The sequence below is a fragment of the Halichoeres trimaculatus genome, unplaced genomic scaffold (genome assembly GCF_033239565.1).
Source record: "Halichoeres trimaculatus isolate MK-OKI-2021-1 unplaced genomic scaffold, fHalTri1.1 fHalTri1_scaffold_14, whole genome shotgun sequence".
Taxonomy (NCBI): Eukaryota; Metazoa; Chordata; class Actinopteri; order Labriformes; family Labridae; genus Halichoeres; species Halichoeres trimaculatus.
The window spans coordinates 655,913-727,439 of record NW_027437192.1 but is presented as its reverse complement, the minus strand read 5'-3'; the positions used below and the strand labels follow the sequence as shown (position 1 = coordinate 727,439).

The window sequence follows — 71,527 nt, the reverse complement described above, 5'->3', positions numbered from 1 at the left end:
TAGTGGTTTATATGGGCTGTAATGAAGTTGTAGAAGTAAACTCCTCTTTAACGACTGAAAGTGACAAAATTTATCGGTGTTTCGTTCACATTTCACTTCTTTCTCACAGACCGTCTAACGTTAGTGTTGTATTGTAGTTGTAATGTTGACTCATTCCAGTAGGTGGCAGTAATTCACCAAAACCTGCCACCTGAATAGACAAACAGCCTTTAGCCCAGTGCATTGTGGGAAACAGTATGACAGGTAGGCTGGTCTGGACATCCAGGGATTTTTAGTAAAGTGCAGATTTTAAAAGTTTCACACACTGACGACTACAGACTGATTTCAGCTAAAACAGTAGGAGCTGTCGGTGTAGTGAGGGTTTGGAAAACAGCCTCAGTGTTTGTTTATTTCTCCTTGTTTCCCTCCTGGTTGATTGACCCTCATGTGTTTCACCTGTGCCTTGTTTCACACCTTGTGTTGATGACTCCCTGCCTGAACAGGCCCCGTACATGCGTAGCCAGGCGATTTTAAAAACTACTATCCCCCTTCAATGGTTTTTAAAATGATAAAACTTGCTCATAAACAGCTCCTAAAAACACTGACAACCAAGAAACACAACAGCTAGACCAGGAGTCTGCAACGTTTTATCCTCAGCTCACCTGGATTAAAGTCACAGGAGCCACAAAATCTACTTTATCTTCACAATAAAGACAAAAAATAAGGTAAAACATTTTCTACAAAAGAAAAACAATCTAGTAAATAATTTCCTAAACCTGATTTTTTTTGTGTTTAAAAATTGAACATGTCTAAGATTTTTATTTATAATAAATTTGCAAATATAATTTGAAAAATATAAATTAAGTAATGTCACAAAACTCATATATTTGCAAAATTTATAAAATGTAAATACATTTTAAAAATTTTCAAGAAAATGTATCATTTCAAAAAATTCCCAAATTGGCCAAAAATAAAAAGAAAATTGCAATTTCAAAAAATTTCTAAATTTTCAAAAAATGTAAAATAAATAAATAAAAGTGGCATTTAAATAAATTGCAATTGTTTAAGATATTCAAATGAGTTGAACAACTTGCAAAAAAATTTACAAAATATTCCCCAAAAAAAATTATTTGAAAAAAGTCAAAAAATTGAAATTCAAAAAAATTGTCAAGTAATAAAAAATTTACAAAAATCTTGAAAAAAAAATTAAAGCTTTATCACAAGAGGTGAGTTATATTTAGTTCTTTGAAATGTTAATGCATGATTTTAGTTATTGTCAAGCTTTTTATTCATTAATACCCTCCATAAGAAAAATGAAAAAAATAAATAAAAATGTTTGTCAGGTTGATCCAGACACAGTCAACAAGACTTACCAACATTATGGCCAAAGTGTGAGGCACAACAGAAAATCTGAGAGGTGAAGAAATGACTGTGTGTCAGAGGTGAGTTAATTAAAATCAACGTGAACACGTCAGAGATGAAACCGTCCAAACACACAGACGATTATAAAGTGTTTGATCAAACGTGTGATGATCTGATGAAAACACGGATCAGTTTGTGTTTCTGTGTTTCTGTGTTTCTGTGTTTCTGTGTTTCTGTGTTTCTGTGGTGAAGACACATCAGATGTTTTGTTTCTGACTCATCTTCACGTTTTATCATTTCTCAAACACATCTTTTCCTCAGCTCTGACTCACTGCTGCTGCCAACACCACGCTGCACGAAGCCAGTGTGTGTGTGTGTGTGTGTGTGTGTGTGTGTGTGTGTGTGTGTGTGTGTGTGTGTGTGTGTGTGTGTGTGTGTGTGTGTCCAATCAGCTGGTTTGCTGGGGCTAAGAGCAGAAACCGACTTCATTACGTGGCTCGAATGAGCTCAAAACCTGTTTCTGGAACCAAAACCCTGACCCTGTTCACCTGCGGAGCCACAGGTAGACTCTGACAGCCTCAGAGGGACTAATGATGGAGAGTGTGAGTGTGTGAGAGTGTGTGTACGGTAATGAATAGAGTTATTATTTCCTGATGAACTCTGTATTTCTCTCTCCAGATTAACTCTTTTTTTCTCTGTGACTCGAGTCACAGAGACGAGACTCGAGTCACAGAGACTAGACTCGAGTCACAGAGACGAGACTCGAGTCACAGAGACGAGACTCGAGTCACAGAGACATGACTCGAGTCTCGTCTCTGGGACTTGAGTCTCGTCTCTGTGACTCGAGTCTCGTCTCTGTGACTCGAGTCTCGTCTCTGTGACTCGAGTCTCGTCTCTGTGACTCGAGTCTAGTCTCTGTGACTTGAGTCTTGTCTCTGTGACTCGACTTGAGTCCAGTTGTCTGGATTTAACCCTTTAGTGTTCAAAAGGAAGCAACAAGTCAAACTGCACAGCGGAGGCACTTTTTACCGCTCTCCTCCCTCAGTGGATCATCGTGGTGCATTTAAAGAAACTAAAGTACGTAAACTTTATAAAGTTTGGTTTGAAAACTCTTCACTTTCACCAGCAGGGGGTCAGTGCAGCTCTTGGCGACTTAAGCCCCGTTTCCATCAGGTGGTTCAGGTCAGTTCGTCTCTGGTCAGGCAAACATCTTATGGCTTTTCCTTTGACAAAAACCTGGTCAGGTCCCCAGATTCACGACCTGTACCGTCCCACTGTTTGGCTCCCTCCCATTGGGGTGGAGCTAGAAACACTGGAGTCTGTTGATTGGTGGAAAGAACGGCCACTTCCTGTGTGACAGTGGAAAATGGCGTCACCAATAGTGTGAAACTGCTGAAACCAAACTGTGTTTTTCTTCTTCGTTGGATTTATTAGCGGGGTACACTGTGTCGTGTAGCTGACGCGGCTATTAGCATCCAGCTTACACGCCACCCACCAAGAAGGACACAGCTGTGGATCACGCTTTACTGATCCAACCCGGACCAAACTGGACCAATCCAAACCGGACCACTTGGTGGAAACAGTCTGCAGACATGGCCGTAGTCTGAGTCTGGTATCGTGCAGGAAGCTGACAGCACGGTGAGCTGAAATGGACCCTAAAGAGCTACACGTCTGCATAGAAACTGCTCATTGCAGCCACATGGTTTTGCTCTGGGAGCCATGAAGATAAATTAAAAAACCTTGATGTTCAGACTGAGCGTGTGCAGGTTTTCAAACCTCTACGTGTCCCTGACTCTGACTGTCACTAAATAAACGCTTTGATTTGTGGATCTGAGTAAATGCTCTGTGGATTAACGAGTGGCGTTCATGTGTTTGACCAGCAGGAGGCAGTACAGGGAGGTGGTTTATGGTCTCTGCAGCTCAGACCCAGGTGTAAAAACTGTTCCTGAGGTGGAAAAGTGAACCAATCAGAGCTCACGCAGGTGTGGTTTGATGTCTGGTCTATGACATCACTTCCTCCTCCTCTGACCTGGTGTAAAATGAGCGTGAAGCCTTTCCTACAGACTCACCTGTCCGACTCTGGGAGTTCCTGTGACACCAACACCTGAGCTTAGGGATCAGATACTGACACTGATCTGGTCTAACTTTTTGGATCTGTGTCAGACTGATACCTGACACCAGAACCGGATCAGTCCTGGTCATCACATCAAGTCTTGACCAATGAAATCCCAGTTTTTGTTTCACCTCATCTCCTGCGTTTTTTAAATAATACCGTCTTCGGCCACTAGGGGGCTTCAGCTGCAGAATAAACTTGATGTTTGTTATAATCTGACGCGTTTCTTCGTGGTTTCTGACACAGGAAGTGATGCAGTCTGATGACGTTGAAGTTTCTTCTTCAGGATGGAAAAGTTTGACTCAGCTGATTCGTTGTCGTCGTTTTAGCGTTGTCAGATTCTACTTCCTGTTTGTGATGTTGCGTCTACTCCTTGTGTGTTTACTCCTCAGCCGTCTCCTCTGAAACCTGGGAGACGTTATGTCATGAAGCTGAAGCTAATCCAGCTCCTCCCTGCATGGCTGCACAGAGTAATCCTCTCCTCCTCTCCTCCTCCTCTCCTCCTCCTCTCCTCCTCCTCCTGAATGTGTCTCTACAAGCTCCCCGTCTGAGCCGCTCACCTGGAATTCTCAGGAATCCTCTCGATCCTTCAGGAATGCCTCAGTCTGCCCCACTTTCCCCTAAAACCAGAGGCCGGGACCTGACGGGGACGAGGAGCAGGGATTGGTGGGGAGTGGAGCCTCCTCCTGCTGAGAGGAGATCTGAACATGAAGTTTGAGAAGTTTCCGACTCGTTTCATCAGGAGAGCAGAGCGAGCTCTGAAGTTACATAAACTGGATGAGACTCAGCTTGTACTGTACCGCCCTCCACCTGACCCCCTGAGCCCCCCCTGAGCCCCCCCTGAGCCCCCCCTGAGCCCCCCCTGAGCCCCCGGGTCCTACAGTTTATGTTCCCTGACCTTACAGACGACCTCTTACCTCCCTGAACTTTCCCCTTTTCACTGAACTTGGCCTAAATCACCGGGAGGATTCCCCGAGATGACAGCAGAGAATGTGGGTAATAACAGTCATTTTCCTCCTCAGGGGGAGTCAGAGCGCAGAGCCAAGTTCAGCACGCAGGCAGTGACCCAGAGAGTCCAAGACCAGAGACCAGGATCCACTACAGGTCCAGATCCAGGAGGAAAAACTTCAAATTCAACAAACATCTGAAAACATTTATCACCACAGCTCCTCCTGAATCTGACGCTTCTCTCTGTGTCCTTTAGTTTTTATTAATTCATTTTTTTTAGCAGCTAAACTGAACAAAAAACCTGCAGAAATGTAAAATTCAATTTATGCTTTTATTTTTCATGTTTAAGATCATTTCAGGTGAAGCAACAAAGATCTGCTGAAATGACCACGACACAAATCTGAAATATTTAATTAAATTTGCAGAATAAGTGAATCCAAGCTGTAAATATACCAGAAAACTGCCAAAAATGCAAATTTGATTTAAATTATTCAGGTTTTTAGCTCATTGTTTTGGTTTTAAAAATGCTTCATTTTTAACTTTTTTTTTTCTCAATTTTTCAAATTCATGATGTATGTTTATTAATTAATATATTATTTTATTGTTGAAATCTTAAAAACTAATATTTTTGCAAATGATTTGTTATTATTATTATTATTATTATTATTAGTAGTAGTAGTAGTAGTAGTTTTTAACATTTAAATTATTTTTAAAAATAGAAAAAAATCATATTTCATAAATTTGAAAAATCTAGAATTATTATTATTATTATTATTATTATTATTATTATTATTATTATTATTATTATTATTTTTATTTTTTTTTTATTATTATTTAAAGTAATAAGCTTTTTTGAAATTTCTTTTTCTTTTGGAAATTTTTGTTTAGTTTTGAATTTCCTAAAGTTTTGCACATTTTTTAAGTTATACAGATTTTTGAAATTGTTGCAGATATTAAAAAAAAATTAAAACAATTTACATGATATGAATAGACAAGATATACTAATAGACAATTTAACAAATTCAAAAAGCTTCTTGTTCAGATAATTATTCATTTTTAGATTTTAATTATGTATAGATATTATACACACACAAAAAAAAATATTTACAAAAAGTCTTCATATGTAGGGTCTGTACGGTGGCCCTGAAGTGCAAATAACCCCCCACAACAAATCAGAAAAAGTATAATAAAAACAAAAATTGACCAAAATGAACAACATTTAAAAAATGGTCGAAAACAAAATAAAAAATAAGGAAGGAGACAAACAAAAGCAACAACAACAAATAAGAAAAATAAATTCCAAAAATAGGTAAAAGTTAATGTTGCTTTTTTGTTGATATTACTTTGTTGTGTTTTCTAATTGTTTCTTTTTGTTGTCTTTTTTTTTTCACATTAATTGATTTGTCATTGTGTTTTGTCCTCCAGGGCCACCGTAGCGCTGACCCAGGAGATGTAAAATTTGGACTGAAGATGTAAAATTAACTAGTTTTGTCCAATCAGAGGCGGAGCTAGCTTGATTGACAGGTGATCACTCTGTAGCAGTTGATAAGGAGACTGAAGGCCCGCCCCTTTCCCTCACCCTCACCCTGACCAAACCAGATTGAGTCAGCGTTTCCACTGTGACCACGGATAAAGACTTCATGACTCGGCTTCAGAAACAAAATCTGTTTTTTTTTCTGACCGTGGATCCGTTCATCAGCTCTGGATCTTTAGACTGAGGGAAACAGCTGGGTTAAACTCCTGTTTTGTGGGAAACAATGAAAATATTTACTCAGTGAGGCTCATCATGGTCTCTATAAGAAGGACAGTGCTGCCACCCTCTGGTGAAAAGTGTGAACTACATCATCCCTGACCGACACACAGAAAAGGAGTTTAAAGCCTCAGAGCCTCCAGATGACCTCACTTTAATTAATTTATGTTTGTTTGTTTTCCAGGTGGGGACTGAGGAGAAGACTCCTCACAGGTAAGCACAGGTAAGCAATTAAAGGAGTATTACACCAAGTTATCCACATCAATAAGAGACGGTCAGTTTTCATCTCTCAGAGATTAACGAGGAGAAAAGTTTCCAGGAAACAAAAAACTTTTATTAAATCAGGAGTCAACAATAAGTTAAACAGAGGAGTCACACAAAAACACGCTGAGAGAAATGAAACAGAGAAACCGAAGGAGTGAGAGGAGACGGGAGATCCAGACTGAGCTCTTCAGGTGAGTCTGATCCTCTTCCTCTTCATCCTCCCCTTCCTCCTCCTCCTCCTCCTCCTCCTCCTCTTCCTCTTCCTCTCCTCTTTCTGGGAATCAGACGTCGCAGCGAGCCCATGGAAAAGCAAACACAGCCACGTGTTTCCAGGTAATGTGTTTGTGTGGAGGAGGCGGTGAGGTGACACACGGGTCAAAAGTCCGAACCATCCGTCTGGAGAAAACACCAACTGTCAGAGCCAGACCATCAGAGACCATCAGAGACCATCAGAGACCATCAGAGACCGTCAGAGACCATCAGGTCAACAACACGGGGACCCGTCCTCAGCACAGGTGAGACTCACACCTGGAACATTCTGAGAAACCTGCTTCTTCCCAGAGACCCAGGTAGACCTGATCCCCCATCAGTGAGGAAGTTCCTGTTTCCACTCAGAATAATCCCACAGACGCAGATTAAGAGGATTATTATCCTGATGTTAGGAGGATGATGCTGCCATGTCTGAAGATTAAAGTCATTAAACTATAATATAAACAGGAAGTTGAGGGATTTTTAGCTGTAATCCAAAGAGATTAAAACCAGAATGTTATGAGATCCCAGTCAGACTGGAATAAAGATAAAGTTGGATTTTTATGAGATTAAAGTTTGAATGTAACAAGATTAAAGTCGGACTGTTATGAGATTTAATAAGGAGGTTAATGAGATAAAGGTCTGAATGTTATGGGATTAAGGTCAGACTGTTATAAAATCAAAACCAGGATTAAATGAGATTGAGATCTGAATGTTATAATATTAAAATAGAAATGTAATGAGATAAGGGTAATAATAATAATCTAAGATTGAGATGAAGGTCTGAACGTTATAAAATTTAAATCTGAATATTATGAGACAAAGGTCTGAATGTAATGAGATTAAGTTTGAGATGTTATGAGATTAAGGTAGGTCTGGTATGTTTTTAGGGTCAAAGTGGTATTAGATTAAGGCCTGAATGGTTTATGACTAAGAACATAATAGTCTGAGATTAAGGTCTGTATGGCAGGGTATTAAGGTCAGAATGGTATTAAATTAAGGTCAGAATGGTATAAGATTAAGGTCAGAATGGCATCAAGGTCAGAATGGTATTAGATTAAGGTCAGAATGGTATTAAGGTCAGAATGGTATAAGATTAAGGACAGAATGGTATTAGATTAATGTCAGAATGTGATGGGATTAAGGTCAGAATGGTATGTTTATAGGGTCAGATTAAGGTCAGAATGGTATTAGATTAAGGTCAGAATGGTATTAGATAAAGGTCAGATTGGTATTAAGGTCAGAATGGTATTAGATAAAGGTCAGAATGGTATTAAGGTCAGAATGGTATTAGATAAAGGTCAGAATGGTATTAAGGTCAGAATGGTATTAGATAAAGGTCAGATTGGTATTAAGGTCAGAATGGTATTAGATAAAGGTCAGAATGGTATTAAGGTCAGAATGGTATTAGATAAAGGTCAGAATGGTATTAAGGTCAGAATGGTATTAGATTAAGGTCAGAATGGTATTAAGGTCAGAATGGTTTTAGATTAAGGTCAGAATGGTTTTAGATTAAGGTCAGAATGGTATAAGATTAAGGTTAGAATGGTATTAGATGAGGGTCAGAATGGTATTAGATTAGGGTCAGAGGGGTTTTAAGGTCTAATTGTTATGGGATTAAGGTCAGAATGTAATGAGATTATGGTCTGAATCTTATCAAATCAAAGTTTTCTTGTGATGAGACCAAAGTTGGTTTATGTCTTGGTTTTAGGTGATACCATCATGAGAACAAATTAATTATTAAAAATGTATTTCTAATCTATGAGATTAGAGCAGTCATGATCAGAGATTACAGCCATGTTGCCATGGAAACAACAGATCTGAAAGTGTTTGATGAAGTGTCCCTTTGCAGCTCTTAGATTAACGTCTTTAACGTGTTTCCTCTACAACTCACAGAAATCTCTGTTTGAAGAACGCTGACGGCTTTCCTGAGCGGAGAGAAAACAGCCTCAGAGTAATCCAGATTATTGCTTTGGCAGATTATTTTATACACAATGATTAAAAACCACAGAAGTGATCAGTCGTCCTCTCTGAGAGTCCATCCTCAGGCTCAGGAGGCCACGCTGCGACGCGGCGTCAGGCTGACGAAGCTAATGCTTCACAGGAAGTGGTTTTTGAAAAGTGTTGGTTTCAGAAGTCGGAGTTTAAACACCCAGAGACGGAGCAAACGTCAAACCCCAGAGCTTCCTCTACCACTCTTTGTGTCTGTGATCCAGCAGGAAGCTTCATCATCTCTGTAATCTCAGGTTTCACTGTTCAGTCCTGCTGTCACAGCCTCAGTTCTCCGTTTCCTCCATCACCTCCATCACCACCGTCCTGGGGCCGGTCAGGATCAGGTGGCTGACAGTCCGGTAGTCCAGATTCAGAACGTTGATACCGTTGACGGACACCACAAACTGGCAGACCTGTGAGAAAACACAATAAACCACAGGTAATCCAGGTTAATCCAGATTATTCCTTCTCAAAAACCTCGAAAAATTTAAGAGCAATACATAAATAACTGAATGGAAACTTGTAGTTTCTCTAAAGGCCAGTAGAGGTCACATCCACATCAGTTTATCTTTGTTCTTCATCCTCTCGTGAAAACTACATTACCCATGATCCTCTACCTTCATGCCAGCGGCAGCAGCCGGGCCGCTGGGCTCCACGGCCTGGATGTGACACGGTCTGTTCCCTCGCACCACGAACCCCCAGCCGACCTCATCGCCCACGATCTGAGGAGAGAGGCGTGAAAGGGTGACCTGCAGCAGAGCCACGCCCCAGTCATGTGATCATCACCTCATTCATCCACTCACCGTGAAGGTCTTCTTCATGTAGGGGCCCCCTGGTGTCTGCAGCTCCTCGGTGCTCACCGGTCTCTTTAAGACTGAACAGGAAACAAAAAAACAAAATGAACATCACGATACGCTCAAAGTCACTGTGACGGAGCAGAAAACGCAGCAGGACCACAAACAGAGGATCTGATGACACCGCCCTCCTGTGTTTTGGAGGAGTACTGCAGCATCAAAGCAGGAGTAAAAACCAGGGTTTAGTGTTTCTGTAAGCTGATGATGACTGACGACAGCTTCTGGGATTGTACCATAGGATTAAATTCTGCCCCCTAGAGGCTGTTTTCCTGTTTACACCCAGAGGCCAGTGAACCACTCGAGGGGTCTGCAACCTTTACCTTTATAAGCCATTTTACCTCAGCTCACCTGGATTAAAGTCATTCAGGAGCCAGAAAATTATCTTTATCTTCAGAATAAAGACTACAGAGAGTTAAAAATCTATACGTAGCTAAAATCTAAAAAGTGAATAATCATATAAACAATATACATTTAGAATGTGTTAAATTGCTAGGTGATGTCTTTTTTTTATTTTAACTACATGTGCAACATTTAAAAAAAACAGAATAATTAAAAAAAATTCTAAACTTAAGAAAATTCAAAAATAAACCAAAAAATCAAAAAAAATTGTAAATTCAAAAATCTAAATATTTTAAATAATAACAATATAATATTGTTAACAGTAATAATAATCTTAATACTACTGCTACTACTACTATTCTACTACTACTACTACTACTACTACTACTAATAATAATAATAATAATAATGATAATGATAATAATAAAAGAAATGATAAATTTGCAAAAATATCAATATACTTTAATATTTCAAAATTTGTTAAAAAAAAGAATTTAAAAAAAATTCAAAAATTTGAAAAAATAGAAATTACAAAGAAATTGGAAAAAATCAAATATTTTTGAAATGTAAAAGAAAAAATCCAAAATTTCCAAAAGTATAATTTTTGAAATTTCAATAATTAAAAATAATAGTTAAAAAATTTTAAATAATAAATAAATAAATAAATAAAAAATGTCAAATATTTTTCATCAGTTTTGGAATTTTTAAAAATTTGTAAAAATGATTACATTTTTGACAGATTACTTAAATTTGATATCTTTTTTAAAAAAAATATTGCTCAACTAATTTTGTTGTTGTATGCGATTGTCTTGCTGGATGTTAAACATTCATTTTAAGCTTGAGGTCAAACTTGAGGTTAGCCACAGGTGCATGGAAAGTTGGTGGGCTGTTGATGTTGTAGGAGGTGAAGTAGAGCGGTGGCAGGCTTTATTGACAGATGGGATGAAGATTTAGTTCAACTAAATGTTAACACAGGATTTTATTTAGTGTCAGTGTCTTTAATCATCAATACCCTCTGGAAGAAAAATAACTATTCTTTATTTCATGAATATATTTTTAAAGCTACAAGGAGCCACTGCAGAGGAGTCAAAGGGCCACATGAGGGTCCAGAGCCACAGGTTGAACACCCCTGGTCTGACCCTGAAGGTCCCGGTGTGTGTAAACAGGTGATTTTCTACCTGATTTGGGGTTGTAGAGCACTGATGAAGAGGAGGATGAAGAGCTGGGGGTCAGGCTGACTCCTCTCTGGCTGTATCTGCTGCCGTCGCTGCTGCTCCTCAGCCGGGCTCGGCCCCGACCTTCACCCTTCACCTCCTTGGAGGGAGACACTGAGGAGGACAGAGATTAATGAGGAGTGACCCACTTTCTGTGTCTGACTGCGCTTCTGCTCCACGCCTCAATAAAACCTGACGCTTCCTCCTCCTGCAGAGATAAGACCAGCTCGCCATGTGGGCGGGGCCTGACTGTGAGTCTCTCTGGATCTTTGTTTCCTCCTTTTCTTCCTGCATCTGTGAAACACGTTAATTACTTCATTACTCTCTGATTGAGTTTTTGCCTCGTTGGGTTGTTCTCTGTCGTCTCTGGCTGGAAGTCGCCTCCAGGCTCATTGTGGAGACATGGCTGCTCGCCGGGTGTAAACACAGAGACGATGAGAGGAGATGTTTTAATTAGACTCAGACTGAAGCAAATGTTAGCACAAGATCAGCTCCTGCAATCACAGAAAACAAACTCTGCTCATGATTAATCAGGCTAACGATCTGAGGAACGACCCGGGAAACGTAAACCTGATGAATCCCAACGGGTCAGGTTGGAGGAACCACCAGGGTCAGGTCTGAGCGTCCACTTCCTGCCGGAGGCCAGAGAAGATTAACCACCTGTTGGGTTTGTTTATCCAGTTTAATAAATAACGGGTAATAAAAGTTTAACAGCGCTAGCTAGCTAACTACCAAACGCCACCCAGTTCTTCACCCTGTGTGCAGCAGAGTTAGAGCGGACTTCAGGTCAGTTTTTGACCGTTCAGCGAGTCTGTGTTTTATTTTGAAAGGAAAGGTCACATGAGAAGCTTCCTGGACTAAACTAAAGGTTGTGGAGCATCTTAAGTTAATCTCTGGTTCAGGTTTTTGGTATTTATTGAATCGTTCAGCTCTTCAGCTGTTGACTTTAGTTTCACCATGACGAAAACCATTTAAAGGGCCAGGCGCACGACTTCAAAGACTCTCTGTTAGAGTCAAAAACAAAGCGTGAAAGGATGATCTCAGACAAATAAAGAAAACTTTATCAATGACCTTTTTAAAAGTTATGCTGGACTCTGACCTCTGGGAACATGCTTCACAAGATGAGACGAACAGAAACAACGAACGGTGGAAACTCTGAGGCCGGGGTTCACAATCACAAAGGCCATTTCACTTGAAGTTTGAACTTTTCAGTGAAATAACATCTGCCAGCTGTTGATTCAGAGCTTCATATTAATCTGTTTCATCTGATTTTTACCTGCAAAATTAGAGCAGCATGTATTTAATTCCTTTGACCTCTCTGCTATTTAATGTGTATAATTTTTCTTTATTTTTTTTGTTATTTATTATATTTTACTTTAATTTATTTTTATATATCTTTCTGTGAATTTTTTTATTCTATTTTGTAATATTTCATATAATTTTATTTTATCATACTCAAATTATTTTATTTTATTTTATTTTATTTTATTTTATAACATTTTATTTATTTTGTTTTATTTCAATTTGAATTTATTTTAGTTTATTTTATTTATATTTCAATCTTATTAAATCAAATTTATTTTATTTCATAACATTTTATTGATTTTATTTTATTTTAAAGTAATTCATTTATTTAATTTGATATAATTTAATTTAATTAAAATTTTAATTTAATTTAATTTAATTTAATTTAATTTAATTTAATTTAATTTAATTTAAAAGCTACTCCCTGAGTTTAAACATTATTCACATAAAATTAGGAATTCATCCTCGTAATTTCACTATTTCTTTTTGTTAATTTATGACTTTATCGTTGTGATCCAAACCTTTATTTTTTTGGTAAATTTATGGTTTTATTATTGTGACTTTAGGTCAGGGGTGGCCAACCAGTCAGAGACCAAGAGCCACAAAAATGACCGTGGTACTACAGAGAGCCACGACACACACGACGTCTTACAAACACACTTCCTCTCACACAAATCAATACATTTCCCATTTTCAAAGCGAGGTTTATTGTGTTTTTGTTTAAATTTGAACTAGAGAAGAGAAACTGAAACTTAAGTATCAATCCCAACTGATCCCAACGTTGGCATTTAGATTTATTGGCACACCACAACTCATAACTATATATATATTTTTATGAATGAATTGAAGAGCCGCACACCAAAAAGCAAAGGGCCACATGCGGCTCACAGGCCACAGGTTGGCCACCCCTGCTCTGGGTGTTAATTTCCAAGGATCCATGATTTAATTGCCCAAGCGTTATGCTTCATTTATTAACATCCATGACATAAAAAAAAAAACCTTAAGATAAGCATTTATTTTTTCATAAATTAAGAACTTTTGTCTGATTTTTAAGAGTTTAAATTTTAAATATTTAGCATGACTTCAAGTGTTTAGTTTTTGTAAATTCATGACCTTACTTTCGCAACTTTGTGTTAAAATTTTTTCTAAATTTACGACTTTATCTTTGTGACCTTATGTGTTATTTTTTCTTACATTAATAACTTTATTGTCTTAACTTTAAGTTTTTGTTTTTCAAAAATTCATGGCTTCATTGTTTTAAATTTAAGTGTTTTATTTTTCACAACATGTACGATTTTATTGTCATGAGCTTATGAAGTTATTTTCATTCATTCACTTCACCATCATTGTAACTTTAAGTGTTAATTTTACATGAATTAATGACTTTATGATCATAACTACAAGTATTTTTGTTTTCTTAAATTTATGACTTGATCAGTGAAACTTTAGGTCTTTAATTTGGTAAATTAATGACTTTATTGTTTTAACTAAACATGTTTTATTTCGTAAATATGTGACTTTTCTTACATAAATCTACCAAATTATCATCATAACTTTTTTTTTTTAGTTGTGCATTTTAAACTTCAACTGAAAGTGTTTGTTGTTGTAGGTTTCACAAAGTACAGCCGCCACTTTGAGCGTTTGTTTCTGTGAATTAATGACGTTTAAATTAATTAGCTTATCCCTAAAGTGGTCATTATTGAGCATTTAATGAGCTAACTCTACAAGTTTGTTAAACACAGGCTGGTGATGGGGAAATTGCTCTTTTTTGGTACCAACCCCTGGTGGCCACTGATGGTACTGCATGTTTTGGTAAACCTCATTTCTCAGTCCTGAAGGTTTCTGCTGCGTTTGATCCTGTTTCTGTTTCTGAGACGCTGAGACGAACTCTCTGTTTCTGAGACGCTGAGATGAACTCTCTGTTTCTGAGACGCTGAGATGAACTCTCTGTTTCTGTTTCTCTGAGTTAAACTGATGCGGAGCCTGGAGTGAAGAGTTCAGACGGACTGACGAGCAGTTTGATTCCTCTGAAACCAACCAACGGACAGACATGAAGCGTCCTTACCTGCTGTGCGAGGTCCCATCTCTGCTCGGCTGTTAATCCAACAAGAGAAGAAGAAGAAGAAGCTGAGGAGGAATCCAGAGGAAGAGGAGGATGAAGACGTCTAACAGCTCATGGAGGAGTAAGAGGAGTCCACAGCTCCCAGCGTCTCTCCATCAGCTGCTCCTGAAACCTGTGTGTGTTTACAGACCTGAAAGCGAGGGTAGTGATCCGTCAGAGAAGAATCCAGAGTGTGTGTGTGTGTGTGTGTGTGTGTGTGTGTGTGTGTGTGTGTGTGTGTGTGTGTGTGTGTGTGTGTGTGTGTGTGAGCTAAATATTAAACCAGTGAACAAACAAAGTGAGCCTCAGCAGGAAGGAGGAGGAGACTCTTTAAAACAGGCTTTCTCTTCCTGATGAGGTAAACACACACACACACACACACACACACACACACACACACACACACACACACCGTTCAGAGTCCTGCGAACAGTCATATTCAGGTAAAGCAGCATCTCTTCTTCTCCTCTTAACGTGAAATCAGCCTCAGTGAATCTGACCCCAGAGGATCATGGGAAACAGTCGAAACATCAGAGCTGGACACAGAGAGAGGGCGACTCAGCTGATTTTAATGATCCTGATCATGTTTGAAACAAACACAGAGTTCAGATATTCATCAGTCAGAGCCACCTCACTTCAGGAGTTAGCTTAAAGGCTACGTTAGCCTGAGCCGAGGCCTCCTGCTCCTCACATGTTGATGACACTGGATGCAGAGGTTGATAAACTTTACTTTACTGGATTCTCTTCAAGAGTTGGTTTGAAATTAAAACGAAATAAAATGAAATGAAATTGTATTAAATTGAATTAAATTAAATTAAATCTAATTACATTACATAACATTGAATTGTATTAAATTAAATTAAATTAAATTAAATTTAAAATAGATAACATTGAATTGAATGAAATGAAATAACATTAAATCTAATTAAATAAAATTAAACTAAATCAAAATTAAATTTAGTTAAAAAATAAATTAAATTAAATTAAATTCATTTGAATAAAAAATTAAATTAAAATTTAATTAAATTGATAAAATGTTATGAAATACAATAAATTTAATTTAACAAAATAAATATATAAATAACATTAAATTAAATTGATTAAAATAAAAATAAAACAAAATAGATAAAATGTTTTAAAATAAAATAAAAAATAAATAAATATGATCAAATAAAATTATATGAAATATTACAAAATAGAATAAAAAATTAGCAGAAATTAAAAAAAAATAAAGAAAAATTTTAAATATTAAATAGCAGAGAGGTCAAGGGAATTAAATACATGCTGCTCTTACTTTGCAGGGGAAAATCAGATCAAACAGATTAATATGAAGCCCTGAATCGACAGCTGGCAGATTTTATTTCACTGAAAAGTTTCAAACTTTAAGTTAAATGTTAAATTTTACTTCCCAGAAATGAACAAAGTAACATTTTTGTTCCTTCAGTGCAGTCAGAGCTTATTATCCCTGAAGTAATAAACAGCTTTGAAAGAGTTTCATGAGGGTTCATGTTTGAAACGTTATAATCTGTTAAATTTTAATCTGTAATTACTGAAATCTTTATTTTCCCAGAGGTTAAATATGATCATCCCATCTTCACGCACGATGAAATGATAAACGCTCGTCTGCAACACCAAACCTCTGCTCACAAATTTACATTTATGAAGAGTTTAAAGCCTCAGGTTGCTGCTTTGACTTCTCCTCCCCTCACCTGAGAGCCCAGGTATGATGTTTGTGGTTTCTATTTTTACCACCTGGAGCAGAACGGAGTGTTCCTGAACGAATCAATCCTATCAGTGTTTGACCTTTCGCTGCGTCGCTCTGCAGGCCTCGCCGTGGGACCATTTCACCACTGCGTCGCCTCATTGAGCAACACCAAAACAAAGACCTGACACAAAGAGAGTTTACAGGTTTGAACAGCCAGAGGGTGAAGAAACCAGGAGGACGTGAGGAGCCTCGGGTCGATCAGACGCCGCCAGCGTGCGTGAGCCGCTGCACGGTTACCATGCAGACTTCAGGAGGCTGCAGCTGGACAGGAAACGGAAACAGAGATCCTTTCTGCTCAGGGGGACTCAGGGAAGTCACAGCAGAGGCTGCAGGAGCGGACGTTTCCACCAGTGAGAAAAGTGTTTTTTTAAATGCATGAAGTCAAAAATCTCCAAACGTTTCCCAGCTCTGGTTTATTTATTTATTTCTATGTAGATGAAATCAGCTGATCAGACTTCAGCAGGTAGGAACAGCTGAGTCATCTGGACGACGTGGCTGAGACATGAGGAAACCTTCAGCAGCAGCAGCTCAGAGCAGACGGTAAACACGTTCCTGATAGATCCACCTGACAGGAACATTCCTGAGTCTTTACATCACCTGATAAACCCTCACACGCAGCGCTTCCTGATCAGGACAGGAGCAGAGACAGATAACAGAGAGAGAAAGACCAAAACACTGAGAGAACGACCAAAACAAAGAGAGAAACACAGAGAGAAAGACCAAAACACTGAGAGAAAGACCAAAACATAGAGAGAACGACCAAAACACAGAGATCCAGGGGGAAGCTAGCTGCATGGAGCCAGTTTGAGAAACTCAAGTTAAATCCTGCAGAAAATAGAAAAAACAGCCGAAGTTGATAAAGATGTGAGGTTTGAAGCTTTGTCCTGGATCTGCTTAAGAACAGGACTGATCCACTCTGAACCATGATCCAACAGGTTTCAGTCACAGAGGGAGTTTCATGAGGATGCCCGAACTTATAACAAACTTTTTCTACTCGTCTTCCATCTTCTTCTTCCTCTGATCCTGTTCAGGGTCACCGCGTCTGAAACCTATCCCACCTTCACCCTGGACTGGTCTCCAGTCAGTCAGGGCTGACACACACAGACTGATGACCTTTCACATACTCCAACGGCGTGTTATACGGCAACACTGAGGAGGGAACTGAGTTCCACGTGTTTTTCAGGGCACGTTAGCGCCATGTTGGCCCCAGAGGAGGGCACTCTAGTGCACGTGGCTCAGCTCAGGAGGGCACCAAGGTGCCTGTTTTTCAACAACCCGGCCATGTGGGCGAGCTGATCCCTCCCTGGCCCCCCTTTGTGCACACCACTGTGCAAACTCCAAACAGACAGACCCACCTAACCCAAACCAGGGTTTCAATAAATCTGTCAACTTTGGTTTGATCAGCACCTGTCATAGAAATTAAACGTGGTTCAAAGGGCTTCACAGGGACTGAACTTAAATAAATAAATAAATAAATAAATAAACATTTAATGCAAATAAAAAATGAACAAAAATAGAAAAATGGCAAAAATATTTTAACTACAACATTTGGAAGTACAATATATTTATTAAGGCACTTTAAAAGCAAAAAAATAAAAAATAAAATATTAAATAGAAATAAGATTGTATATAATTATTCAAACAAGTAAAAATAAATAAATAAATAAATAAATAAATAAATGAATACAATTAAGAATGAGAGTTGAAGAAAATCAATAAAAGCCCTAAAAATAAACAGATAAATGAATAAATACATAAAATCTAGTTATTGAAACTGGTGACCTTGTTATTTTACTATTGTACTTATGTGAAAAAAAACTCTAAGTTTTTCTGAGATTAAGTTGCAAATATTTGAGTTTGTTTTGGAATTTATTGAAAATAAATACATCATCAGAGTTGTGACAGGACGAGAAAAGTCAGAGATTTGATAATTTTAAAAAATCTAACCAAAGAGAATAAGTCTAAAGAGTGTTACCAGAATATACTTTCTGAGTAAGCCGACTCAGAAATGTGGTCATGTGAGATTACGGTCAGAGAAAAGGATGATAATCTCTGATCTCTTATGTAAGCCGGTCTATCAGTGACGCCTCAGGAGTCCAGGAAGTCTCTGTGGCGTCTTCACCTCTGACACGGTGACCTGAGCTCCAGCTCCTCTCAGTCTCTGCACTTATTGGATTTCTCAGCTGTTTGAGGCATTTACAGTCAATCAGACACCGACCATCCCAGGCTGAGGTCAGCTCCACAGATAACAGACGACGTAAACAGAGTTTAACAGATGATCCTCTGTCCAGCTCAGCTCTGCTGCTCTGAAACGCTGCGTCACGTCCTTCATGTGATTTAACCTGGTGACCCGCGCCACCCCAATCTCTGACCTGCATCTGCATAAAGCATCAGCTGGGCACAGCCTCAAAAAAGATTTCAATTTTTTTTCTTTTTCAAATTAAGAAAAAAAAAAAAAGTAATCTTTGCAAATTTATATGATTTCATTTCCTTTTTTTAACTTTTGCAATTTTTTTAATTTCTACTTATTTGGAATATTTTAATATATTCAAAATTTCTTTTTTTTATTTTTTTTTCATTTTAGAATTTTTGAAATTTGAATGTTTTTAATATTTTAAAGTTTTTGAAATATTTGCAAATTTATTACATTTCAATTTTCCAGAATATTTTCAGATCTTTGAAGTTTGATATTTTTCAGAACTTTTTTTTATTTTTGAATTTCCAAAGCTTTTGCAAATTTTTGAAATTACATAAAAAATTGAATATATGTACACACACACACACACACACACACACACACACACACACACACACACACACACACACACACACACACACACACACACACACACATATATATATATATATATATATATATATATATATATATATATATGTGTATATATATATATGTATATATATATATATATTTATATATATATATATATATATATATATATATATATATATATATATATATATATATATATATATATATATATATATATATATATATATATATATATATGTATATATAACAGAGATATCACGTTTGATTTTATAAACTCAAAAAGCTGCTTGTTTAGAGGACTACTCTAATTTCTATTTTAACTGTGCATAGATTTTTATACACTCTATAGTCTTTATTGTTCAGGAAAAGTAGGTTTTGTGGCTCCTGAATGACTTTAATCCAGGTGAGCTGAGGGAAAGCGGCTCCTATGACAGTAAAGGTTGCAGACCCTGGTCTTAGACCCTCTGCTTGGGTCCCCCTGTCCTCTCTCTGGTTTAAAGCTGCTGTTTTTCATTGATTCAGGATCACTGTCACAGAGCTGGTGCTGCCCTCTGCTGCCCCCTGCTGGAGAGATGCTGCAGACACAGCCCAGGCTGAGGGTGTAGCAGCCTCACTTGTCCCCCTTTCCCCTGACTTCCTCTACCCTGGACCTCCACTTCCTGTGAGACTCTCTGGCTGTTTCTGGTGGTTTCTGTCTCAGAGCTGCTGAGGGGCTGCTTCTTCAGAGGTGAGTGTGTCCTGGTCTTTGTCCACGGTTTGGGGTGACGGTTTGGGGTGACGGTTTGGGGTGACGGTTTGGGGTGACAGTTTGGGGTGACAGTATGACTGAGGCTGCTCCACTCACAGCTGCAGGTGAGCACAAACCAGGAAGGCCTGGGGATGCTGATGGGATTATTAATCTGTGGGGGATGAAGGATGATGGTATCATTCATTTTTCTCTCCATCCTCTGGCTGTTTCTCAGAGTGTGGGAAGTAATCGGCCCTCAGACCAGGCTGTAGGAGGCCGCAGCCCCAGATACAGCTCCTGTTTCTCTGATCATTGTAGTTTTTTTTTTTTTTTTTTTTTAGAAATAAATCAGACTTTAAAGTCAGAATGTTTCTTTATCTGAGATTAAAAGTGAGGATTAATAAAGAATACAATAACAGCATTCAATTAAAAAAATAATAAAAAAATAATAATAATAAAAAAAAGTCAGAATTCCCTCCTTTGGCTCTGAAAAAAGGGAAAATATTCTTAATTCCAAAAATCATATTTAAAAAAATAATTTAAAAAGAGAGAGATTTTTGTTCACAAATTTTAAAAATTGAGCAAGAATCCTGACACTGATGTAAGGAAAAAATTAGGGTGTTAATTATGAATTCTATGGAAAAATATAATAAGAATAAATAAATAAATAAAATATCTGAAAAAAAGTCCATAATTATTCTCAATTTTAAAGTTTTTGATCTGTGAACAAGGTAAAAAATAAATCTTGGATATTCGTTTTTTTTTGTTTTTTTTTAATGAAACCTTGCTTTAGAGATTGAAGAGAAAAAAAGAAAAAAAAAGTTTATTTTGATTCAGGAAAAGAAAACACAACTTTATTGTCAGAAATCTGAGATTAGTCAGAAAAAATACAAATTGTTTTTTCAAAATTTTAATATTAAGGTCAGAATTAAACATGAACCTACTTTGCTGAAGAAAAGGATAAGTCAAAGTTTTTAAACAGAGGCAGATTTCTGACTCTAATCTGAGAATTAAAAAAGGAGGAGCAGGGATTATAGGTGGAAAGTCTTGGAGAGTAAAACAAGGATTCAGAGAAAAGTTCAGGTTTCCTTTTTAAAGTCAGGGCTGATTGTCTGTGTGTGATTTCTCAGTCTTTAAAATTCTTCATGCACATCTATTAAAGTTTTAAGGTAAAGCAGCAGTGTGTTTCTGTCCGTGTTTCTCTTTGAGAGCAGAGCTTTGGCCGTTTGGGTTGTTATAGGTTTCAATCCAGACAGGTGGGCACTGGAACAGGCTGTCCGTGTGTGTGTGTGTGTGTGTGTGTGTGTGTGTGTGTGTGTGTGTGTGTGTGTGTGTGTGTGTGTGTGTGTGTGTGTGTGTGGGTGTGTGTTTGAGCATCGTGAGGCAAATATTAACTTTGTCCAAAGTACATTAGTGTTCCTGAATTACGATGCACAAAAGTCAGCAGAGTTAATGTATTTATCCTACGCTGAACCTCGTACTCTCTGCACCCTGTCAGCTGACGCACAGGGGCATTATGGGTAATTATCATTCTCTTCAGCTGTTCTGTATCACAAATGCACACATACTTCAAACATTAAACCAGTAAAAACACCATCATCATCATCATCATCACCATCATCATCCTCACCAGGTGTTAGTTAGAATAAGGTGATTAACTTCCTGAAGCTTAAAGGGATGAGTCACTGCACACCTGTCAGCCTGTACCTGTCTGATGGTCTGACCCAGGTCCACTCAGAGTCCAGGTGTGCTGAAACTCAATCTGCAGCTGGACTTCCTGCAGGAACTACCTGCTAATCCCTGCCTCAGGTGAGGAGGGAGAGCGGCCAATCAGAGCGGCCCGTGGGCTTTGGCAGGTAATCTGTGCCAGAGGGAAGTGTGTGTGCTTTGTCATCCAGCTGTGGGACACACACACACACACACACACACACACACACAAACACACACACACACACACACACACACACACACACACACACACACACACACACACAATCTCTTAAATCTGTATTTTGTTTTCACGTCTCAGCTTATCTCTGTGTGTGTGTGTGTGTGTGTGTGTGTGTGTGTGTGTGTGTGTGTGTGTGTGTGTGTGTGTGTGTGTGTGTGTGTGTGTGTGTGAGGATGTTTCCCTCTGTGTGTGGTCCCTCTAAGACGAGCATGTGTCCCCTCAGGAGGTGGATGTAGCGATCACTTTCAAAGCTCGGAGATTTGTCCTCCCCCCACGAACAAAATGTTCCCTCAGCCGCAGCCTAAAGCCCTCCTCTTCCTCCTCCTCTTCCTCCTCCTCTTCCTCCTCCTCTTCCTCCTCCTCCTCCTCCTCCTCCTCCTCCTCCTCCTCCTCCTCTCCTCACTGTGTGTGTTTCTGTAAAGATGCTCCTTCTTGCAGAGTCAGGGAGTGGGTCCTGCAGGGCGCGGTCTTGCGGGGGCTCAGGTGGAGCTTTATCTGCTCTCAGCGCGGCGTCTTTGTCTCCGTGTTTACAGAGGACATCAGAGAGCTGGTCATGTGACTCTGCCTCTCTGTCAGCTCTCTGCAGGCTGCTCTCAGGTACTCCATCGCCTCACACAGGGACGGCACTGCTCTCTTTAGAGGGTTTTCATTTCTCTGCTGTCTGTGCTCACAGAGACACTCAGGATCAAACCCTGTCACCGTCCCTCACGCTGGTTTCACCTCCACTGTCACTTTATCCCTTTATAATGTGTGTGTGTTACACATTCCATTTTCCCGCCTTCAGTGAGTCACATGACCAGCTGCACGGAACTGTCAGTCATTGTGACATCATCAGGAGTGGAACTGACTGAAGTTCTAGAATCGTCTCCTCCTAGCTGCCATGATTTTGACCAACTCTCATTAAAAGTCAGATATTTTTTGAGTAAATTTCATCAGGAATCCATACATGACATTTTTAAAGCTGTGCCACTTTTACTTTTTTGTGTAGATGCCAAACTGCTGCAGCTTGTGTGGAGCTGGATCCTCCATTCATTCTAATGGGGGGAGCTGAAACGGCTTCTCTGGGGTTCACCGACTTTAAGGGCTCATCATTCAAAAACTGTTTGACAAACAACAAATTCATACAGAGATTTTGTAAAGCAGAGTCCACTCTGTCATCTAAGTTAATTTCAAGCTGATACCATTTATGGTGTAGGAGGAGATAACTTTTAGAGGGCCAAAAATTGAAGGATGTCTTTATTTTGAAAGGCAAATTACCAGCTTTCTGTTTGAGGTAGATCAGGGGTGTCTGTGTATAATTTGTGTAACTCAATGAGACGAACATTTTGTCGTTGGTTCAATCTCTCTACGACATTCCTACTGCCACTGAAACACAAGCAAAAACACAACAAAAACAAGAACAAAAAAGCCACGGAGGATCAAAACACTGGTTAAAAGGTTAAACACGAGCTAAAGATTAAAACATGAGCTAAAGGCTAAAACATAGGCTAAAGACTAATACACAAGTAAAGCCCAAAACATGAGCTAAGGCTAAAACATGAGCTAAATGCTAAACACAAGCTAAAGACTAAAGCACAAATTAAATACCAAAACACAGCTAGAGGCTAAATCATAAGCTTAAGGCCAAAACATAAACTAAGGGTTAAAATACAAGCTAAAGGCTAAAACAAAAGCTAAATGCAGAAACATGTGCTGAAGGCTAAAATACAAGCTAAAGGTTAAAACACAAGCTAATGCTAAAAAATGTGCTAAAGGCTAAAACACAAGCTAAAGGTTAAAACATGAGGTAAATTCTTTAACATGAGCTGAAACACAGCCAAAATGCTAATACACAAGCTTGAGGCTAACACATAAGCTTAAGGCCAAAACATGATCTATAGGTGAAAATACAAGCAAAAGGCTAAAACACAAGCTTAATGGTGAAATATGAGCTAAAGGCTAAAACATGTGCTAAAACTTTTACGTTTGCTATAGGCTAGAATAAAAGCTAAAGGTTAAAACATTGGCTAAATGCTAAAATATGTGCTTAAGGCTAAAATAAAAGCTAAAGGTTAAAACGTGAGCTAAATTTTAAAACATGTGCGCAAGGCTAAAATTAAAGCTAAATGCCAAAACATTAGCTGAAGGCCAAAACATGTCCTCAAGGGCAAAAAAACAAGCTGAAGATTAAAACATGAGCTAAATGCTAAAACATTACCTAACTGCTAGAACATGCTCAATGTGTAAATACCATCTAAAGGTTAAAACATGAGCTGAATGCTAAAACATGTGCTTAAGGCCAAAAAAGCAAGCCAAAGGTTAAAACATGTGCTCAAGCCTGAAATACAAGGTAAAGGTTTAAACATTAGCTAAATACTAAAACATGAGCTGAAGGCTTAAACATTTGCTAAAGGCTAAAAAACAAGCTATAGGTTAAAACACGAGTTAAATGGATGAACATGACCTTAAGGCTAAAATACAAGCTAAAGGCTAAAGCATGAGCTAAAGACTTGAACATAAAATGAAGGCTTTAGCTTACATTAGCTTTAGCTTACATTAGCTCTCCTTGGTGAGGTTGGAGTTGGTAGATGAGCTCTGGTAGGACAGAACCAGGATTCACTAATGTTACACGTTACAGACACGTCTCAGAGCACCGGGCTGTGAGGAGAGAGAAATATAGCAGCTGCTAAGCTACGCTACAAACTGACAAAGTTAGCTTGTTGTCAGGTTTCAAAGTGTAGCTTTAGCTAACTGTTGATAAATACCTTACCTCGTGGAGCTGGATCTGGGGAAAAGTTGATTCAAACAAAGGAAATATGTTTTGGTCTGATCTATTTGACAAGACACTTGACACTCTGGACACTTTTCCCAAATGTAAATATAAATAAATTCCCAAATGTTGAATTAATGAGCTTAAAGTCCTCAGACAGTCAGAGGTCAGGCTGCAGGAGTCTGTCATGTTCCTGTGGAGTTTAAATGTCATCAGACAGAGCTCATCCAGCAGAGGAGACAGTTTGACAACAAAGCCCTCATATTGCTTTAAGACAGGCTGAACATTATACAACCCCTGCCCCCCTCAGAGCCCCCCACCCACCCACCCACCCCTTCAGTCCGGGCTGCTGCTGTGTTGGACTCCGGAGCGTCACCCCGACCTGACGCACTGTTGTACCAGAGCGCAGCTGTCACCATTACTTCACGCTTATTGGCCCGAGCCCGAGAGAGCCCGAGGCAAACAAGGGGGAGAGGCGGAGAGGAGTTGGACCTCTGCTCCATCGATCCAGCGCAGACAGAGCCGCTCAGAGCCGCTCACACTTTCTGCCGGACGTTGGACACAATCCCGCGCTTGGCTTTCTGACGGAGGAATGCGTTTGGTGGATTCAGGGTCTGAAACATGCTCCTGGGAAATCTGGTAAGACCGCGACGGCTCGCTGCTTCGCTTCCTCTCTGTTTTTAGCTTTAATTCAAAGCCTCCCCCTCCTCTTCCTCCCCCCCCCCTCCTCCTCTTCCTCCCCCGTGTGTGTATCGACCTGTGGGGGACGGGACGGGGCTGCACTTTGCCTCACATCAATGAAAACCTTCAAGTTAGAGCGGGTTACCTGAAGAGAGGGATTACATAACTGTGAGGGGGACACGGACCGTGGAGCTGTGAGGATGAGGATGGTGAGGGCAGTGAGGATGAGGAGGAGGATGAAGGTGATGATGGTGGAGGAGCTCAATGTCAACAGTGACACATGGTTTGCTGAGCAGTGGGTGAGGTAAAGGTGAGGTAAAGGTGAGGTAAAGGTGAGCTGTAGGTAAATGGTTACATTTGGGCTGTCCTCTGCCCACCTTCATCTTCATCATCATCATCATCATCATCTTCATCATCAGTAATCTATAGGTGTGGAGGATGACCTTGGTGTTTAAAGCTGCTTCATGATGTGGTCTACCTGTGTTTACAGCTGAATACTGTCCTTTGATTGGTTAGAGCGTCATCAGCGTCAGACTGCAAACATTCATTTAGACCGAGGGTGTTCAACCTGTGGCTCTGGACCCTCATGCGGCCCTTTGACTCCTCTGCAGTGGCTCCTTGTAGCTTTTAAAAATATTATTAAAATAAAGAATAGTTATTTTTCTTCCAGAGGGTATTGATGATTAAAGTCACTGACACTAAATAAAATCCTGTGTTAACATTTAGTTGAACTAAATCTTCATCCCATCTGTCAATAAAGCCTGCCACCGCTCTACTTCACCTCCTACAACATCAACAGCCCACCAACTTTCCATGCACCTGTGGCTAACCTCAAGTTTTACAGCCCTGGGAAGATAACTACATCTACAAAAAGACTCATCTGGAAGAAAATACTGATTTTAATTCTGTGTGGATGGATTCATTTAACTGATAACGAGCTGGATTAATATACATGATTGATATGTGGAAAGACGTTAGCAAACAACAAAATATGAAAATGATGAGTTGTGCAATATTATTAAAATATGTTATCAAATATCTAGTATTCTTTAATATATATATAAAAAAATACATACATTTTAAATTTATTTAAAGAAATAAATAAGTATATAAATTTAAATAAAATTCAAATTTTTGATTTTTTTTTTTTTAATAAAAAAATTGTTTGAGATATTTGCAATAACTTTTGGAATTTTTTGAAAATGTTTAAATTTTATTTGTTAAGTTCTTTCAAATTTGTAAAATGTAAAAAAAATATATTTTTTTTGCAAATGTAGTTAACTTCAATAAAATGAATTATTTTGCAAATTTTTTAAACTGCAACATTTTTATTTAACTTTTGGATTTTTTAAAAATAATTTTTGCAAATTTTTTAAATTTCAAAAAGTTTTGAATTTCTTGCAAACTTAGAATTTCAAAAACGAAGATACTACATATACAATTTAAAATAAATAAATAAATAAATAAAACCTTGTTTAGGTAATCATTCAATGGGTATGTATATCTTTTATTATAAAGTATTTATTGTGAAGACAACGTAGATTTTGTGGCTCCTGAATGACTTTGATCCAGGTGAGCTGAGGTAAAGGTTGCAGAGCCCTGGTTTAAACCGTCCCTTCATTAAGGGACATAAACAGATTAACATTAAGTTTTTTTGTGAACGCGTTAATTGAACCCACTCTAAAGGAGGAAACTAACCGGTGTTACAGTTTAAGTAGCGACCCGTTGATGGAGGACTCTGATGGGAAGCTTCCTCCTCCAACAGCTTTAGATCCCCGTTAAGTCCTGATCTGATCCCTGTGACAGAAAAACTTCAGGTCAGGCTGTTGGATCGTTGTTGGAGGACTCAGCGCTGTCAGAGGTAGAGACTTGGTTTTAGAGCAGGTTCTTGTTCTTCTGTGTTTGTCAGATCTGGACAACAACAAATTTTATTAACATTTACGGGTCTAGACCTGTAAATGTTTTTGTAAAGTGTCTTGAAATAACATTTGTTATGATTTGGCGCTATATAAATAAAGATTGATTGATTGATTGATTGATTGACCTCTGGGGCTGGTTTGGAGGATAATCTGACTGAACCAGTTCTTTGTCTTTGGACCCCTGAACCAGTGAGAACAGGTCCAGGACTGTGGGAAAACCCACCAGGGTTCCTCTGGTGTGATCTGATAAAGAGTTGTGTTTGAGAGGAGCCTGGACCATCAGGGTCTGGTCTGAGGTTTCTGGGGTTGGTGTGGAGTGGAAGAACAAATGTAAAGCCCGCTTCATCGCCTGGTTCTGGTTTCTGACTCCTTCCAGGGAACTCAGAGGCTCCCTGACTCCATCCAGCTGGTTTCTGAGGGCTGTTATTGAAACATGTGTTTACTCTCGTTAAACCTGAACATGTGAGAGGCTCTGTGCAGGACCCAGCTCCAGATCCGGCTCTGCTGGTCGCCGCCTCCTCCACAGCTTCATCTGCTTCCACTCCAGCTGCTGATGTCCCTGGATGACTTCCTGACAGAGGGGTTGGGATGCTGGTCAGGAGTGATACAAATGTTCATTTACAGACTCTGCAGTGTCTCCACAAAGAATCTCTAGGTTCGCAGGAAAAACATGTGAAAATCAGTCAGCGGTTAGATTTCCTGACACACATGATTCATCAGGACCAGGGCTCTGCTGCCTTTACCTTCATTAGAGCCATCTTTACCTCAGCTCACCTGGATTAGAGTCAACCTGAAGCAATAAAATCTACTTTATCTTCAGGAAAAAGACCATAGAGTGTGTAAAAATCAAAAAATTATTAAAATCTAAAACTGAATAGTTACCAAAAAATAAGCTCTTTTACTTTATGAAACTGAACATGTGGCATCTGAGTTTTTATTTTTAAAATACCTGCAACAATTTTAAAATAAATATATTTAAAAAATAACCAAAGTTTGAGAAATTCAAAAAAGTTTCAAAACTCTAAAAAAAAAACAATTAACAAAATTTTTAACAAATTTTCAAAAATTTTTAAAAAATGAAATTTTCAAAATTTGTCAAAATTAAAAAAAAAAATTAATAAAATTTTGAAAATTAATTAAATGTTTTTACAATTTGCAAAAACATAAAAAAGAAATATTAAAATTTGCAAAAAAAAAGGCTTTTTTTTTAAACATTTTTCAAAATCTGCCAAAAAAATTGTAAAATCTGGAAATTAAATAAATTTGCACAAGTTTTAAACAATTTTTAAATTAAAAAAAATTGCAAGAATGTCAAAATTTTTGACACAATATACTAATTGATAACATATTTTGATAATATCTCTTAACTCCTCATATTTTGTTGTTTCCTAATGTCTCGCCACGTATCAGTTGTGTTTATTGAGCCGGTACGTTGTGAGTTAAATGAATCCATCCACACAGATCAAAATCTGTATTTTCTTCCTGATTTCTCTTTTGTCTTTAATCATCAATACCCTCTGTAAGAAAAATAACTATTCTTTATTTCGATAATATATTTCAAAGCTACAAGGAGCCACTGCAGAGGAGTCAAAGGGCCACATGAGGCTCCAGAGCCGCAGGTTGAACACCCTTGATCAGGACAGTTTCCACTTCCTCTCAGTCCATCTTAAACGGCTCGGGTCCAGAGAAGTCTGCCTTTGGATCAGGTTTCTGGTTCCCTCTTGGTCCAGTCTGACCCTGACGCTGTGGATGCGGTGACCTCCCCTACAGAGTCCTGTCTGTGGTGGCTCTGTGTGGTCCATGTTTCCTGTCCTGGCCTCTCCTGACGTCTTTATCTGGTGTCTCTGAGCTGCGTCTTGTCCGGGAGCTAAACTTAGACCAGAATCACTCCACACTCAGCGTTTGTAGTGCCCCCCTCCTGGCTGCTGATGACCTTTGACCCTCTCAGGAGGAGCTGCGAGGTGTCACAGGAAACGCCTCATCATGGCGTCCCTGAGGAGTGTCTAACGGCTGGTGTGTCTCTCTCTGCAGGTAGTGTTTGTTTTCTGTCTGTGGGCTCCTCACGTCAGCAGAGCTTATGTTTTTCAAGCCAGTCGTCCGTCAGAGGGCGGAGACAACCCCCCGCCGCAGGTTAAAGGTGAGAGTGGGCGCCATGGAGGGTTTCTGGACGAGTCGATCCAAAAATATTTCTGTTTAAACACTTTTATGTCAGCAGTCTTTAATTTTAAATGTTTTAAATGTTAAAAGTGGATCAGCTCCACCTGCAGACCCAGCCCTTTGTGCATGAATCTCCGATGATGAATTTCAGACTCAGCTCAATCTGACAGATATCTGCACAGACGCCTTCATTTACACCAAACAAACTCACAATATCTCTTCCAGACAACTGTGCAGCATCAAAATGAGCTGAGGAAGATAAAAATAACAAAGTGCGTGGTCATTTTAATCATTTAGCAGCACTGTCTGCACTGAGCATGCTCAGAAAACCTGTTAGATTGGGGACTAATTGAGGAGTGAGTGTGGACCTGCAGCTCTGTCTCCGTCTGACCCTGTCCCTGTCCTCCTGCAGACTTCTCAGAGTGGGTCAGCTCCGCGGGCTCCTGTAAGGGGAGGTGCTTCGAGCTGGACGAGGCCAAACCTCCAGGATGCAGGTGTGACAATCTGTGTAAAACCTACTACAGCTGCTGCTCCGACTTCGACAAGCTGTGTCTGAAAACAGGTCAGTGTGACGCTTTATAAATATGAACACAAGATTAACTCATTAGCTGCCATTTGCAGAGCATCTTGAACGATCTTTAAAGACCCAAATAATAATGTTTTCTCTGACCATGTAAACACCAAAGTTTCTTACGAAGAGTGGACTCTTCTTTTATTTCTCTCTTCCTGTTTCTGGTCCAAAAAACAGACAAGACATACTTTGTTATGATCATGTTCATCTCGGGCGCTCCATCCTTTGATCCTCTCCATGATCTCCGTCGTCTTTTCTCACGATGGCGCCGCTCTTTCTCTCTGAACTACAGCGACACATCCTCAGTTGGAGCGTGAGCTGCCTCAACTTTTCTGACTGTCAGCGTCTCACTGTGTCTCTGTCATTTCACATTTCTCCTCATATCCATGCTGAGCTCTCGTCCAAAGAGCGCACCGCTCTCACCCACAGTGGTTTACGAGCAGGATTTTGATTGACAAGCTCCACCAGACCCCGCCTCCCTCCGCTGAAAAATATAATTAACTTCTATAGACGCAGTAAACAGTAATCGAATGTCAATGGCAGGGAACACGGACATTTTAATTAATATTGTCCACTAGGAAAAAAAGAGGATTTACAAATCTTCTTTTTTTCGTGTATTCACTCATTAGTCATGCACTATCATTCTGTTAAGCCCTAAAATTCAAATTCTTTATGTGGGGACCTTCAGCAGATATAAGATTAAAATGTGATTAATTAGATCAATTAATTACAAATCCTGTAATTAATTAGATTATTTTTTAATCTCCTGACAGCACTATTTACCACGTAACGGCTGATGAATGTACTTTAAAGTAGTGTCCACAAAAAAAAATCATCTTCTGAACAAAACAAACAGGATTTTGTTGTTTAAACTTGTGTATGAGAATATTCAATGATTTAGTCTTCTACCAAAATCTGTTTGAATTGAAAAGTGCTGCTTCTGATGTTGAATATTGATGTGATTAAAATGTGATTAATTACGATTAATCGATTATTTTTTTAATCAGGTCCCACCATGAGTTTGAACCTGTGAGACTGTCTCTGTGTCAGAGCTCAGTGTTTTCTGCACAGGGGAAGTTAAGATGTGGATTTTCTGGGTGAATAAGTTTACATCAACTTTTTCCCAAACAGGACAGATTGTGAAATAAGCTTCAGGACTTTTTCCATCACAGGATGAGTCCACATGTGGCTCTGTGGGAGGCGCAGGGTGGAGTCTGTGGGAGGCGCAGAGGGAGGAGTTAAAACATGTGTCTTCATCAGTCTCCATCTGAAGCTGGTTTAAACTCTGTTTGGTGAAAAGTGCATCTTGAAAACATTAAGCGCTGAGGGCTGGGATGATTTCCAGCAGAAAACGTTTGCAGAGCTGGACCCTGAGCCACCGCGCGTGTGTGTGTGTGTGTGTGTGTGTGTGTGTGTGTGTGTGTGAGTGTGTGTGTGTGTGTGTGTTAATTAACGAGCCCTGCTCTCCTCTCTGAGAGAGTGAAGGTGCTGAGCTGTGATTGGTCCCTGCTCAGAGTGCTGCTTCCTGCTGCGCTCATCAGGCCGTCAGCCTCGCCGTCAGCCTCCGTGATGAAGTGGCGTGTAATGAACTCTCTCCTTCCTGTGTCTCAGCGGGGGGCTTTGAGTGCATGCCTGATCGCTGCGGGGAGGAGAGGAACGATGATCACGCCTGTCACTGCTCCGAGGACTGCCTGGAGAGAGGAGACTGCTGCTCCAACTACAAGTCTCTGTGCAAAGGTACTCACCCCACACGCCGCTACGCCGCCACGCCTCTGAGCGGCGCCGCGCAGCAGGTAGAGCGTCTGAATGACATGCACGCCGCAGCTAACGACTCTGTGCTCATGTTTGTTTGTGAGGTGAGACTTCGTGGGTGCAGGGGGACTGTGAGGAGATCCAGAGTCCTGAGTGTCCTGCAGGGTGAGTGACGCCACACTCTGCAGCCATAAACACAGCCCCGTGTGTGTGTGTGTGTGTGTGTGTGTGTGTGTGTGTGTGTGTGTGTGTGTGTGTGTGTGTGTGTGTGTGTGTCATCAAACACTCATCCAGCTCCTGCTCTGTCTCCTCAGGTTCATCCGTCCTCCTCTCATCATGCTGTCTCTGGACGGTTTCAGAGCGTCTTACCTGAAGAAGGGGAAGTCCGTCATCCCCAACATCCACAAGCTCAGTACGTCTGCTCCTCCTCTCTGCTCTCTCTGTTCCAGGTGTAATCAGGCTCCTAATGAGTGTCTGCTCGCTGTAAGCCCCGCCCCTCACCGTAAACCCCGCCCCCTGTTACATGTTTGAGTTTCTAAACAACCAAAGGTCATAAACGCTTCCTCAGGAGATTCCTCTGAATCTCCTTCCCTCTCTCTCAGGTTGATGCTGCAGCTTTCGTTTCTTCTGTTCAGACGTTTCCTTTTTGCTGAGAGTTTTCCCGCTTGTTCAAACCTTCCTCCATGTCCTGTTTTTTCTTTTTTTTTTTTTTGTCTGGACTCTTCCTCTTTTTTTATAATTTCGGTCTGGTCCAAATCATTTCCACCTTGTCTAGATATTTTCCTCTTGTCCAGACCTTTTCTCTTTTCAAGATTTTCATCCAAGTCCAGAAGTTTTCTTCTTGCCCAGATTTTTTCCCTCTGTCACAACTTTTTCTTCTTGCCTAGATTTTTGCAGAGTTTTCAGTTTTTTCCCATATTTCAACCTTGTCTGCACTTTTTCTCTTGTCCAGACTTTTTCTCTTTGTTCAGACATTTCAGCCTTGTCCAGACTTTCCTTCCTGTCCTGACTATTTCTCCTTGTCAGGACTTTCCCTCCTGCACCAGACATTTCCTTCTTGCTGAGGGTTTTCCTCTTTGTTCAATCCTACCTTCATGTCCACATTTTTCTTTTGTCCTCCTTCAAACTTTTCCTATTTTTTTCATGAACTTCAGTCGTGTCCAAAACATTTCCACCTCGTCCCAACTTTTTCCCCATGTCCTGACTTTTTTCTCTTTTTCAAGTTTTTCCCCCCAGTCCAAATATTTTCTTCTTGCCCGTATGTTTTTTTTCCTCTGGTCAAAATTTTGTCTTTTTGTCTTCACTTTTCCCCCTTGTCCAGACGTTTACTTGTCCAGACTTTCCTTCCTATCCTGACCATTTCTCCTTGTCCAGACTTTTTCTCCTTGTCTGTTTTTTCAGTCTTATCCAGACATCCCCACCTGGTCTAGACTTTCCCTCCTTGTCAGGACTTTTCCTCCTACTCCAGACCTTTTCTTCTTGTTTAGGGTTTCTCTCTTTGTTCAAACTTTTCCTCCTTGTCCAATCATTTACACCTTGCCAAGACTTTCCCCACTTTGTCCAAGCTTTTATCCCCGGCCGGACTTTTTCTCTTTATCAAGACTTTTCCTCTTGTCTAGACCTTTCCTTCTTGTCCAAGCTTTTCTCCTTGTCTAGATTTTTACTTGTGCAGACTTTTCCTTCCTGTCCCGATTATTTCTCTTTGTCCAGACTTTTCATTTTTGTGTGTTAGTTTAGTTTTTTCTAGACTTGTCCAGACTTTTTTTCCTGTCCAGACTTTTTTCTCTTTTTCAAAACATTTTCTCCAAGTCCATTTCCTCCTTGCTCAGTGTTTCCTCTTTTTCCTCCATGTCCAGATTTTGATTTTTATCCAGAAGTTTCCTTCTTATCCTGACTTTTTATCCTTGTCCAAACTTTTCCATCCTCATCTGTTGTTTTGGTTTTGTTCAGAGATTTTCAACTTATCCAGATTTTATTTCTTTGTTCAGACTTTTCCTCTTATCCTGACTTTCCCCGCTTGTCCAAACACTTCCTCATTTCCTGTGGCGTTAAACTCAGCCCAGGACTGATTTTTTCACAGTAATTTGTCAGAATAAATCTGAGTATCTCTAACATCAGCTCAGTTTGGCTCTTGAAGCTGTTTCTTGACTCTGTAACTCGTTTCTTTCAGTCTGAGCCTGAAGTGTTGATGTTTGGCTCTTTTCAGGATCATGTGGTACCACAGCGCCCTACATGAGGCCGGTCTACCCGTCAAAGACCTTCCCTAACTTATACACACTGGCCACAGTAAGTGCTGAGCTCTGAGTGTGTGTGTGTGTGTGTGTGTGTGTGTTCATGTAGTCAACATGTGAGCACAGAGAGGACAGGAAACCAGGACACGCCACATGTCGGTTCATGTATGTAGGTTAGGTCAATACACATGTTTGCTAACAGCCATGTTGTGACGCCGCGGCGGCTCTGATCGTCGCTCTGATGGCGCTCTGCGGGATCTCTCTGCAGGGCCTGTACCCAGAGTCCCATGGGATTGTGGGTAACACCATGCACGACCCGGTGTTCAACGCCACCTTCAGCCTGAGGACCAGAGAGAAGCTGAACCACAGATGGTGGGGCGGGCAGCCTGTGAGTCCGCTCTGAGCGCTAACACGTCTCTTTGTCATGACACGAGCAGCTCTAACCTCTCTGTGGTCACTTCCTGTCAGAGGATTTATCATATATGATCTTTAAACCTGTAAACATGGATCTAACCTCTGTGTTTTTCTGTTCTCACAGATCTGGATCACGGCACAGGAACAAGGAGTGAAAGCAGGAACTTTCTTCTGGCCTTGGTACTTAAGTTAGTACTGGAATATTCTTCAATAGCTACAGAAACAAAACTCAAACAGCGCTAACTCTGACGTGGGTCAAACAAAGATCTGATCTGAAATAACGATCCACAGAGGCATGTGCCATGTGTGGCTCCACCTCATGGCCTGCTGGGAGGCACAGGGATCTGGACCCGGGCCAAACCCTGAGGCCATGTTTACAGTATTGATAAGGAGGATCTGAAACCCAGCGTGGGCCACATGGAGGATTCAGTCAGTGTCAGGAACTCTGAAACGCCCCAGAACCAGATCCCGTAAACTCCAGTCAGAGTCCGTCCAAAAACAAACCTTTTAAACTTTTTATATGTTTGATTTTTAAGCCCCGCCCACTTCCTGTGAGTCGTATTAACAAAACAAACAAGCTCTGAAGAAACAGACGCACAGACGGATCATTTTCACCAACATTTGCATCCCCATGACCCCGTGGTCACGAGGCCTCGTCACATCCTGACCAACGCTCGGACAATGGGCCCAAACACACTTTAACCACTCACACACACACACACACACTCACACACACACACACACACACAGAACAAAACCCCCATTCACTCAGGAACAACAGGCCCACTGAGCGTGCTCAGCAGGCGGACGCTTTCTATGATGGGACGACTGAGCGTTGTTGAAACGTCCCATCACAGGTGACCTGATGGATCTGGACTGAAGAGGTCTGGGTCCAAACAGGTCCATTTGTCTAAACACGCCGTTTGGCTGGTTCTGCACATAAACAGGGTTAAACCTGGCGAGCGGTACAGGTGTCTCCTAAATCTAAATTTGCTGTTTGGCTCCACATCGTCCGACTTTTCCAAACGGTTAGTTTGACCCAACGTGTTGATCTCCTGAGATCGAGTCAAAGGACGTTTCTGTTCAGGTCTGTGAAGTTGTCAGACTTTTTGTTTCAGAGTAAGATGTTTTTTTTTAACCACAAACAGCTGTTAGGTTCCTTTCCTTAGAGCAGGAGTTTGCAACCTTTACCTTCATAGGAGCCATTTCTCCTCCGCTCACCTGGATTAAAGTCATTCAGGAGACACAAAATCGACTTTATCTCCACAGTAAAGACAAAAAAGTGCATAAATTTGAAACATATGAGAAATCTAGTGAATAATTAAACAAGAAGATTTTGTGTTGATAAAATTATAAATATTTTGTCCCTTTTTTTAAATTTCTGACATATTTACAAATATCAAAAAAATAGAAAACTAAGTAATATCAAAGTTCATAAATGTGCAAAATTTAAGATATTTTAGTAAGATTGGGATTTTTTTCAATAAATTAAATACAAAAAAAAGAAATTGCAAAAAATTTGAAATTTCAAAACTGTTCTAAAATTTCATATATTTGCAAAAAAATATTAAAAAAACTGTCTTTTAGCAAATTTGTTTCATTTCGAATTATTTAGAAAAAATTTGGAAAAAAATGCAAATATTAGGAAAAAAGTGAAAATTACAAATTTGCAAATTCTAAAAAAATTGGAATATATATCTCTAAATTTGTAAAAAGTCTACAAAAAATGAATTTTAAAAAATTTGCAAAAAATTGATAATATATATAATAAGACAAATAATTAATACATAATAAAATAATACATAAAAATCTGCATTTCATTAATAGTTTTTTCAAATCTACAGGGAGCCAAAGCAAAGGAGGCGGAGAGCCGCATGAGGCTCCAGAGCCGCAGGTTGCAGACCCCTGCCTTAGAGCCACCGAGCTCCAGAGGCAAAGAGGACTCTGGTCTTCCCCCTCGTCCTGACCTCACCCCTTGTCTGGACTTTTCCCTCCAAGCCCAGACCTTTAGTCCATGTCAAGATACTTCCCTCTTTTACAGACTGTCCCCTTCATGTCCAGACTCTTCCAGCTCATCCAGACTTTTTCACCATGTCCAGATACCCCCCCATCGTCCAGACTTTTTCTGATTGCCAACATGTTTCCTCTTTGACCAGATTTTTGCTCCTTGTCCAGACAATTAAATTTTGTCCAGATCTTTCCTTCCTCCCCATACTTTCCCCAGTTGTCCAGATATTTCTACCTTGTCCAGATTTCTCCTGATTGCAAAGACATTCCCTCCTTCTCCAGACATTTCCCACATGTTCAGATTTCCCCCTGATGTCCAGACCCCATCCCACATTTAGACTCTTGCTCTTTGTCCAGGTGCCTCTTCCTTGTCTGGACTTTTACCCCTTTCAAAATAATTTCACCTTGTCCAGACTTTTTCTGACTGTCAGGATATTTCCACTTAGTCCAGATGTTTCCTTCCTTGCCACTCTTTCCCCAGTTGTCCAGATATTTCTACCTTGTCCAGATTTCTCCTGATTGCAAAGACATCCCCTCCTTCTCCAGATTTTCTCCCCTGTTGTCCAGACCCCGACCCCCATCCAGACCTTTACACTTTGTCCAGGTGTCTCCTCATTGTCCAGACTTTTACCCCTTGTTAAGATAATTTAACTTTGTCCAGACTTTAGCTCCATGTCCAGATATTCTTACCTTGTCCAAACTTCTCCTGTTTTCCAAGACACTCTCTCCTAGTCCAGACATTTGTTCAGATTTTTCCCCCTTGTCCAAATGTTTCCTCCTTTTCCAGATGTTTCCTTCCTGTCCAAACCATAGTCTGTATAAAACATAGACGTAGTCCTGCCAACGTCACCCGTCTGTTTCTGAAACGGAAATTGAAGCAGATCAGCTATAGCGGCCATATTGGTAGGGGCTTCGCCTACAGCTATAGGGTGCCTGTCAGTCATGTGACCAATATGGCCGCTATAGCTGATCAGGTCACCCGTCACCCATCACCCATCTGTTTCTGAAACGGAAATTGAAGCAGATCGGCTATCGGCTCATATTGGTAGTGGCAAGAGCTTTGCGTACAGCCATAGGGCGCTTGTCGGTCACATGACCCTCAGCTGTGCCTCTTATTGGGGGAGCTCGGGATCTTAATATCTTCTGAACGGCCGAGTTAGAAATAAATTCACCCCCCGTACAGTGGGTGGCGATAGAAAACTTAGCGACTCAGACAGGAGACGTTTTTTGAACCAGGCTGTAAATAGGTTAATTTGTGACTTTCTGTCCTTCCAGAGCCAGCCTCAAGAGGGCACTGGAGAGACAGCAGGTTTTATCACTTGTATCTCATACTCTCAGACCAGAGGTTGCTGCTCGGTCCGAACATTCCCCACTTATTAAATATTGACTTAATCTGCATAATCTACTTTATGGGTGCTGCTGAGGCCCAAACTTGTCTTGAAATGAATCTTTTAGCTTTTTCGTGATAAAAGTCTCTAACGTCTCTCCTCCATCCCCGTGTCTCCTCTGTCCTCAGGGTGATTCCTCTGGAGAGGAGGATTTTGACCATCCTGCGCTGGCTGCAGCTGCCCGACGACGAGAGGTTGGTCTGTGTTTCTTTAAAGAGGTCAAAGGTCGGCGGAGAGAGGCCGGCTGTCACTTTTTCTCCTGTGTTATAGAAATAATCGACCTTTGACCTTTAAAACCTGTTTCCTGAGCGGTTTTCATTTCTCTGGTTTCACAGTCGTGTTGTTTGTCAGAACTTCATCTGGTGAAATGAGTTAAAGGTGTTTGTGGATGAAGTGGAGAAAACACCGTCATGGAAACAAACCCGGGGCAGTTTTGGAAAGTTTGTTGGTTTCCTGAAACAGCAGCACACGTGTGTCAGGGTTTACTGTTTGGTTTGTTCAGGATGAGGTTTCTGTGTTTCCTGCTGAGGCCAGAGTGACGGTGATCCTCTGAGAGCCTCTTACAGACGAGGAGATAGCGTTTGTTTTTAGTGCTGAGGAGATGAGGGGTCAGTGAAGGGGTCACGAGCTGTTGGAGTGCAGCGTGGAGCGTGGAGCGTTTCCCGTGTCTCTCGGTTCAGTGTGAGTTGAGGTGAGACGCTCGCTGCCAGAAACAACAAACTCAGGAGGTTTTATCTTGTTGACTCACCGTGCTGACCTGAAAACTCACACCTGAACCTTCCCTGAGGTGAAACCTGGATTCAGTGATCCGTGTTGTTGCTCCGCAGGCCGTATGTTTACGCCGTCCACTCCGAGCAGCCCGACACCTTCGGACATCGCCTGGGGCCGCTGAGCAGCGAGGTGGGTGTGGCCGTGCAGACGTGTCAGAGCCAATCAGGGAATAAACTGACGCGTCTTTTTCTCCCGGCTGCAGCTGGATAACCCTCTGAAGGAGATCGATAACATCATCGGTCAGCTGATGAACGGCCTGAAGCAGATGAACCTGCATCGCTGCATCAACGTCATCATCGTCGGAGACCACGGTACGTCCAGGTCCTCCTCCTTCAACCCCAACTTTACTAACTCAGCTAAAGACTTAATTAACGCCTTCATGTCTGCAGACCCTTTCAAAATAAAACAACAAACGATGAGAAAAACATCCTTGAAGCAGAAAAAATCAATCAGTATTCATTATTTATGAAGTGATCTAAGTGGGCGGGGACAGTATGCTAATGAGGGGCTGTGCTGATTGGCTGCCTGGTTGTCAGGTGCAGACGGATGCAGAGGCGGAAAAACACCAAAACAAACCAGGTGGAAATCTGATCAACAGCCTGTAGACCTGTTTCCACTGAGTGGTCCAGTTCAGTTCGTCTCGGTACGGTTCACATCCTTTGACCAAAACCAGGACAGATCCCCAAATGACCGACCCGTACCGTCCCACCCCAGAAGGTGGAGCTAGAAACACTGCAGTCTGCTGATTGGTGGAAAGAATCGTCACTTCCTGTGTGATTTTCTTCTTCGATGGATCAGGCTTTACTGATCCACTCTGTACCGTACTGATCCGTACCGTACCACTTGGTGGAAACAGGGTTTAACTCGACATCTCAGGAGAACTGTGATGGCGTAGAAAGAAGCAGAAACAGAATAGTATAAAACTTGTTGTAACAAGTACAACAAAATTGAAGTCACAGCAGCAATCAAGAAAACAAAGTCAGAAAGTGTATAGAAAGTGTAAAAAGCTCCATAAGAAAATAGATGCTGACAGCTTGTCCATCATTGTCCAGTCAGCCAGCCTCCACCTCCACAGGGTCCAGGACTGAGCTTCTTCAGCAGTCTGTTCAGTCTCTGTCTCCTGGATCCTGTCTGCTCACAGCAGGTGAAGCTCTTCACATGTGGCCTTGGTGTCTGGTGTTAGCTCTGTTAGCCATGTCTGTGAATAGCATGATGCTACTCTGCCCTCTGGTATTCCCTCTGTTGCTGGGTTAGCACAGCTAGCTCGTCCATCTTATTGGAGATAGATCTTACGTTCCCAATAACGATGGATGGAAGGACAGGTCCATGTCGTCACTTCTTAGCTCACACCTGAGAACCAGCACGTCGTCCTCACCTCCTCCTCCTCTCCTTGTGGGGAAACATCTGGCCTAGCACCAGTTAGCATTGACATGCTACAGGCTGCTAATAGCTGATTTCACATGTAAACAATGCAGCCATGGTTACATGTAGGATCTCCAGACAAACACAGGAGAAAAGTAGCAAAAATATCACTGAAGACACAAAAAGTTTGGTGTCCATGACCAACAATGAACCATACAAAGTGATGATCCACTCCAAATACAAAGATGACGAAAAAGAGACGAAAAAATGACAAGGAACGGACAAAGACAGAGCTGCTGCAGGAGGCAGCCATAGCCAACAGGGCGGCGCCTAGCAACAAAGTGAGGATTGTTAGTCCTGTCGTTACATCACAAGAGGAGTTGTTTCAGATCGTCTCTCGCTGCAGAAATGATGGCGAGGCTTCGAGCGATCACATCCTCAGGGTCGCTGAGCTGGAGCAGAGGCAAAAACAATGAGTTTTAAATTAATACCAATGCCTCTTTGTGACCTACAAAACCAAAAATGAGAATCCCTTAACAGATTTGATTTGAGTTTTTTTTACCAACACCTCAAACTGACGCTGCAGGGTCGCTGTTTTCACTTGTTTTTATATTTTCCAAGGCAACTTATGAAAACAGGTGACTTCTGTTTTTTTCACAACTTTATTTAAAGTCTCCAGTGATCACAATTTTTTTTTCCTTTACAAATGTAATTTTTTTAACAGTTCCCTACCCACTTCAACAACAAACAAAAGAGAGAGGAAGGAAGAAAAATAAAATAAATAAATAAAAATAGATAAAAATAAAATAAAATAAAATAAAATAAAATAAATAAATAAATAAATAAATAAATAAATAAATAAATAAATAGAAATAAAATAAGCAAAGAAAAAAATGTGAATCAATACTTGTAATATTAGTAGTACAGCAAAAAAAAAATCTCTAACAAAAACGAAAATAGAAAATAATTGTACACAAGAGAAAATTGTTAAGGAAGAAAATGAGTAACTTTTTAAAGTGTTTAGAAAGCAGGATGATGTTTTATTACAGAACAAACACTGCTGCATGCTCAAGCTCTGTCCACAGGGGGCGCCACAGTCGTCGTAGAGGGTTTCCTCATGCTGTGTTTTCCGTCTCAGGTATGGAGGAGGCTCACTGTGATTGGACGGAGTTCCTCAGCAGCTACCCGCTCAACATCGACGAGATCAACCTGGTCCCTGGATCAGTGGGCAGGATACGACCCCGGGACCCCAAGTCCACCACATGTGAGCCCTCAGAAACTGTTTCCACCCCAGAGAGGGTCAAACTGAACTGAAAAACTAAAACACAGCTTCAAATCTTCATCTCTGACGTGTTTTTCTTTGCAGATGATCCTAAAGTGGTGGTTGCTAACCTCACAGTGAGTACAGTGAGCCTGAAGGGTCAAACCGAGGGTCCAACGTGTGTGTGTGTGTGTGTGTGTGTGTGTGTGTGTGTGTGTGTGCACACAGACAGATAGCGTCCCGGTCGTTCACCCCCCCGTTTGTTGTTTCAGTGTAAAATGCCGACTCAGCACTTCAAGCCGTACCTGAAGCAGCATTTACCCAAGAGGCTTCACTACGCCAACAACCGCAGGATCGAGGACGTCCAGCTGCTGATGGAGAGGAAGTGGCACGTGGCCAGGTGAGCCGAGGAGACGTTAACACGACCACTGACGGTTAGAGATTTGTTAAATCTGTCTGACTGGAGAACCAGGACCAGGAACAGGTTTTCTCAGAGCAGAGGGGACCCAGGTCAGACCAGACTCTCTGCTCCAACACAGAGCAGCGTTTCTCAGAGCAGCCCTGTTTCCACCAAGTGGTTGGGTTTGGATCAGCCCAGTTTGGTACGGGTCGGATCATTAAAACCTGATCCTGTTTGCATTTCCACATAAATCGGACCATTTCCCAATCCAACAGGAAGTTGACTAGAGGTTAAAACGTGTGTTTCTAGCTCCACCTGCTGGAGTCAGATCAGTTTAGTCTAACTCCAACAGAAGGGATCCAGAAAGTGGGACGGTACGGGTTGGTAACTTGGGGATCTGTCCTGGTTTTAGTCAAAGGAAACGCCACAGGAAGTCGACTGTACTGAGACAGAAACTGGTTTTTAGAGGAGCAGCTTGGATGTGTTGTTACTAGGGCTGTCATTTTAACGCGTTAATTAGATTAATTAATTACACCGCAAATTAACGCGTCATAAAAATTAACGCAGATTAATCTGGATCCCAAACCCGCGAGGCGTTCAAAGACGCACTTATTTTCAAATGTCTTGCATTTACAAACTGTTTGTCCTACATGGAAAAAGAGGAGTTCTCGTCAGATTTTCAAATTTCCGACGGTCCCTGAATGTATCACACCTGACATCAGCAACATGCTTTGAACCGGGGGGAAGCGAGAGACTGCCTTCCACATCCCGTTTATTCACACGTCCTTTTTGAAAATCTGCAGAAAATCAACCGTTTGCTCAATTCTGTAAAAAACAGATAATTTTACACTCTTTACTGCATCAAACAAGCTCTGAATGATCGATATTTGTCCTGTATTTAAATCTAAAGAATTCTTTGAAAATTAGCTTCCATCTTCCTGGTGTCATGTTTCAGCTTGGGGCTGCTCTGCACCAATCAGCAACAGTTTGTGTGTTCAGAGCATGTTAAACTGAGAATACTTCACTTTTCTTTGATCCAAGACTTGAAAAAAGTGTTTTGTTCATAGTTCCTCACAGTTTTTAGCCTTTAGCCCTGGTTCTCCTGACCTCATAGAAGTATAGAAGTTCATATTGCAGTGAAAATTGAGTCCACATCCAGTAAAAATGTGACAGAAGCAAAAACCGTCCTAAAAATCAAATCAGCTTATCTTAGGTGCAGGACTGTGTAGATTTTTCAAGATAGAACCATAAAACTTTTTCCATGTGTTCCTTATGCCTCAGGGTACCTAAAAATGTGGTGTAAATATTCCCACCTTATTTTTAAATGTCTTTTAATGTCTTTTAATGTAATTTTAATGTCCTGGAATTCAAATTCTTTATTTTGGGACCTTAAGCAGATATGAGATTAAAATGTGATTAATTAGATTAGTTAATTAAAAGTCCTGTAATTAATTAGATTAATTTTTTTAATCGCCTGACAGCACTAGTTGTTACAGACCCAGACCCTGGAGGTGGATTTAGAGATGGAGATCCAACACGTGACCCCTCCTCAGAGGGGTGGTCGTCTCCTTTGGTCTCTCTGACATGGACGCTAGCTTGAGTTATCAGTAACCTGCTCTCATCCTCACTGTTATAAGGTTTTTGTTTGTAAATGTTTATTTTTGAACGTTTGTTTCAGGAAAATGCCGGAAAAACCTCGAGCTCGATGTGGATTCTTTGGGGACCACGGCTTTGACAACAAGATAACCAGCATGAGGGCAAGTCTCTGAATTTTAATTTCATAGTTTGAATAAAAAAGTCTCTCCTTTGATAGAGGCCCACTACGATGTAACGTAGAAAAAAAACAAATTCCTGAGAATAAACTTGTTATTTCAGCCTAAAGCTTGGCTAATGTGAATCTATGACTTTATTCTCTTTCTTTAAACTTACAGACCATCTTCGTGGGTCATGGACCGAGCTTCAAGTTCCAGAAAAAAGTTCCCGAGTTTGAAAATATAGAATTATACAACGTCATGTGCGGTAAGACGACAGGAAAGCTCCCCCAGGAAAAGCTGCAGTTTTTAAAGGCTCATCTCTGTAATCTGAGCAAACATCAACACGCTGCTGAACCAGGGCTCTGCAACCTTTACTTTGATAGGCTCAGCTCAGCTGTTTAAAGTTGTTCAGGAGCCACGAAATCTACTTTATCTCCACAGACTATAGAGTGTATAAAAATCTATACCTTACTAAAATCTCAAACTGAATCATTATCTGAACCAGAAAGTTTTTTTAATTCATATAATTGAAAATGTGATGTCTTAGTTTCTTTTTTATTTTAATATAGCTGCATCAATTTCCAAAATTTTTTTAATTGCAAAAAATTTGTAAAAAAAAATTGGAAAAAATGTAAAATTCCAAAAAAGCTGCAAATGTTTAAAAAAAAGGAAATTTAAGAAATTTGCCAAAAATTCAAGAAAATTAAACTTAAAAAAATTTAAATTTCAAAATGTGCTAAAATTTTAAAAAGGAAATTTTCAAAATAAATTAATTATCAAAAGTTTTTCAAATTTGCAGGAAGAACAAAATACTACATCAAAAAATGTTCCAAAAATAATTTTAAAAATGTAAAAAAAAAAAAAAAAAAAAAAAAGTATTAAATTTGAAAAAAACATTTTGACAATTTTGAATTAAAAAAAAAAATCTTGAAAGAAAACTTGAGTTTGATTTTATATTTTGATGAGCTTTCCGTCTGTGTCTTTCCGTCTGTGTCTTTCTGTCTGTTTCTTTCCGTCTGTTTCTCTCAGACTTGTTGGGCCTGAAGCCGGCTCCTAACAACGGGACACACGGCAGCTTGAACGACATACTGAAAGATCCGCCGTTCTATCCCAGCATGCCAGAGGAAGTGACGGCGCCGTCGCTGGCGTCGGATTCCAACAGCACGTCGACCCAGGACCTGGGCTGCAGCTGTGACGACGAGGTCTGGATGGTTTGATAAATGCTCAGGGACGTTCCTGACTTCAGGAAATCATCTCCTGACAGAAAAAACCAAAGACTGTTCGTCACTAACTCTGTGTTTCTGTCACAGAACAAAGTGGAGGGCGTCATGGAGGTCTTCAGCACGGCGCCAGACGGACTCTACGCCTTCAGTCAGTGTCAGGATCTCTAACTCTGAGTTTATCAGCACCACAAACCAAAGGATGATGTCTGATCACTGTGTGTGTGTGTGTGTGTGTGTGTGTGTGTGTGTGTGTGTGTGTGTGTGTGTGTGTGTGTGTGTGTGTGTGTGTGTGTTTGCAGACAGCACACACCTCCCGTTCGGTCGTCCGGCCGTCATGTTCGACACTCAGTACAGTTTGCTCCATCACGTGGAGTTCATCAGCGGCTACAGCAAAGAGCTGGCCATGCCTCTGTGGACGTCGTACACCATCCCACGCCAGGTGAACACGCTCTGAACGTCCCAGTGTACGGGCTGTGATTGGCTCCTCGTGTTTGAGGGCGGGGCTTAGCCATGGATCAGTCACAGTTATTCAGAAATGAGCTTCAGGTGTGAGGAAATGGGCTGATTATTCTGCTCCCACTGTCCTACCATGTCTGAGCGCCAGTGTTTTACTGCTCAGATATTAATTTAATCATAAAATAATTTAAATAATGTTCAGAGCAAAGTCCAAAAGGCCTCCACTCTCCATACAACAGGTCTTTTTAATGTGGGAGTGTCAGTGAGATTTAAAAAGTGTTTGTAAATTTAACAAACAAAGAGCTGTGACTGGAATCTTAAGGTTTGGAAACCAGTTTCTGCCAGTTAAAAAAATAAAAAATTAATTAAAGAAAGGTAGAAAATATGAGATAAAAATGAAAAATTATGGGATTTAAAAAAAAATAATAATAATTATGGGACCAAAAATGTTTAAAATGAAAAAGTATTATAAGATTGAAATTCAAAATCATGAGAAAAAAAAGTCAAAATTATAAAATAAAAAGTTTAAAAAAAAGTTGAAACTATCAGAAAAAAATTAAATTATGAGAAAAAACTCAAAATTAAGAAATAAAAAAATGTAAAAAGGTGAAATTGTAAGATGAAAATTTAAACTATGAGATTAAATGTCAAATTTAAAAGATTAAAAACTTGAAATTACGAGATAAAGTTTGAACTATGAGATAAAAAGTCAAAATTAAAAAAATTAAAAATCTGCACCATGAGATTAAAAGTCAAATGATAAAATAGAGCGTCAAAATTTTGAAAAAAGAAAGTGAAATTATGAGAAAAAAATTATAGAATAAGTGATCATTTTTTGAGATGAAAAGTCAAATTATGAAACAAAAATTGAAATTTTTAAGATGGAAAATTAAAATTTTTAGATAAAACTTCAAAATTATGAAAAAGTCATAATTATGAATTAAAAAGTAGAAATTCAGAGATTCAGAGAGTTGAAATAATTTTTGACGTTTTATTGTGTATTTTTTTTTAACTGGCTATAATGGGCTTCCATATGAAGGAGACATGTTAATGTTGTTAAATTTTGGGCGACTGTTGTTGGTTGAAGCGTCTGTGCCGTGAAACATGCTATTGTACCGCGACTGATTAAATGATACTGACAGGTTACTTCTTAAAAAACAAAAAGTTACAAACTTTAATTGATGATGTCCTGAAAAAAATCCATCTCCTTCATTTAATTCATTTAAATTTCCTCAAAAATCAGGGGTGGAGATTTTCCATGAAAGTTTCACTTTCATTTCTCCCTTCCTGTCAAACAGCAGCAGCTCTCTGGTTTCAAACCGTCTCTTCCTGTCTCCAGGAGGATCTGATGAACTCTTCATCAGGACTTATTTTTTACTTCTGCAGTCAGTCAGAGCGAGCAGAAACACTGTGCTTTACCGTGCTGGATGGAAACACCTCTCCTCCTCGTCCTGATCTGCAGATTTTCTGACACAGAAACTCTTTTCTTCCTCGTTGAGTCTGAAAACGTGAAAAACCTTAGGAAGGTGTTTTTTCTCACCTCCTGGTGTTTCACAGGTCTTTCCTCCTGAGTCCCGTCTTTATCCTGAACCACAGTTATTAGTCTCAGAGTTTCCGCTCGGCTGCCGGCGCTCTGCGGTTACATCAGGCGTCAGGTCGTAAAAGTCTGACGCACGCCGTTTGACCAACACGTGTTGTTGTTTGTAAGGCGGGTCAGGAACACAGTGTGTGTGTGTGTGACGCTCTGAGCGTGTTTCACGGTTTATAAGGTGCAGCTGCTCACACACAGGACGCTCGCTCCACGACAACCAACAGTCGCTGCTTTTCTTTAAGTTTCACTTTCATTTCTCCCTCCCTCTCTGAATCAAACCGTCGTTATCTCCAGGAGGATCTGACTCCTGTTCCCGACGTGTCCCCGAGCGCGCCCTGCGTCAGAGCCGACGCCAGGATATCAGCCGAGCACAGCCAGAGCTGCAGCTCCTACAGCACGAGCACACACCTGAGCCAGGGCTTCCTGTTCCCGCCAGGTACACACACACACACACACACACACACACACACACACACACACACACACACCCACCCCTCCCTCCTGTGGTGTTTCTCTGACCTGAGGATGTTAATCTGTGTTATTCTGGATTATCTAATCCCCGCCCTCTGTGTTTTCAGAGCTGGCTTCGTCTCCAGAGTCCAGGTTTGACTCTTCACTCATCACCAACGTGGTCCCCATGTACCCCGCCTTCAAGAGTGAGTCACACACTCGTTTGGTTTTGAGCTGATGTTTGTCTTTAGTTATAAATGTCGTAGTTTCAGTTTCTGGATGTTTCTTTGTTCAGATGTTGAGGAAATGGACGTTAGAGGAGAATCCTGAAAGTCTCGTAGTATTTACAGAATAAACAGGCAGCTGTAGATTATCTGCCCTCGTCTCGCCTCACTCTCCTCACATGACGCCGAGGCTGGACGGTGGTGATGTCACAGCAGAGCGGGGACGGCCTGACACCCGTTGTTGTTGTTCAGCAGAGCGGGATGAGGACAGACACTCTCTGTCTCTGAAACGCTGTCTCATAGAAACCTTTCTCACCTCCTGCAGGAATATGGAGTTACCTCCAGGGGACGCTGCTGAGGCGAGTCGCAGATGAAAGTAACGGCATCAACGTCCTGGTCGGCCCGGTTTTTGACTTCAACTACGACGGCCTGAGGGACACGACGGAGATCATCAAAGAGTGAGAGCTGTTCATCCGTTCACAGGAGAGACGATAGCTCTACGCCTTAATGTCTACATCCATCATGTTTATTATTCATCACCTCACCTGCAGACGGCTGGGTCCACCTGTCTGACTCATTTCCTCCTTAAACCACCATCTTCATCTTTTTATCTCTTTCTCCTGATCGTGATGTGAGGTGGAGAATCTTCAACACCAGAACATTAAAGTTACAGTTTAGTTTAAAAAGTTTAAAAACTTCCTCCTGCGTGGAGATAAAGACACTGATGAAAGAGTTAAACACCAAGAGTTTGACTGTTTGATCAGAAAACTTCAAATCTGAGCTCCTAAAAACATTTCTCAATCATCTGTCAGACAAAATTTCTAGAATCATCAAATTCATTATTCCACAATCCTTTGGTTTAAAGTCCAAATTTTAGAGTCCTTGCATTAAATGTAGAGTTCTAGAATTCGTAAAATCAAAATCCAGGTTCTAGAATCCTTACACCATATTCAGAATTCTAGATTCTTTGAATGAAGTCCAAATTCTAGAATCCTTTAATCAAAGTTGAGATTCTTGAAACTTTAAGATCAAATTCTGATTCCTAGAATCCTTTGATTAAAGTCCAAATTCTTGAATATCAACATGAAAATACAGAATTCTGAAACCCCAAGAATAAAGTAAGAAATCGAGGATTCTCACATCAACCTCAAGATTTCTAGAATCTTTTAATAAGGTTACAAGTTCTAAAACCCCTCATCTGAACTCAGAATTCTGGAACCTTTGAGTGAAGTCTAGAATCCTGTGTTGTCTAAATTCAGTAATCCTTTAATCAAAGTTGAGATTCTAGAATTTTTAAGATTAATTCAGAATTCTAGAATCCTTAGATCAAAGTCCAAATTCTTTACATTAAACTCAAGATTTTTGGAACATTTTACTAAAGATCCAGATTCTAAAATCCTTCCAATGAATTCAGAATTCTAGAATCCTTTGATTTGAGTCAGACAGAAAAACTCTGAGATGAAAGTCAGAATTCTAGAACTCCGAGTTTAAAGCTGAATGCAAAGTTCTTTGATTCAAGTTTAAATTCTAGAAGTTTACAATTTAAGTCCAAATATTAGAGTTCGTTGGATCAGAACTAAAATATTAAGGTCATAATTATTTAATCCTCTGATTAAACTTCATTTTTCCCCCTTGGATCTCACAGATCTGAGTCTGAATTTGTCTTTTTAAGCATCTTTTCTAACTGGCCTTTCATCCAGAAAGTGAACTTCACTGTCCCTCTGTCTTAATACCAATAATCAACCAAGCCAACATTTCCCGTCAAAATAAGAGCCTCAGTGGTTTCAATTACTCATTTCTGTTTTATAAAATGTAAAGTTTTGTCGGAGAAAGGTCAAACTTCATGTTTTACTTTCTGAATAAATCGGTTTGATTCGGAGTGTCAACCAGAGGAAGTTAACGGACACCTTCACAATAAAAGAAGTTGATAAAGAAGAATAAAAGTGGCTCCTGAAAATGTTTTCCTTCATATTTTCAGGATTCAGGAGGTTTGTTGTCAAAGGTTGTCTCCGTCTCCGCCCTGTGAGTGACTCTGACCCTCTCACCTGTCCAGGTTCACCTCTGACGCCCCGCCCATCCCCACACACTTCTACACGGTGGTGACCACCTGCCAGGAGCTGAACCAGACGGTGGACGAGTGTGACGGAGAGCTCGGGGTCTTTTCCTTCATCCTTCCTCACAGACAGGACAACAGCGAGGCGTGCAACGTGAGTACCTGCACTTCACCTGCAGAGCCAGCAGGGGGCAGCGCTGCTCTATCTGTTGCTGCAGGGGGCAGCACTTCACCTCCAACACCAGCAGGGGGCAGCGCTGCTCCATCAGTTGCTGCAGCTGCACAGCTCAGAGGATACAGACGTGCAGAGAGAGGCTCACACACACACACACACACACACACACACACACACACACACACACACTCTTCTCTTCTACTTTTACACACTTCAGTCCAACTTTTCCCTCTCGCTGGTTTTCGTGCATCCCTCCGTGCAGTGGTGGAGACCCTGAGCGGTCTGAGCTGCAGGAGGAGGACTTCCTCTGTCAGACTGTAGGGGGCGTGTGACCCAGCGTGATTCAACATTACATAAATTTTACATAACGTTGTTTGGAGAAGCTCTGCCGCTCCTCAGACGCTGCTGCTGCTGCGTGTTTGAGTGAAGTGCGTGTTGACCTACGCCCTGGGTTGTGATTAAACTGCGGATTAACGGCGTGTAAACACAGAGAGGTCTGAGTGTAAACCTGTCACCCTGAGATGGATGAACACGAGCCGCTGCTGGTCTTTAACCCAGTGCGGTGAAAATGAGTCAGTTATCAGTGTTTGCTCTGAGCAGAAACAGATCATCAGGTCAGAGCGATCGCTGCTGAACCAGGACGGGCCGAGCTCTGTTGTTCCTGCTGTTTACTGCTCTCCTCTTTGATCAGAGTTTGGGAATGCTTTTATTTTGAAAGGACAGTGTCAGATCATTTAGCTGCAGGAGTTATTGAAACAGGTAAAGATGTATCCACACCTCCAGATTCGTCCTTATGTGGGCAGAGAGAGATCAGCCTCGTGTGTTTGGTCCTGCTGAATGTTTGTCATGACTGGGTTTGATCATTTCCTGTCACATGTGATTTTATCATCCATCCATCCATCCAGACAGGCAGGGTTAGTCTAACGTGGCGTTGTCGGCAGGTATAACCAGCGATCATTGGTCCCCAGGTGAAGCTCTTCCTGTGTGAATCGGCCTCATGCTAATAAAGACAGATTTAAATGGTTTCTACAATTTCAAACACTTTATCAATCTGAAAACTACGGTGGCCCTGAGAGCTCACAGCGCTGCAACTTAAAAAAGCACATGCAAAAAGACAAAACACAAGCAAATTAAGAAAACATCTTCATCAATTTGACAACATGTCGCAGCATTTAACACAAAAACACAACAGAAGTGTTTCCAGGGGACACTTTAAAGTGATGCACATCTGTCGACATGCTTGTTGTTGCCCGGGATTTTCAGTCACAGTTGATATTTGGCGTCAAATCTATTTGTTCAGTGATAAAAGTTGATGTTGTTATTTATCATCGTACGGTTTTGAAGCCACAATACCGCCGTCTAAGGCGCAGACATTGTAGCAGTTTGGAGCCAGAGTCTGAGCAGTAGAGACTGTGAGGGATTCTGGGAGAATCTGAGTGGAGCCAAGTGACAAAAATAATAATTATTTTTTCTTTGGAGAGTCTAATCACTTCCTGACTCTACCTTTAGACATATTTCACAATCCCTGAAAAAAATACACGAGAACATCAGCTGTCAATCATCGTTAAACGTGATGTAAAACCTCGTTTTTAACCTTGAATAACTAATGGAAACAAATCTTTTCAGAAAAAAGAGGACTTGGATACAAGACAGCCAAATGATATCTTCAAACCACCACAACAATCAGACGTGAGAAACATTTCTACCAGGTGGATTAATTTGTTAAAGTTTGACCACAGCCCATCTGGAATGACTGGGGAGATGGATTTTTAAACCTATACTGCAGCCAGCCATCAGGGGGAGCAGTTTTTGTGGAGACCTCACTTCGAGCCGAGCAAGCGGGCGTCCATTTTGTTTTACAGTCTATGGTGCATATTCTCTAATACAATGACAAATAAATGAAAAATGTTCACTTTTTTAACTCATTTTCCAAAACAACTGATGGAACGAAAACCATGACAGAGCTGTGACCGAAAACCCCCGGCAACAACAAGAGTGTCAGCAGATGTGTCCTCTGGAAAAACTTCTGTTGTGTTGTGGTGTTTGCAGCACGTTTTTCTAATGCGATGTGTAGGGATAGACCGATTATCAGCCAGGCCGACTATTGGGGCATTTTGAAGCATATCGGCATCAGCCTTTTTATAGTCCGACGGGCGATAAGAAACAGATTTAAAACTGCATTGTTGCAGCTCTGATGCTGTCACCACTCAGTCCCCAGCACTGTCCCGCCCACAGCACCATCTGATTGGTTACAAGCAGAGCCATGGCTTGGGAAACGGCCAATCAGCAGAGCAGTTATTACAGTTATTGCAGTTACATTGAAATTTAGGACGATTTTATTTACTGTAGAAAACTTTTAAACATCAGTTATCTGCTTCCTTTACTACCAATAATCAGTATCAGTATCAGCCCTGAAAAATCCATATGGGTCTATCTCTAGTGTTGTGTTGTGTTGTGTTGTTTTTGCAGCCTGTTTTTTCCCATCTATTGTAGCGTGGTGTTAGCAGCTAGCAGCGTTTTTCTAACGTGGTGTGTTGTGGTTTTTGCAGCGCGTTTCTGCAGAAGAAGTCACCACATTGAAAATGACCAAATGATCTTAACGACCGTCAAACCTTTAGTTCCTGTTCTTCATATTTCAAACAGGATTTCTTGGAACGGAAACAGTGAAACGGTTTCTCTTTCTGTCTGAATAACGCCTGTTGGTAGCTCGTGCAGTATCCAGGGAGATGGAAACTTCCAGAGGATTTACCTGGTGTTCACTGAGCTCTCAGGTGTGATGACTAAAGGATTCAGTTGAACTTTGTGGCTGTTAATTAAAGTTAACGAGAAATGATTGTTTTTCTGTCTTCCCAGCTTTGTTTACCCCAGACAGACGGTTTCCTGGTTTCAGTTTCACATTCTCTGCTCTTTAAGACCAGAGATCAGCTTCATTAGCTTTAACTACCTGAAGCACCTCACGCAGAGAGTTTCTCTGGAGTTTGGATTATTCCTCTTTCACTCTCAGGCAGCGTAAACAAACTCGACCCTGTTCGCTCACACAGCGCGAGCTGCAGCAACCTCCAAAGACGGATCCAGAAAACAATGCCAGGAACTTTAAGAAGCAGCTGAGAGGACACCGCTGGATGAGTCACTCCTGAGAGGATTCCTCTCACTCAGTAACGAGCTCTTCGTAGCGAGGGATGAGTCAGAGGAGGGTTTTAACGCGGCGCTGACCTCTGGCTCGCTGCTCGCTCCTCTTTCTGTCGTTAAAACGCTGGAGCTGAATAAACCTCAGACCACACACTTTACTTTGGACAGATCCTCTTTCTTCACCTGAACTCAGCTCAGTTCTGTCGAATTGATGGTTTACAACAATCAACCACATGTGCACTGTGCCTCGCCACAATAAGAGCCTTCTTCGTGAGTCACACCTCTGTGTTTAGACTTTTAAAACAATCAGTTTGTTTAAACGGACGATGCTGCGGCTCGCTCTGAAAGCAAACATCTGTCAGGGGTTAAACAGTTTATTTATCGTTGGTTACTCTTCTGCTGGGGCTGAGACCCATTAAAGGAGACGATGAATGGATTGGACGTTAGCCGTGGAAGCTAGCAAAGCTGCCGTTAGCTTGTGCTTTCTTCTTTCCATACTGAACCTGAGCTGAAACAAACGAGTCGTAAACGGAGAGATGTGCGATCTGGATCTGTTTCTGGGGGAAAAGTGTGAAACTTTACGTCGCTTTGGACAGCAGGGTCTGCAGAAACTGTAGAGTCGATAATCAGTTTACTAAAATGGCAGCGAGGGCCTGAGCGAAGTGAGTGAGAGGAGCACACAGAGAGAAAAGAAACTGAAACTTAAGTACTCTTTGTCATGTCATGTTTGTGTGTAACAGAGATTATACCTGATATCTCTGATTCATGCTGTTTTTCCTCCCACCTCTGTGTTTGTTTTGTTGTGTTCATGTTCACGCTGTGTTTATGTCTGGCTCCTCTTTGAAACGCAGTGCGGCGCTGCCAAAGGTGTGCTTGCTAGCGTGCGATTGGCCCATTTGTCACTTTTCTGTGCCAGCCCTGCGTGACTGACGCCTGTGGGCCTTCAAACGTCGTCTCCACGCAGATCAGCATCAGTAACCACGATAACAGCGGTTTCCATGACACAGAGTGGCGCTGACTCCGCTTTGTTTACGGGAGTCTCCCTGTCCCGTCGTAACGAAGGAATCCCTCGTTCCTCGCCAAAAAGCAGCGCTGCTGCAGGCCGAGGCACGCCGCCCATAAATAGTTTCACTGTTTCCAGGAACAGGAGCGTGCCTCTGGGTCAGCGTTATCGCAGGAGATGAGTCACGGTGATAGTAATGGATGAATCGATGTGATCCAGATCAGCCCGAGGCTGCAGGTTACCTGAGGGACAGGTGTCAGAGCCTGACGCTGACGGACAGATTTGACACTCAGCCTCACTGCTCGCTGCGGGGATTAAGCTCACATTTCTCTAGATCCCTTCTTTAGAATCTCTGTGGTTTTACCTGGCTGAGCCTGTGCTGTCACCTGGAACCAGGTGTTCAGGTGAAACAGTCCAGGTGTGCAGTCACCTGTCCTGTTTTTGTCTTTTAAAATCATTCTGCTGAAAAACTCCTGACACAAACTTTCTGTTTCCTGAAGTTTCTACGTCAGGAATAAGTAACTCAAACACAGACTTCACCTCCACACCTCCAGGGGGCGCTGTAGATCCAGCTGTATCAGGTAAGTGCAGGTGGATCTGTGAGTCAGAGTGAGTCAGAGCAGGATAACAAACAGAGACAGGCGTGAGAAGAATGGGATGAGTTTATTTTAACATTGAGGACGTTTCAAGCTTTTATTTTATTTCTAAAACAAATGAACTCATTAAAACAAACTCACTTCTTTACACCAGGATCCTCTTGGCCCCATTCCCCTGATGCAGTTTGATGCAGTTTGATGCAGTTTGATGTAGTTTAATATGGTTTGATGTAGTTTGAGGGGTTTATAACAGTTTGATACAATTAAATGCAGTTTGAGGCAGTACAATGTAATTTGATGCAGTTTGGTGCTATAGTATTCAGTTTGATACAGTTTGATACAGTTTAATGCAGTTTGATGGGTTATATTCAGTTTGATACAGTTTAATGCAGTTTGCATTTTGATGGAGTTAAATGCAGTTTGATACAGTATGCTAAAGTTATATGCAGTGAGATACATTAAGATACATATTGATGCATTTTTTTTACATTTCAACGCAGTTTGATCCAGTTTGATCCAGTTTGATTCAGTTTGTCATAGTTTGATGCAATTTGTCATAGTTTGATTCAGTTTGATTCAGTTTGATTCAGTTGGTCATAGTTTGATTCAGTTTGATTCAGTTTGATTCAGTTGGTCATAGTTTGATTCAGTTTGATTCAGTTCCACACAGTTTGATACAGTTCGATGCAGTTTGCAGTTTTGATAGAGTTAAATTCAGTTTTTAAAGTTTATTTTATTGTGTTTCAGTTTGATGCAGTTTGCTTAAGTTAAATGCAGTGAGATACAGTAAGATACAGTTTAACACAGTTTAATGAAGTTCAATAAATTTTTATGCAGTTTGATACATTTTAATGAAGTTAGATTCAGTTTAATACAGTGAAATCCAGCTGATACACTTTGAAACAGTTTTTAGTTTGTTACAGTTAAATGCAGTTTGATACAGTGATATACAGTGGGATACAGCAAGAAACATTTTGATAAAGTTTGATGCAGTTTGTTAGAGTTTGATGCAGTTTGACTGAGTTTGAAGCAGTTAAATGCAGTATGATGGGTTTGGCTCAGTATGATAGAGTAATACACAGTTTGACACAGTGTGATGCAGTTTGATGCAGTACAATGTAATTTAATGCAGTTTGCAATTTGATGCAGTTTGATGCTGTTTGTGTTGTGATAGAGTTAAATGCAGTTTAATACAGTTTAATTTATTTTGATTCAGTTTGATACAGTTTGCTGAAGTTTAATGCAGTTTGATACAGTTTGCAGTTTGATACAGTTTGATGCAGTTTGATACGTTTTAATGCAGTTTGATCCAGTTGGTACACTTTGAAACAGTTTTCAGTTTGATACAGTTTGATAGAGTTTGATGAAGGTTGAAGCATCAACATGTGGCCTGATGCAGTTTAATCAGTTTGATGCAGTTTAATCAGTTTGATGCAGTTTAATCAGTTTGGTGCAGTTTAATCAGTTTGGTGCAGTTTAATCAGTTTGGTGCAGTTTAATCAGTTTGGTGCAGTTTAATCAGTTTGGTGCAGTTTAATCAGTTTGGTGCAGTTTAAGCAGTTTGGTGCAGTTTAAGCAGTTTGGTGCAGTTTAATCAGTTTGATGCAGTTTAATCAGTTTGATGCAGTTTGATAGAGTTTGATGAAGGTTGAAGCATCAACATGTGGCCTGATGCAGTTTAATCAGTTTGGTGCAGTTTAAGCAGTTTGGTGCAGTTTAATCAGTTTGATGCAGTTTAATCAGTTTGATGCAGTTTAATCAGTTTGATCCAGTTTGATTCAGTTTGTCATAGTTTGATGCAATTTGTCATAGTTTGATTCAGTTTGATTCAGTTTGATTCAGTTGGTCATAGTTTGATTCAGTTTGATTCAGTTTGATTCAGTTGGTCATAGTTTGATTCAGTTTGATTCAGTTCCACACAGTTTGATACAGTTCGATGCAGTTTGCAGTTTTGATAGAGTTAAATTCAGTTTTTAAAGTTTATTTTATTGTGTTTCAGTTTGATGCAGTTTGCTTAAGTTAAATGCAGTGAGATACAGTAAGATACAGTTTAACACAGTTTAATGAAGTTCAATAAATTTTTATGCAGTTTGATACATTTTAATGAAGTTAGATTCAGTTTAATACAGTGAAATCCAGCTGATACACTTTGAAACAGTTTTTAGTTTGTTACAGTTAAATGCAGTTTGATACAGTGATATACAGTGGGATACAGCAAGAAACATTTTGATAAAGTTTGATGCAGTTTGTTAGAGTTTGATGCAGTTTGACTGAGTTTGAAGCAGTTAAATGCAGTATGATGGGTTTGGCTCAGTATGATAGAGTAATACACAGTTTGACACAGTGTGATGCAGTTTGATGCAGTACAATGTAATTTAATGCAGTTTGCAATTTGATGCAGTTTGATGCTGTTTGTGTTGTGATAGAGTTAAATGCAGTTTAATACAGTTTAATTTATTTTGATTCAGTTTGATACAGTTTGCTGAAGTTTAATGCAGTTTGATACAGTTTGCAGTTTGATACAGTTTGATGCAGTTTGATACGTTTTAATGCAGTTTGATCCAGTTGGTACACTTTGAAACAGTTTTCAGTTTGATACAGTTTGATAGAGTTTGATGAAGGTTGAAGCATCAACATGTGGCCTGATGCAGTTTAATCAGTTTGATGCAGTTTAATCAGTTTGATGCAGTTTAATCAGTTTGGTGCAGTTTAATCAGTTTGGTGCAGTTTAATCAGTTTGGTGCAGTTTAATCAGTTTGGTGCAGTTTAATCAGTTTGGTGCAGTTTAATCAGTTTGGTGCAGTTTAATCAGTTTGGTGCAGTTTAATCAGTTTGGTGCAGTTTAAGCAGTTTGGTGCAGTTTAAGCAGTTTGGTGCAGTTTAATCAGTTTGATGCAGTTTAATCAGTTTGATGCAGTTTGATAGAGTTTGATGAAGGTTGAAGCATCAACATGTGGCCTGATGCAGTTTAATCAGTTTGGTGCAGTTTAAGCAGTTTGGTGCAGTTTAATCAGTTTGATGCAGTTTAATCAGTTTGGTGCAGTTTAATCAGTTTGGTGCAGTTTAATCAGTCTGGTGCAGGTCGATATGTAGGTAAATGCTGTATTGTGCTTATTTCAGGTTGTTTGAGGTTGTTTGAGGTTGTTTCTGCTGTGTCCTGTGATTCTGAGAACTCTGAGGATATTGTTTCTGAATCCAGTGTTGAACAAACCTTACGCTCAAACAGCACAGAGGAGCTTCCTGCTGGGGTTTTCATGTTTTATCTTTACGCTGGAAGCTTCCTGAAGATAATGTGAAGCTGTGAGTGCGTTGCCTGGAGGGATCAGATCAATAACAAAGCAATAACAGAGCTGCTTTCCTGTTAGGATGCCCCCCCCTCAATGGCTTTCTAGGAAGCCTGAGGAGATTCCTGAAAGGACCGTATGGACAGAGCGAGGCCTCCCATCGCTGACGGACTCCTGATGGCCGGATTGTTCAGATCCAGCTCAGAGGAAAGGCGTTCTGAAGAAAGGGAGTGTTTTATTTCACAGAGATTAGAAAGCAGCTCCACAGACAGTCTGTCCTCGCTCTGCCCGGAAACACTCAGGTCTCCTGGAAACACAAACACCAACAACAACAACACACTCAGAGAGACCCTCAGAGAGACACTCAGAGAGACACTCAGAGGAAGTCCTCCTTCCTCCATCGCTCCTTCAGGCCCTTCACCGTCTCTGAGAGACTGAGAGACGTTTGGTGAAGAAGGTCGGCAGCTCGGTTTGTTTCTCCGTTTGTTGACCAACAAACATCAGAGCTGTGATAAATATTTACCCTCCTGTCCCTGACACAAAATCAACACCTGCATGTTTCAGATGCTCAGACCAGCTGTGTTTACGTCTCTCTGGAGGAACTTTCATTTTCTTTAAAGTGTCTCTGGAGCTTTTTCTGGTTTCTGAAGCAAAGCAAGGATTAAAAAGCAGAACAGCTTCATGGAGAGCATCGTCCTCTCCGTCTGTGCTCCAGCTCAGAAAGAGTTCAGTCAGCTTCAGGACGACGGGAACGTTTCGTTGGGTGACGTCTGCGCCTGGAGCGTGAAGCAAAGCGACGACCTTTAAAGACCTGCAGGCACCAAGTCTGTGACCCGATTATCTCAGACTGTCCTCTCACAAAGTCCAGACTTTTTTATTATAATGTGGGACTTTTTTTCTATTTGTGAAGAAATTAAAGCTGCAAGCAGCGTTAGACGGGTCCTTGAGTCTTTTGCCGGTGCGTCATGTCGTGCGTCTCAATGAGACAAACGTTTTGGCGTTGGTTTCATCTCTCTAGGACATTCCTACTGTCTGCTGTGGCTGTTTCAGTGTGCCTAGATGGTGAGAGCATATTATGGGATGTTGGGGAGTCAGTTGTTACCATGGTAACGTATCCTCTGCTGTGCTGAGTGACATCACCAGCTGCATGGATGGAACTCCTAATTAGCGTGACACAGACCTCAAGTAGAGTGGAGACTGAGAGTTTATCAGCCATCTAATGTAAAGAAGTCTTCACAGAGTCCACAATTTTACCCCAATCTGTGTCAAAAATATCATGTTTTTGTAGGACATTTTGTCAGGAATCCATTTTTGGCATTTTTAAAGCTGTATGAGTTATACTTTTTTCTCTAGAAGCCCAAATGCGTCACAAAACCTCGCGAAAAGTGTGGGAAATTGATGATTTATTTTAGAGAAATGTCTGAACTACTTGTCCTGTAGGCCACAATGTTGGCTTAATCTGTGTAAAAATATGATATTTTTGTAGGAAATTTTGTCAGGAATCCAATAATGTCATTTTTAAAGCTGTATGAGTTTTACTTTTTGGTCTAGAGGCCCAAATGCAGCACCAGGGGGAAGCGTGCTTGGAGCTGAAATCTGTTCTCCTCATTTGCTGACATGGAAAACCCTGAAAGCGATGGACGACTTTAAGAGCTCGCCATTCGAAAACCGGGCCCGAAATAGCAACTTCCTGAACAGCTTTTGTAGAACAGGGTCTGGTCTGTCATGTGAGCCAATTTTCAAGCCTGTACCATTTTTGGTTTCGGAGGAGATAATTTTGGCAGAAAGGGTAAAAATGCAGAATACTCGAATTTTGAAAGGCAAATTGCCGGCTTCCTGTGGGAGATAGGCGAAAAACACAGTTATCTTGTTTGTGCGTCTCAATGAGACGAATGTTTTGACGTTGGTTTCATCTCTTTACGACATTCCTAGCCTGAGCTAGGGCCGTTAAAGTGTGTTTTTTAGAGGTTTTTTGGCTCTGGAGAGATTATTATGGGATGTCGCGGGTCATGTTTGGTATTTTATCTAATTTTTCCGCGATTGTGAGTTGCATGCCAATTTTTGGTGAGTCTTTGAGCGTGTTAAGGGAGTCAAATTAGCGTTAGTTACCTCAGGCCAAGGACCATAATAAAGTAGTTTTTCTCAAAAGTTGGTAACTCTTTTTAAAGTCTTTGAAGATTGGGGACAAATCAAAACGTTCTCTCACGTGTTGGGATTATATTTCCCCAAAAACTCAGGTCGTCTTCTCTCAAAGGGACTCTTTATTTTTGCATGTTGGAGACTTGTTTCATAAATTTGGGCTTTCACTTTAACAAATGTTACTTAACAATCTGACACGTTTAGAGGATTTAATCTTCAATCACTTTTTCTCTCCCACATGTGGGATTTTATGTGCTTCGTTTTTTGTTTTACCGGGATTCTTTTTCTCATATCAGGACTCAATCTTTATCTCTCTTTTAACCTTTTAGATTTAGGGTTTTTACCAAACATATTTGAGTTTTTACAGTTTTCACAAACACAGCTTTTTTTCTGCTGACAGTTGGCGTTTGGATAAAGTTGTTTCCTTGAAAAATTGCGACCGTTTTTCTTGCATAACTTGGATTTTTCTCCTCACATTTAGGACGTTATGATCTCAGAATTCAAGTTTTTCTTGAAGTTTGACATTTTTGTCTTAATCTTGCATAAATGAGACTTTGTCGTCCCACTAACTTCAGACTTTCTCCTTCAAAACTGGAGGGAAAAACTTTGGGTTTTCTTCATCGCCCAAATTTTGGGACCTTTTCTGCCAGAGTTTGTGTCTCTAATCCTTGAGCTGACTCCTCTTTCACCGCCTTACTTCAGGTTTCCCACTTTGGACCCTTGAATCCTCAAAGTCCCTGCTGCAGAGGCTCAGGCAGGGCCTGGCTCGGGGCTTTGGCGTGCATGGCGTGCATGGCGTGCATGGCGTGCATGGCGTGCATGGCGTGCATGGCGTGACACTGAACAAAGGAATAAAGGCGTTTCCTCTTTGAATGGAGGATAAATAAAGAGCGTGTTGATCTCCTCAGAGATAAGACGCCAGGTGTTGACGTTCGCTGTGAAGGTCCTGCAGACAAACAGCAGCTCCACCTGAAACCAGGAGCCAGAGTCCTGGAAAACAGACCTGAGAGGAGGATCTGGATCAGGGAGATCCTTTCTCTGTCTCTGTAGGAGGAGGTGGGTTTGCGTGTGACGGCTTCTTCAGATAAGGACGTCATGTAGGTTTCTTCTCGGTTTCGTGCGAGCAGGGTCCACGCTTTTGTTGGTGGCTGGTGAATCATCACGGCGTCATAGGTCACAGAAACTGAGAGGTGACGACACGGAGACGGAGGAGAGAGCTGATGATGGATGTGATGGTAACAGTTTCACAGATCTGCAGGAACCACAGGCCACTGATCTGAGCTGTTCTCATTACCGTAACTCTTTGATTATTTGGGCAAGAGAAAAACTCAAGGCGGGTGGTGGAGCGCTCTCCGTGGCGGTGGAACCACCTGATGATGTCATACCTGCAGAGCGCGCTCACCTTGGCAGCCCTCAGACGTTCCTCTGGAGTCCAGGATGACGTGATCTCAGCGAGGGAGTCTGTGCACGTTTCACAGTGTTTATCCAGTTTGGAGCTGAGAGCACAGATCTGTGTTGATGTTAATGTGGATTTTATTACCCATAATTCACTCTGAGTGGAGCTGAAAGAGCAGCTGACGCATTAAGCTGAGACTTAACGAGGGGCTAACGAAGCTCAGCTGTCTCTCTGTGAAAAGTCCAGAGAGACAGACTGGACTGAAGACGGTCTGAGCGTCAACGTCTGAGCAAACTTTATTTAACCTTCATTCAGCGAACACGGCCAGGAAAAGCTCTGATCCAGAGATACTAAAAGAGGAAAAAGACGTCTGAATGATTTAAAGAGAGTTAAAAAAAAAAAAAAAAAAGTTGAAGAAAGACTAAGATGTAGTTTTTTGGTGTAGTAATATTCCCAATAACGATGGATGGAAGGACAGGTCCATGTCGTCACTTCTTAGCTCACACCTGAGAAGCAGCACGTCGTCCTCACCTCCTTCTCCTCACTTTGTGGGGAAACATCTGGCCTAGCACCAGTTAGCATTGACATGCTACAGGCTGCTAACAGCTGATTTCACATGTAAACAATGCAGCCATGGTTACATGTAGGATCTCCAGACAAACACAGGAGAAAAAGTAGTAAAAATATCACTGAAGACACAAATCAACATGTTTGATGCTCATGGATCCAGATCAGAGAGGCCCTGATGGAGCAGTAAAACCTGTACACTGCGATAAAGGGGGGTCTGGATCAGAACCTCCACTTCACGTCTCACAGGATCACGCTGAGAGGATTGTGGTGTTTTACATCAGGCCAGGATAAAAAAAGAAGTGGTGTCATCTGAGGCTGCTGGTCAGTCGTTTATTTGCGTCTCTGTGATGTCAGGTGTTTCCTGGAGCTGGGTCGACTTCCTGTTCCCGTCTAATAAAGATAAACTCTGCTCTTACAGAGAAGAGGTCAGATAAGGAGGCAGATCACTTCCTCCAGGCTCTGCTGCTGCTGCTCTGGATCATCCTTTGAGGCTTTTACAGAGAACTCGACGTGTTTGAGCCGTCAGTTTATCAGGAAACACAGAGAGCGTTTATGAAACAGGATGTCAGTGTTTCCTCTGAAAACCGTCAGAGAGGACTCAGAGGTTTTTCAGAGGAAGGTTGACACCGTCCAAACCGTAACTCTCCACTGAGCTGATGGATGAATCCTCAGGTTTCCACGACGTGTTCACGGAGCAGAGCAGAGTCGTCCCTGGCCTTATCTGTACATGTCAACGCTGCACGTCCTGCACTCCGGGCCTCACTGTTCATCCTTTAAACCAGGAGCAGCAGCTTCGTCTCTGTCTCTTTCTGTCCCTGTTGTCGTGGAGTCATCCTCACACTCACTCTGTCTGCGTTTGTTTTTGTTTGGTCATCGCTACGCCGCCTCGCGTCTCATCGCCGCCTCGCATCTCATCCGTCTGCTCTGAGCTCCAACAGGTTTCATCTCCTCGCTGTTTGAAGCTCTGCCCGAGCTGCTCTCAGAGGAAACACACCAGCCCTCGGCCCAGCAGACACCTAGCCTAGCTTAGCATAAATCAAGCACAGCAGCATTGTTTCCAGGCTCTCATAGCCCCTCTGTTCAGAACGCTCTGATTTAGTGGGCGTGGCCTTCATATGTAAATGAGCCACCGCTGATACCGCCCCGCTCTTCCACGTCACTGAGAGCGGCGCCACGAGCTCCGAGTGCACAACGTTTAGAAAACAGAGAAGCTCGTTTACCGTAACATTACAGGCTAAAACAACAGGCTAACTGCAGCTAAAGTTAGCATCCTGAAGCTAACACAGAGACAGGGGGGACACTGAGGAAAAGCTCTTCCATCTGCTCCACAGCACACAGCATTTAAAATACTCACATTTCCAGGGTCCCAGGTTTGTTGGAGGATGGTTGGTAATGCGCCTGGATTCAGGACCAGTCTATTGGCTAGCCCTCTGTTGGACTGTCCAAAGTTGGAAAAGCAGTCGGCCGTGAAGTGACTAGCACACACATGCTCAGTTTTACTGAGTGTAGCTGGAACATTTCCTGATAAATGAACTCTAGACACTTAGTCTGTCTTCTTCTGAGATGGGAAGCTTGTGCATGGAGCTATGTGGCTGTTTACAGACAAAAACAGAGCAGTGATGGCTCTTCAACTTTGGGATTTTTCTCCTGGGGAGGGGGTTTGGGGGGTATCTGCTCCAGTGGACCAATCAGGTCAGACTTGCTCCTGATTGGTCAAAAAAGGGAATCGCTGACGTCGGCAAATCCCCAAAATCCAAACAGCTGGTTTTAGGTCAGGATTTTACATTAAGCTCTACTAAGAACAGGTTTGGTCATTAAATATCACATTTTGTGGGCTGGGAGGAAAGACAAAGACCCACACATTTCACTAAAAGACTAAATAAAGTGATTTTTGCAGAATATGGGACCTTTAACATCTCAAAAAGATCAGGTCTGTACCTCATTTTTTAATCTAACAGACAAAATAATCTTATGTTAAAAAAAACAAAAACATAGTAGAGCTGACTGGGCAGGTGTCAAGTTTAGATCACAGGTCAATGAAGGATAAGATATCAAGTAGTAATGGCGCCGTATGTGCTCCAACACAGCAGAGATCATCACTTTAGTCTGAACACTGCAAAGACTCAAAATCTTTCAAATTTGTCTCATTCCTAGATAAAAATGTCAGATATGTCGTCAGGATTTAAAACTTATCACCCAAAGTGACTTGATTTTACACTTGCATGAAACAAATTTCCATTTAAATTCACAAAAAAAGTGTCTTATCTGATTACTCGATTACTCGATTACTCGATTACTCGATTACTCGATTACTCGATGGGATTTTCAGTAGAAGACTCAAATACTAAAATATTGTATAGCTGCAGCCCTCACACACAGGGTTTAACATGGACGCTGAGGGATCAGAGCAGACTGAGACGGTCTGTCAGCTGATCTGGGTCCCAGCAGCAGGTTTTCCTCTCCTATCAGACGAACATCTGGGTTCCTGATCACGTCCTGGGCTGAGTTTCATTCAGGAATTTTCAATCCCACTTAGACACCGGCTCCTGAACGATACTTGTGTCTGTGCCAGTTTGATAATGATACCACAACTTGGCGCTGAAGACGAGGCACGTTCTGATCCTCGGCTCTGCCAAACGTCTCAGTCGCTGTGAGGAAAGATCCGAGGTTTAGTCCCAGCCCTCCATGTTTCAACCTGCGTACATCAGATTAGTGCAGTAATTAACTCCAGAGCAGATGACGCAAGACGACACTCCTCCACCATATTTCTCTGAATACGAACACGATGCTCAGCGCGAAGGAATTTGGCGCTCAGCACGTGCCTGAGTTCATCCCTCGCAGACTTCCCCGGTGTGTGCTGCACGTGCCACAGACGAGCCGTGATGACAGTTTAATTAGTGTACTGAAATCCTGTTTCCTCCACGTCCAGAGCAGGAAGTGTCCTGACAGGTGGAGGCACAAAAGTGAAGCCAAAATACCCGTACGCAGGGTCCTGAGGAGGAGGTTTGTGAAGTGTGTTTTCACTTCAGATAAAACCTGAAGGAAACGGACTTTACTCCCCTTTCATTTTAAATCATCCACCTCAAAATCAGATCAAATCAAACTTTATTTATAAAACACTTAAACATTTAAACCTGCAACAAAAACTTTCAAAGTCGCCCCCACCAGGTCAGGAAACAAACTTGGAAGGCCGACTGCACAGGGCGCCGCTCACAGCCCGAGGACCAGGACTCCTTGTGACTGAGGGAGTGGAGGAGTAGGAGATTTTCATGCTGGACATAAACGCAGCATTAGACGTTTATATATTGAAGAAAATGTGTGTTAAATTGAAACAAATGAATTTATTATTAAACAAATTGATATTTTTTATCTAAATCAACACACAAAGTACGGAAAATTGGTACTGTTAAGTACCAGTATCGGTTACCAGGTACCGTGAATCAGTACCGTATTGTTTCATGTGTGACAGGTACCCATCCCTTAAAGAGGGCCTCGAGTGTAGAAGGCCTCCAGTGTAGAGGGCCTCCAGTGTAGAGGGACTCCAGTGTAGAGGGCCTCCAGTGTAGAGGGCCTCCAGTGTAGAGGGCCTCCAGTTTAGAGGGCCTCCAGTGTAGGGGACCTCCAGTGTAGAGGGACTCCAGTGTAGAGGGACTCCAGTGTAGAGGGCCTCCAGTGTAGGTGACTTCCAGTGTAGAGGGCCTCCAGTGTAGAGGGCCTCCAGTTTAGAGGGCCTCCAGTGTAGGTGACTTCCAGTGCAGAGGGCCTCCAGTGTAGAGGGCCTCCAGTTTAGAGGGCCTCCAGTGTAGAGGGCCTCCAGTGTAGAGGGCCTCCAGTGTAGAGGGCCTCCAGTGTAAAGGGCCTCCAGTAAAGAGGGCCTCGAGTGTAGAGGGCCTCCAGTGTAGAAGGACTCCAGTGCATAGGGCCTCCAGTGTAGGGGACCTCCAGTGTAGAGGGCCTCTAGTGCATAGGGCCTCCAGTGCAGAGGGCCTCCAGTGAAGAGGGCCTCCAGTGTAGGGGACCTCCAGTGTAGAGGGACTCCAGTGTAGAGGGCCTCCAGTGTAGGTGACTTCCAGTGTAGAGGGCCTCCAGTGTAGAGGGCCTCCAGTGTAGAGGGCCTCCAGTGTAGAGGGCCTCCAGTGTAAAGGGCCTCCAGTTTAGAGGACCTCCAGTAAAGAGGGCCTCCAGTGTTAAATGCCTCTAGTTCAAAGGGCCTCTAGTGAAGAGGGCCTCCAGTGTAGGGGGCCTCCAGTGTAGAGGGCCTCCAGTGTAGGGGACCTCCAGTGTAGAAGGCCTCCAGTGTAGAGGGCCTCCAGTGTAGGTGACTTCCAGTGTAGAGGGCCTCCAGTGTAGAGGGCCTCCAGTGTAAAGGGCCTCCAGTGAAAAGGGCCTCCAGTGAAAAGGGCCTCCAGTGTAGGGGGCCTCCAGTAAAAAGGGCCTCCAGTGTAAAGGGCCTCCAGTGAAGAGGGCCTCCAGTGTAGAGGGCCTCCAGTGTAAAGGGCCTCCAGTAAAGAGGGCCTCCAGTGTAGGGGACCTCCAGTGCAGAGGGCCTCCAGTAAAGAGGGCCTCCAGTGTAGGGGACCTCCAGTGAAGATGGCCTCCAGTGTTAAATGCCTCTAGTTCAAAGGGCCTCTAGTGAAGAGGGCCTCCAGTGCATGGGACCTCCAGTGCAGATGGCCCCCAAATACAGAGGTTCCCAGTGCAGAGGGCCTTCAGTGCACTGGTGATGATGAATGGAAACCTCACACTCCACAGCCTATGGAGAGTAACAGCTAAGGAAAGCCTGGACAGTAGTCCCTTTTGAGGGTGTGCTCCCTGACCCGGATGTGTCCACTTCTAAAGATGTGAAGCTCTCAACAGGACCCATTTTTTGCCTCCCTGGTCTGGACTCTGTCCAGTGCACAGCTCTGTAGTTGGCTGTTGTTGTTCTCCTCTTACTCCTGCTCGGGAACACTCAGGGTCCGTTTACTCCACAGCGGTTTTACGATGAAACCCAAAGTATTGTTGTTTTTCAGTCTCTCGTTCACACAGAAACGGCTGATCCAAACCACAAAGTTTTGATAACGGCCTCCAGAGTGGATTTCTTCTGAAACGCTGCAGCAACTGCTGCCGTGTAAACAGTAAGCCGGCGTTTTTCAGTGGAAACGCTGACGTCAGGCTCCTCTTCAGACCCGTTGTTACGATCATGGTGGTGATCTGCCACGTAGAGCTTGTGTGACTGTCTTTAACAAAATGAGCATCTGTTGCTCCTCTTCTGCTCTGAGCATTCACCAACACACCAGATGATCAACTCTACTTCAGAGGAGATCTACCAAAAGCTGCTTCTGGATGAGACAGTTATAGCACCACCTACAGGCCTGGCATGATTACTACAGCGTTTTCAGTCAGCATGTGGCTAGTCCACACATCGACAACCTGCAGCGTCTTTCCCGTAAATCACTCCCAGCTCTGAGAGGAGACAGACACCAGCCTGAATAACTTTAGGAAAGACCAAGAACTCATCTCTGAGAGGCAGAGCGGGACATGTGGCGCAGAGAGACGCGGCTTGTTTACCCGCTGATGGGAAGTGGCGAGCAGCAGTGGGCTGGTTTCTCTTTGCTCTGTGTGGAGCTGTGTCGGGTAAAGTTTGTCTCTGGTTTGATGATCTTGACAGTTCAGGGGAACTCTCACAGATCATAAACTCTTCTGTGTAACTTCACGGTGGCTGCACCAACAGGCCTGAGGTTAGTTGGTGTTTTGCTGTCAGTGTGTGGGCGTCATTTCTTCACATCATCAGTGTGAAACCAGCGGTTACTGATGGAGTAATACCTGGGATCGTCCCTCAGGCATGAGGGTGTGTGGTTACGGTGTGTGATTACAGTGTGTAATGTTTAATGAGGCGAAACCTGTGGGTGGAGCGTGTAATGAACTGAACATGGATGGAGATCTGCACCTCCAGGCATCCTGCTTCCTGTGGTTTTAAAAAAAGATCTGAACTGAGCTTTGAGCTTAAGTCAGACATGAAGCATCAGTGATCCAACACGTACGGCTCAGAGCAGAAATTAACCTGTTTACAGCCTGGTTCAAAAAACGTCTCCTGTCTGAGTCGCTAATTTTACTACCGGCTCCCACTGTACGGGGGGTAGATTTTGTATCTAACACGGCCGTTTAGAGGATATTTAGATCGTAAGCTCACCCAATCAGAGGCACAGCTGAGGGTCATGTGACCAACAGGCGCCCTATGGCTGTAGGAGAAGCCCTTGCCACTACTAGTATGGGCGTGATGGCTGATCTGCTTCAATTTCTGTTTCAGAAACAGACGGGTGACGTCGAGGAGACTACGTCAGTGTTTTATACAGTCTATGGTTTAAGACTGAAAAAAAAAATTCCCACTGAAAATAAAACAAAAACACTTGAAAAGAGTTCAGTTTTTGCAGTGCACATTAACGCGACGCACAGAAATGTGACAGAGTCAGCACAAGAGAATACGTCTGGTTTTTATACTTTTTTCCAAACCACACGGCGTCCATTCCTGAACTGCAGGGGGCAGTGTTCCACAAATCATCATCTACCAAAGCGCTAAACTATGAGGTTAAATTTGTGTCATCAGAAACTGAATTTGAACAAGCATGATGTGTAAATGGAATTTAATGTTTTCAAATTGAATTTATTTCTTTATTTGAATTTGAAAGTGTGTTTTACAAATGAAAATTCAACTCTTTTTATACTTTAAATTCAAAAACACAAAATTCAATTTCAATTCAGAGCAGCACGACCGTTACATCATCTTGTGCCTCTAGGGAGACTAATCGAGCACAGATTCACAGACGCCCTCTACATGTCCGCTAACTGTGCCGAATTTACAAAATACAATTTAAAATTCAAATTAAAAAAATTCAAAAAAAAAAAAAACATCAAAAAATTTTTTAAAAAACATCAAAACAAATTTTCAAAAATTCAAAAAAAAAAATACAATTAAAAAAAAAAAAAAACATCCTTTTTTTTTTCAAAAATTCAAAAAAAAAAATACAAAAACATTTTTTAAAAATTCAAATAAAATAATAAATTTAATGTCAAAACATTTAATTCCATGACACATCATGCTTTTCCAAACTCAATATTTTAATTCAAGTCCAGTTTCCGATGGCACAAATTCAACCTCATAATAAACCACAGACTGTGTATAGAGTTGAAGGTGTGGCTCGTAAAACCTCTTTTTAACCTCGTATAACTAATGAAAACAAAACTTTTCAGAAAAAAGAGGACTTGGATACAAGGCAGCCAAATGATATCTTCAAATCACCACAACAATCAGACGTGAGAAACATTTCTACCAGGTGGATTCATTTTTTAAAGTTTGACCACAGCCCATCTGGAATGACTGGGGAGATGGAGTTTTAACCTATACTGCAGCCAGCCACCAGGGGGAGCAGTTTCTGTGGAGACTTCACTTTTTTTTTTGTTTACAGTCTCCGCAATAAACAACAGAAGTTGTTTACACTGTTTTTTTAAATTATTGTGTTCTTCTTCTCTTCTCTGCTGAGTGTGGACTCCATTTCCCAGCAGGACTTGTTCGTCACAGGGTGTTCGTGGTGATCTCTGAGTGATGGATCACACCAATCCAAAGTTTTCTGGAAAGTTTCTTTTTCTTTAAAAACAGGGTTTGACCTCAGGGTAACGATGATTAGCAGCTGACGATCTTGTGTAGGGATAAATGCTCGTCTCTCTGCCTACGACCACGTCGCAGAGACGGCGTCCATGTTTGATCCAGACTGACCCCACCTGATCCGTGTCTGCTCCGTCACAGAGCTGACAGGTTTCAGTTACATTTTCATTTCTGCGTCACGTAGATCTGGTTTGTTCTGGCTCAGACTCGTTGAGTTAGCTTTCTCTTTGAGTTTGAGCTAACTCCACCTGTTCCCGTTAAAGATTTCAGTCTCTGAGGCCTGGCCTCACCTGTGCAGGTCTGAGGTGGATCAGTTCTGCAGAAACTCCCTGGTGTTGTGGTCCCTCGGGCTTTGACGCTGGTGGCGTTGCAGTGGGTTGAGGTGAGAGGTGTGTTAAAGGTGTGTTAGACGTCTGAACGTGGACCTCTCACGCTCCTGCAGACCCAGCCCTGTGCAGGAATCCTCCTGAGGGTCTCTTCTTCTCCTTCTGGAGAAATAAAAGTTTGATCCTCAGTCAAGCTCAGACCTGATCCTGTTTATTTGCTGTAACTGACCTTTAAGTGACCTTTCCTCTGGGGGCGGGGTCAGACGGGGAGCAGAAAGACTTTGACGAGCGTTTGACGTGAGGTCTGAACATGGCGTCACCAGGCGAGGGATCAGTTTCTGTTTCCAAATGAAACGAGTCTGAGCTCTGATCAGGAGCTGGTGAGTGTGTGTCTGACTCCCGTCTGTGTCTCCGCAGAGCGCCGAGGACGAGTCCCAGTGGGTGGAGGACCTGCTAAAGCTCCACACCGCCCGCATCCGGGACGTGGAGATCCTGGCCGGCCTGGACCTGTACCGCTCCACCAACCTGACCTACATCAGCACCCTGAGCCTGAAGACCCGGCTGCAGACGTTTGAGAGTGACGACTAGACACAGACAGATCACACACACACACACACACACACACACACACACACACACACACACACACATATTCAGGATATAGCCCCCTTTTCTTTTTGCACACTCACTGCATGCTCACCGGACAGCTGGCACGGCGCCGCTCTGCTCGTGACGGAGGAGAGAGCACGCCGTTTTAAAGATGAATGATTGACAGGACGGTTTGATCCATTTAGAATCTGAGGCAGGATAAGCTAACGGGTCCAACGGGTCCAACAGGTCCAACAGGTCCCTGCAGGACTGGACTTCCTCCACCTATCACTGCACACGCCACAGACGGCGCCCGGCCCCTCTTTTAGCTCCCTAACCGTGCTGACTCCTCTGTAACCAACCACCCCACGCTGTAAACCCCTCCTCTACTTCCTGTCTCTGAGCTTTGACGCCACGGTGACGGCTCTGCGAACCGGACTGATCCCAAACTGAAGAAATCCTCACGCCGTGTGGAAACCAGCGGACAGGAGCGCCCTGAAACGGATTCAGATGATTCAGATTAACAGATTAACAGATTAAACCCTGACCACACTAACAGCCGATGTCGTCCTCACTTCAGAGCAGAATAAATGTATTTTCTCACGTTATCGTGTTTCATGAACTCAGAGTTTCTGTGTTTGTTGATCCGTTTGTGGAAAACAAGGTGCCAAACGTCCCAGAGACGATCAGCGGACGGGGATTTTCACTCTTTACCAGATAATCCAACACTTCCTGTCTCCACCCTCCAGCTCAGATTAACTATCTGAAGCAAAAAGGTGGTTTCTACGGAAGCCTGTGGCTGCCATACCAGAAAAAAAAAAATCGCACCATGACTTGATAAGTTTCATGTTGTAACTTGATTGTTTTTTTCTGGTGTGGCAGCACAAACTGATTAACACCAAAGCCCATTTTCACAGGATAAAAATAAAATTACAAACAAAGTCAAAATGATGAAATAAAAAATCAAAGTTTAGGGATTCATTTCAATCCATTTCTCTTTCTTATGAAACAGCAGTTAGCTCAAACTTCAGAGTAAAGTAACTGTTTTATCTCTGGAAGGTTTTTATGTTCATAATTATGACTCAAAATCTCATGGTTTAACTTTTTATCTCATATTTCAATCTTCATATCTCAATACTTCGACTTTATATCTCATACGCTCATCTTTTTAATCTCATAATAATGACCTGATATTTCTTAATTTAAACTTTTATCTCATAATTTCAACTTCATATCTCAAAATTTCCTCTTATTATCTCACAATAGTATCTCTTAATCTCGTTATTATGAGTTGTTTTCTCACAATTAATCTTTTTATCTCATGGTTTCAACTTGATATTTCAAATGCCTATGTTTTCATATCTTTATTATGAGTTGATATCTCGTACTTAAACTTTTTATCTCAACATTATTACATACCTCATGATTTAAACATTTTATCTCGTAATTTCATCTTTATATCTCCAAATTTTAACTGAATACATCAAAATCTCATCTTTTAATCTCTTATTAATGACTTGATATCTGAAAATTTAAACTTTATATCTCAATAATTAATCTA

At 41.5% G+C, this 71,527-nt stretch overlaps 2 protein-coding genes across 2 annotated transcripts; one reads left to right on the top strand and one right to left on the bottom strand.

Annotated features, from left to right (window-relative positions):
• Positions 1-8,110: 8,110 nt before the first annotated feature.
• Positions 8,111-14,527, bottom strand: LOC141803474 (DEP domain-containing mTOR-interacting protein-like). The gene is made up of 5 exons (XM_074687539.1): positions 14,435-14,527; positions 11,029-11,178; positions 9,461-9,531; positions 9,275-9,379; positions 8,111-9,070 (listed from the first exon to the last, which is right to left on the bottom strand). The coding sequence occupies exons 1-5, from the start codon at positions 14,451-14,453 to the stop codon at positions 8,942-8,944; spliced, it is 474 nt and encodes a 157-aa protein (XP_074543640.1). The 5' UTR covers positions 14,454-14,527; the 3' UTR covers positions 8,111-8,941.
• Positions 14,528-25,050: 10,523 nt separating this feature from the next.
• On the top strand, positions 25,051-70,769 carry enpp2l (ectonucleotide pyrophosphatase/phosphodiesterase 2-like). Its single transcript, XM_074686794.1, has 25 exons — positions 25,051-25,092; positions 29,085-29,190; positions 29,623-29,772; positions 31,393-31,518; positions 31,638-31,698; positions 31,848-31,945; positions 33,740-33,819; positions 34,033-34,152; positions 34,303-34,358; positions 37,702-37,767; positions 38,401-38,473; positions 38,547-38,655; positions 40,845-40,970; positions 41,073-41,104; positions 41,240-41,367; positions 43,046-43,124; positions 43,299-43,386; positions 44,151-44,323; positions 44,432-44,492; positions 44,644-44,783; positions 46,686-46,827; positions 46,970-47,047; positions 47,391-47,523; positions 49,119-49,272; positions 69,796-70,769. The coding sequence occupies exons 1-25, from the start codon at positions 25,075-25,077 to the stop codon at positions 69,964-69,966; spliced, it is 2,568 nt and encodes an 855-aa protein (XP_074542895.1). The 5' UTR covers positions 25,051-25,074; the 3' UTR covers positions 69,967-70,769.
• The last annotated feature ends 758 nt before the right edge of the window (positions 70,770-71,527 follow it).

What these genes read in the sequence shown, in the direction of transcription:
- LOC141803474 (XM_074687539.1), bottom strand. An exon ending in GCTCTACAACCCCAAATCAG is followed by an intron (nt 9,532 to 11,028) that starts GTAGAAAATCAC and finishes TTTCCTGTTCAG; the next exon opens with TCTTAAAGAGACCGGTGAGC. An exon ending in ACATGAAGAAGACCTTCACG is followed by an intron (nt 9,380 to 9,460) that starts GTGAGTGGATGA and finishes CTCTCTCCTCAG; the next exon opens with ATCGTGGGCGATGAGGTCGG.
- enpp2l (XM_074686794.1), top strand. An exon ending in CCCCCCGCCGCAGGTTAAAG is followed by an intron (nt 29,191 to 29,622) that starts GTGAGAGTGGGC and finishes GTCCTCCTGCAG; the next exon opens with ACTTCTCAGAGTGGGTCAGC. An exon ending in GATGGTGGGGCGGGCAGCCT is followed by an intron (nt 34,153 to 34,302) that starts GTGAGTCCGCTC and finishes CTGTTCTCACAG; the next exon opens with ATCTGGATCACGGCACAGGA.